Genomic DNA, 72,089 nt, shown 5'->3' with positions numbered 1-72,089 from the left:
CATTTGAGTTACATCCTCTTGGAAAAGCAAAATTCAAGGCCCATCCCTTGTCTGGGTTGCATTTATGCATGAAGGACAAAATGTGACAGTGTCCCAGGGCCGTAGGCAGGGATTGGGTACGGGGCATTCAGCACAACCAGCAACCTCTGATAATGTTCATGAAAAATACACAAATGTCAGGACCATGACAGTTCACACACAGAATCACAGTGCTCACAACATAGTGATGGGCCGTGTGTGGTGAATAGCTGTGAGAATAATCAGCACAGAGGCTATGATGTTCCCAGATGCAGTGGGAATTGCAGAGGCTAACCTGTGTACAAATGTTGTAATGACACCTGCTGGAACATGACACCTGAGACATTATCTCACTCAGCACACCAAGGTTGCCCTGTTGACTGTCTCATTACACGTCTTTAGTGACAGGGTGGGACCATCCACATGTTGGTTCGCATGTCCACATCCACTTTACTCACATTGATCAACCAAGGATACTCAGTAGATACAGGAATAGCTGCCACTGACTCATGATGAGTCCTGGACCGAACTGTGACAAATTACACCCCAAACAATATACAGGATCATCATTGGACCACACACATGAACAAGACACCTATGTGCAATTGATCACTGGAAATATGTGGACACGTGCTGTCTTGTATGCTGGTCCACCACAGCCACTTGATAGTTGGGGCTCACTTCTACGGCCTCAACTGTGGTGTCATCATACATTTCAGATTCACCCTTGTCTGTCTGTGCAAACAACATGGTACACACTTCCTCAATGCATGTGTGTGACTCACTGTGGGATTCACCAACTAGTGCTTAGGAAGCTCTTACCAATACTCTAGTCGTTAAGTTTACTTTTCATCTGTATTTGTACCCCTACTTTCCCCCTTTTCTCCTTTCTATTTCTTTTACCCCTATTCCCTTTCACTTCTCAAGTTTGTCTGGTAGGCCACGTCTTGGCAGGATGGGGGAAGAGGAGTTGGGGGGGTTTATCTGGCTTGTGTGCCATTTCTTGCCGCTCATGATCCAGGCAGGGGGTAGGGTGATACAGGGGTATCCAACAGAGGCGCGCAGAATCCGGTGGGGAAAGGTGCTGCATCACCTGCAGCATGTGTATGCCAGCCAGAGGAGTGACCACCAGCTGAAGCACCGGTGGGCTGACCTCATCACCAGGGAGCAGGATCTCTTGGACCACCTGGGAATCATGATTGGTGGCACTATTGGTGAGTACGAATCATGTTAATGTGCATGATTAAATGCTCTGTAGTGACATAAGGGGATTAGTACGATGTCTGCCAGCTAACTTGCTGACCATGTGTAATGCTGGGGAAACATAAAGGGATAATTGATGCACTATGGCAAGGATCACAATTGCTAGCTGTCAGGTAGCACGTGCTCAGCAAACTTACAGGATACTTTTCCATGAAGGAAATTGGTGCGGCCTTTTTGTCAGAAAAGCAAACAAAACAGGAGCCAATCATGTCTATATAGGGTACAGATGTACCAACATTTAGGCCAAATTTGTTGACGCAATTGCTAGACTGACTTTAGAATCACTACATGATGCAGAATATGAGTGCTGCCTTCACATCAATTCATAATAGCAAAGTGGCTCAGACATATGTCTCATGTGAGTCTGGTGAGTGTGGAAGGAAAGCGTTCATGGAAGTACTATGAATGTGTGGGATTATTGTGTTCCTTGATCTTTTTGGATACATGTCAGATCTGGATTTGAAAACATAGTGAAAAGGTGTAAGGTGCCCTCAGCTAACATCTTAGAATGTTTGTTGGAGTTAGTTGTGCCACATTCCAAATATGGATGGCAGTCCAAGTGTATGCACATGGCTTCACATCTCCATGGTTGGTGCAAATCACCATAGCTGGTCCACATCAATTGAATCAAATGTAACAACAGAGGGGCTTACAAAAGTCCCTGCCCCTCCCTCTGTACATTGTACCTATGTGTCATTAATGTGTCATGGCCACAAGGCATGTTTGACTGGTAATGCAGTCCTCAAGTAACCAGGCTTTGTATGTCTCTCTTGGATGCACATGATGAGACTATTACACTCCATATTTTTTTCTGGTCACCAATTACGGTGCATGTTTGCAACCACATGATAGTTAGGGCCAATGTATGTGTGCAAATATGTGTGTAACTGTCACAGGAGACCGATGCTATGTACAAGTTGGCCGTGATATATAAGATGCAGTACCATCATGTCTGAATGGCTGCCATTTCCTTATTCAGCCTACACATTGTATATGTTTATGAAATTGTTGCGCTGTGCACAGATTTTGAGCACATTTCTTCCTTCCATACCTTACAGGTGGACTGGCACCCTACACTGTGGGAGAAGTAGTGACATTTGAGGACCCCGACCACTCCAGTAAGTGTTGATATGTCTGTTATGTGTTGTGTTTGCTGGTTATGGACTCTTGTGAGTTGAACGCATAGCAAGGTGTGATGCGTTGGGCAAGCTTTTCTCTTGTTCCATGAGTGGGAATTCAGTTTCCCACATGTTTTGAGTTGGCCAATGCGTATCCAATGGTATTATGTAGGGATTGTAGGCCATTCCTGTGGGCCCCACTGTGAGTACAGGGGTTAGTCATGTGGATTTCCAATAGACATCTGCTTCCCTATTTACCAATGTAATTATGAAACAGTAGGTAGAACCTCCTAGCAGCATGTACTTCCACATGTAGTGCTACAAGTATGTGGAACTTGAGTGAAATGGCCTAGGTGTGCATGCAATTCATGATCATGGGTGTTCTAGCAACTATGGGGGTCATTCTGACCCCCGCCGGCGGCGGATGCCGCCGGCCTGGCGGGAACCACCAGAAGACCGTACCACGGTCGAAAGACTGCTGCGGTCATTCTGAGTTTCCCGCTGGGCTGGCGGGCGACCGCCAGAAGGCCGCCCGCCCAGCAGGAAACCCCCTTCCACGAGGATGCCGGCTCCGAATGGAGCCGGCGGAGTGGAAGGGGTGCGACGGGTGCAGTTGCACCCGTCGCGATTTTCAGTGTCTGCCACGCCGGTTTCCCGTTTCTGACCGCGGCTGTACCGCCGGGGTCAGAATGCCCATGGAAGCACCGCCAGCCTGTTGGCGGTGCTTCCGCGGTAGTTGGCCCTGGCGGTCCATGACCGCCAGGGTCAGAATGACCCCCTATGTGTCTGATGTAAGTCAGGCCTCACTGGAAGTATATGTTGTGTACCAAGTTCTAGGGTTTGCTGACTCCTAATTTTTGATAGACCTTACCTGTGGTGTGTCTGTAGAGACAAACATGTGTGGATTAGCCTATACACTCCTCGGTGTACATGTTGTTGGCAAATTATAGTTGTTTATCCACCCCCACCCTCAAACACGAGCATGGGTTTGTGAATGGGGTACCTAGTACTGATGCTACCAGTATGTTACACATACATGTGAATAAGTGATGGTTTGGTTGCAAACTAGTATACACACTCAGGTTTGGTACTATACTGGCAAGTCCAGTTACAACTTGCAGACCATGTGGCTTTAGTTTTGCTTTCCGTACACTGACATTTGTAGCCCAGGTCTTGGCGGAGGATATGCAACATGATTCTTAGCTGATAACTGGCAGAACTCAGATTGCAAGTCAAAGCCAGTTGTTACCCATCTTGTAGGTTATGGATGTGCTATGTGTGATGTGATTAACTTCTTGTGCCATTTCACACAATGCAGTTACTAATGTAGAATATCTGCATTTGTTTTCACAGCTGCTAACATGACTCCAGACCAGGTCCGTGAATTTCAGCGCCGGGCCATGAGATCCCAGCACATTCTGCTGGTGGAGTCGGGATTCCGGAGAATGGCCAAGCGATATCGCCATGAACGGACCTCCGTGGCATGGAGAGCCTTCCCACAGGGTGGGCCTACTTTGCCCACCACAGCTACCACCAGCACAACCACCAATCCAAGCCAGGTGGCCCCATCCACAGCTGGGACTGTAGATCCGACATCTGCTGGACTTCCAGGCCCAAGCATTGCCACCGGTGCAGGACAGCCCAGTAGGCTTGGCACCACACCCACACAGACCTCCTCCACCGGTACCAGACTGCCACAGCTCCATCTGTTGACCCTGCAGCCTTCAACCAAATGGAACGTAAGATGGACAGAGTGCTGCGCAAGTTGAGCCACCTGAGCTGGGATGTACGCCACATTAACAGGCGTGTTAAGTCTATTAAGAGGACCCTTCGGAGGGCCAACCTCTAGACATTTTTGGATGGACATGATTCCCTCCAATCCCTCCTCTTTCCTTGTCCTTATAGTTAGTGGGCTTTGGGGGCTTAGTGTTAGGTTAGTATAGGCTGTTAGTTTAGTTAGTGTTAGTGGGTGGGGGGGGTCCACAATCTTTATATATTTACTTCTTAAGTGTGTGGGTGGGGTGATATGTTGGGGTTCTTGTGTGTTTTAAAAAAAAAAATACAAAACAAAAAATAAAAAAATAAAAACAACAAAAAAATATATATTTGTATAGGATAGTATAGTATGTGTTTAGGTTAGTATGTGTTGTCCTCCATGTGTCCCGTCTCATAAGGGGGGTGGGGGTAGATGTTTAGAATGTTTCGTTACATGTGATAAGTAAGTGTAGCTTAGGTTAGTTAGGGACAGTTGTGGGTAATGAGTAGTCAGGGTAGATTAGGGTAGGTAAGATTTTTCCCTCAGTTTCCTCTTCTGTGATTAGCATTTAATAAATATTTGGTTAACCCTTAATAGTATGTGTTGAATGGTACTTGATCGTGGGTTTGGATTCAGTGCACATCAATTTTGTACTATAACATCTGTGTCCTATGCTACAAACAAATCCCAACTGAGCTGTGCGATTGGCAGCTAGCCCAGAGCTACCTTGCAAAGTGTCGAACCTTCGTTGCAACCACCAATCACAGTTAATATGGATGACAATGTGTTTCTGTTGATAAGTGTGTTTTGAAAGTCACAAACAGTGCTTCCAGACTTGGTATTGGGGAAACAGTTTTAGGTCTGACTGCAGTGTGATGATCATGGACACCCTTATAAGATGAGTTCTCATTGGCAATCTTGTATTCTTGTCTTCATGACTCTCATACATCATTTGTGACACAGTTCAGCATGATTACCTATTTGTATGTAAACTCAGACACCTTCATTTATGCAGTTTTTGTAGTGTTTCCTTAGATTAGTGTGTCATGTTATTTGTGTTATTTTTGCATGTTGACACCATTTTGCGGCCCCTTTTTGATGACTTAGTTATCCCCTGAGGAAGCATTCTTCTGTCCAACACAGCATGATAGTGTATGGTTTCTCACTTCATCAGATTTGTCCCTCAGGATGGGCAGAGTATGATGCAATCATGGGCACTGTGCAGATGTCTCTGACTACATATTATCAGGACAGTTGTATTGACAAGATACGTAATTTGACAGTAGGCACATTTCAGTTATCTACTGCACAGTTGATATGTCACATTACCCAGAGACATATTTGTTGTGTAAGTGCTATTTATTGAAAAGTGCTGTAGTGCTATCTGTACATTGTCCATGATTGTGAGTCCATTATTGTGACATCTTACATTGTGATCCAACACAAGGGTTTACCAAAATGCTTTTGACATACTGGGGTTGATGTTTCAGACAGTGCAGAGGGACAGAATTTGCCAATGAGTTTGAGAGAGATAATCACTGGGCTGGGTGACAAGATATACAGTGGTTTGCAGAACAGTGCTTGAGTAAAGTTGTTGCAAGACTGGCAAGTTACAAAACTCAGGACCTTGGTAAATGTCGGCCATGTGGCAGGGACTAGTGCTTCCGGGTCATTTTCCTTGTGAATGTGATCTGTTCCATGTCTTCTTCTTCTGATGTGTGTGTTGCCTCCTCTGTCCTTGTTGTTGTTGGTTGTGAAGGGGCAACACACACCTCAGTGTTAGAAGACGTGGAGTCAGTCATCCCAGTCACTGCTACCTGTGAAGGTCTTAAGGGCAGTACTGCAGCAAGGAGGATCTGCTGGTTCTTGAGAATAGCAGCCACATCACAATGGTAGGCAGCCAGGTCGGCCCTGAGGGGGTCATGATTGCATTCGTGCATGCAGTGGAAGGTTTGGGGTGCGAGGTGTTGTGGCAACTCCCTTACTGCAGTGGTGAATTCCTTGACAGTTTCTTGTAGTCCTTGCAGGATGGATGTTAGGGCTTGCATAGCTGCTGCCTGATCTGCAGATGACATCATGCACGAACGCACCCCCTCAAGGCTGGCTGCCTTTTTTTGCATCCCCACCCGCACCTCCTTGGCCACTCCCGCTCTACTCCAACTACAGTTCTCTCAAAGCTGGTGCCTGTGTCGTCTGAGTCCTCAGCTGTATTGGAGCTGGCAGGTCTTACAATTGGGGTGGTGGGTGGATCCTCTGCGATGGCTGCTTGTTCTGTACTCCTCCTTGTGACTGAAGGTGGGGTCTGGAGGGTTTCGAGGACCTTTTGGATAGTCTCCTGGGGAATGTTTATCGGCTCGTCATCCATGTCATCAGGGAAATCTGGGATAGGCATATCGGCAGGAGATCCATCTTCCTCTGCAATGAAACAGGGTACAATTAGTGTGTCTGTGTTGTGGCAATTTTGATGTGACATGCCTGCCTTTTGATTAATTCACTTTGTGATCTTGTTTTGTGTTAATTTCTCCAGTCCTCCAGATGGGCATTCTTCCAGGCCTATGGCCCACCTGCATGTCACATGTATGTTACTGAGTTATCAGACTTGTCAGCCTCATCGCCTCTAAGTGTTGGTTTATGCCAAATAGAGAATTGCCTACTTCTTTTCCTACCCAAGCCTCTGTCTACATCCATTCTCATGGTGAGAACTTTCACATCCACTTAAATGTATTTGACATGTGGCAAATCCTATGCATGGCAATGTTATGATCTGATATGGATGTTGACATTGGTAATGTGTCCTGCTGATGTTGGGGAATGTGTGTTGCATTGGATTGCCCTGATAATCGTATCAGTGTCCTATTTCCTCCTCTGACTGTGCAGGTGTATTTCAGTGACCAGTTACATGTGTCCCCCCCTCAATGCTGTTGTCTGAGCAGTATGACATTTGGGATGATGCATTGTTACTCAGGCACAGGATGGACCCTGACATATGCAGCATGGGTGTGTCCTTAGTGCTGTGTAGCTCCTATTGTTGTTTACATTGGCTGATGTTCGCGACAACTATGGGCATTGACATTTGAGAGTACTGGGGCCTTTGTCTTGTTTCTGGGGATTGTTGAAGTTGTCATCCTCACCCCCTAATTTAGGTGTGTATGATCCATGGGGAGGTTACTGTCATTGGCCACTTGAGCTGCACACAGAGCAGAGGTGGTAGTGGCAACTGTTGTCGCAGTTAGATTCCAGTTGTAGGTATGGCTAGAGGTTGTTAAGAGGGCCCTAGTTAATGTAGGGGTATGGTGGCTGACGTGTGCCGGGATGCCAGTTTGACGTTGTGGCCTTCCCTCCTGGCGCGGCTGTCCCTTTGCTCCATCGTTGGCATGACAGCATGCCCCCATGGGACTGTTGCTGGTGTTGTGTAATGGTGTGCCCCAGGTCTTCTCAGAACGGGCCAGGCCCCCCTGCCGTGCCCCTTTACCCATGCCACTCCATGTATAAGATGACTTCATTGCATTTTGTGGTCAGTATCCCCCCCTGCTCACAGTTGACATTAGTGCATTATAATTCCCCATGCGATTTACCCTGCATGTGCGTTGTCTCCTGGTAGTCTGCGCTGTCCTGTCCTTGAATCCTTGTGACGATCTCCTCAGGGATGACGGCTGCGACCATCTCCTCCATGTGGTCCAGGGCCTATTGGTGTGCTGGACTCCCACCTGCAGTCTGCAGTGCTGCCTTCCTGTTCCTGGCCATCTTTTCCTTGGTCCTGCGCTTGCAGTCATGCCAGCGTTTCTTGCACTCGATGACTGTTCTGCGTAGTTCTGCCACACTGTTAATCTTGTCGACAATTTGTTGCCATATAGCCTCTCTCCTACTAATTGGCAACTTTGAGGTGACAAACAGTTGGTGCTGGTGTTCCGTCACCTCTTTAACCAGAATTTCCTGCTCCTCTGCACTAAAGCGACACTTTCTTTTCTTCTTAAAAATGTCCTGGTTCTTGTGTGGGTCCTCATGGCTGGTTCCTGGTCTGCTGTCATCTTCCTGGGGTCTGTAGTGGCATCTGGGATCCATTTTGGCTCCATTTTGGCTCTCCTCTGGTGAAATGGCAGTGTTCGTTTTTTTTTTTGACGGCGCATATCCGGTTTGCGGGGTCGTAAATCGACCCACAGTCATTTCCGCCGCGTTAACGTCATTTTGCTTTACTACTTGACGCTGCGGTGTGCGTCAAAAATAATGACTCCCACCTGTGGTTTACGCCGCCATGCGTCAAAGTATAAATATGACGCCCGCACGGCGCACCAAAATGGCGTTAGTCCGCGGTAATATTTTTGACGCAAAACTGCGCCGTCGCAGTTTTGCGTCAAAAAGTATAAATATGGGCCTTGGTCTTTAACCATAATTCCCTGCTCCTCTGCACTGAAGCAAAACTTTATTTTCTTCTTCTCCCTGTCCTGGGTCTTCTGTGGGTCCTCCTGGCTGGTTCCTGGTCTATTGTCATCTTCCTGGGGTATGTGCAAGCATCTGGATCCATTTTGGCTCTCCTATGCACATTTGCAGTGTTTGCTCCACTTTTTGATGCAATTGCGTCAAAATAAGGCACGTATCCGGTTTGCGACATCGTAAACAGGCTCACAGTCATTTTCGCCGCGTTAACGTTGTTTTCCTTTACGACGTGACTCATTGGTTTGAGTAAAAAAAAATTACTCACACCTGTGGTTTGTGCCATCGTGCGTCAAAGTATAAATTTGACGCCAGCACGGCGCACAGAAATGGCTTAAGTCAGCGGTAATATTTTTTACGCAAAACTGCGTCAGCACAGTTTTGCGTAAAAAAGTATAGATATGGCCCTAAGTATATTATATGCTGATAGAGAAAAGGGGGGCTTAGCACTACCCAAATTTTAAAATTATTATTTTGCCTTTTTCGCACATTACTTCACTAATTTTAAAGCTAATCAACCTACAGGCTGCTTATTTGCTAAAGACGTTCATGAATTAATATGCAGAGAGCACGATATTCTGCATCCAGCACTATTGGTGAAATCTCCAAGAAAAGTTTGCTATAAGATTCTTAAATGGCTCTTTAAAAGAAAATCTGATTTTTTTTAGAAGATATTCAATCCCATATTTGCATTTTCTTACTCCCCTCACACAGTTTACTCTACGCTCCGGCTCTCAGCTCAATTCAGACTTAGTAAGGAGATGGGATCATGCAGGATTTAATAAAAATTTGGATTTTTGCATCAATGACAACTGGGAAACTCTCTTAAACATCCAGATGGTCGTCCACAATGATTTTCTCTTGGTGGGATCCTATAGTACTATGCTTCATAGTTTAAGGGATTTGGATATCGATTTAATTATTACTACACAGGCGTTAGCTGGCGAATTGGTCGACCCTCCTGGGATAAGGCATGCGGGTGCATGGAGAAGGTTACTTCTAGAGCAGGATAAGCACGATCTCAGGGCAAAGGCGGCGAGAAAATGGGCCCACCAGGAGGGACTGCTGGGAGAGGATCAATCAATTAAACTTTACAGTACTTAGAGGTGCGAATTGTCATCAGATGCTAATTTTTAGAAAATGGCCATTATATCGAACCCCGCAAGCCTTATCCCAATTGGTGCCTAGTTGTCCTGATCTCTGTTTTCGCTGTAAGGCAGTAGGGGTGGCTGGCTGGATACATGTGATTGGGACATGCCGGCTTATAGAGGATTACTGGGAGGGAGTATTCAAAATACTAACAACTACTGCTCAGGTCATTATAACTCCCAGCATTTGGTAGATGTGTTTGGGCTTCGACTCCGAGGCAAGGCTCCCACCCAGGTGGGAAAAACTCGTCTTCATTGCCACTGTGATTGCCAGATCTCTCCTGTTAAGAAACTGGCGATCTGATCTAACTCCCTCCCCTCAACAATGGCTGAGTAAAATGGTGCAAGTTAGAAATCAAGAATTGAGATATGCTAGGAGAGTGGGCGGTGGTAAGAAGTTTTCTTTGATTTGGGGCAAATTTTTCTTAGATAATCATGGATAATTTGTTTTAGGCTAAATCACTACATTAATTTGTGTGGGTACTTAGCATGATTCCATTTATTTAGAGCTATCTCTGTGGAAATCATTGGGAAAGTTACTTAAGATAAAGTATGGAATTTTAAGGTTTTTTGTTATCTTTGTGGAACCTAAAAAAAATTAAAGAAAAAGAAAAAAACAAAAAAACAATGTGCATACTTATCTCTGGTCGCAACCCAAGAATATACTAACTTCCCATATCTCCCTTTTTGGGATTTTCTTATACACTATTCTGTTTTCAACACTTGTAACAATTGTTCATAATAAGCTTGCACTGATTCTTTTGCTTCCTGAGTCGCTCTGTTAATTTTCATCAAACATTGTCCATTGCTCATACCTTTCTCTTCAAAATGGCAATTGCCTCATCATAGTTGGTAGTGCACAGGTATGTGCATCTATTGGAGACTCTAGCAGTGGCCATTGATCAGCTATTTTACACTCGGCCTTGAGATCACCTGTTACCACAATGTTGAAAAAGGTATTCAAGTTTGTCCACAGAAACTTCAAACTTTTAACACATCTTTCATCCTGTGTATACCACTCGGCATGATTCTCTCTCAATTTAGGAAAATTATTTGTGAATGACATAAGATCACCTCGGCTTCCTGGTACATGAACAAACCCCTCGCCTGGTATCTCCCTCTTAGGGAATGTTAAAATCTCATCCTCATCTTGGAGTGCTGGAGGTGATTTACAATTTACGTCTGCGATATCTGATTATTTCTTGTTCTTTTTCTTTCCAGGCTTCTTCTCCCATTTGCTCTCTAAACTGTCAAAATCACTCCACTTCTGAATACATTTTACCAGTTATGCAATGTGCAACTACATTCTTGAAGATCACATAGTAATAATCACCTTGTCATCTAACTGTGCCCTGAAACCTTTCTGTAAATAAATACTCTTAGAGAGATCTAATTCATATTTCTCTGCCAATTCTGTCAGCTTCGCATGTGTAGTGACAGCACATCTTGTAATTTCTTACTCATATATATCAGCTCATTTTCCTGATATTGATTCTAATGTGAAATATCAAAACATCCCCTAATGATTTCTTCCAATTCTACCTTTAGTTATGGTTCATCTAGAGGTCTCACAGTTTTGCAAAAAGCAAATGGGTTCTCTGCATCTCCTGTTCTTTCAGTCTCAGGAATTTCTCAACATAATGCAGGCAGAATCTCATTTTCAAATGGTCCTGTTTCCCCTTGTGCAATTGGAGTTGTAAAAACAATCTTTCCCCCTTCCCTTAAAGGCTGAACATTCTGTGGCAGGGTCCAAGCAATAATTTGTAAATTTTGCGATGTTGGGATAAAACCTGTCAGGGCTACTAAATCTATGCCTTCTGGACCACTGGGATTCAGAGCACTTTTTATATGTGCAGTTGCAACAGAAATTGACAATGTCTAAGGCAATAGAACTTGTGACACTGGTGCAGAAACATTCACAATGAATGCTGTGACTTCTGGAGCAATTACAATAATGGCAGCTTCAGCAGGTGCAGATGCAATCAGGTGTTGGAAATGATACTCTCATCTGAATTACATTTGGGTCATAAGGGGCTGTAACCAGTGCTCTTCTAGAGGTTATAGCATTACCTGGACCTGATATTGGAGCATTATGTGGTAGTTAGCACTACAGAACATCTAAAAGGTCATCCTAGAATCACTGTAAGTTTCAGATTTCCTTGCAATTTCCTCATCTTCACTTCCCTGCTTTAAATTTTTCTTAGATTTTCTGATGTCAATGTTTGGTACAGTCTAACTTCCTGAACTAAACATTTTCTTCATTGTTGCTGCTCTTCATCTCATTTAGCATCTGCACAATTACGTACTGCTCTCTTTGCTCTATTCTGATATTTTTCTTTCTCCTTGATATAAGCTGCACACTCCTGAACTTTCACTTCTTCATACTGATCAGGTCTTGGAGAAAACTTAATCTCATATAGTTTATCTCTTAAATTTTCAATAACCTTTAAATCAAATGTAACGCTCTGGGGAAATCTTAATGCTCCCTCCTTTTCAGTGATATTGTGCCATTGACGAAGCCCCAAACATGTATGGAGCCCTACATTTGTTGCAATACAATGACCTGGCATACCTTCTGGGGATACCTCCTTGCCCTCATGGACAGTAACTCACATATCACCTCTCATTAAATCTCTGAATGTTTTTAAACTTATCATGATTAGAAGTTTATATTATGTGAGCAAAATTAACCTCATTATTTTCAATGTTTTGTTCAAATCACTGTTCAGTAAACATCAATATTTACTTCCTATCCCAACACAGTCCTTCGTTCATGAATCTATCACGATATGGCACCTGATGACTCACCATCCATTCCATTGCAACACTATCTCAGTGCGGTACTTTTTGATGCAGTTCTAACTTTTTGCAGTGGATCACCCTCCATTACATTTTTCTTGTACACTAAATTCAACAATTTTAAGCGGCATAATAAACATATACCTCTTGTATGCTCCACTAAAGATTTCAAAGTAGTTCATTCACACAAGCAGTAGTCAGAAATAACACCTTCGAATTCCCACAAACACACAAATGAAGTCTCGACCAGTGGGAAATTAACCTGACCGATATAGTTTCCCCTTTGTGCAACAGGGTGAACTAAAACCCTCACTCTTGGTACAATCAAAACAATTTACTATGATCCCTATCTCAACTTTGTGGCCGATGGTACCTCACGAACCAACAGCAAAAACCTTAGCAAACAAGCAATACCACAATATCTCGTATCTATCCCGGGATCTTGGACGGCACCAACTCTGATAACAACTTCAATAGCTCGCCTACATACAATAGCCACAGCTAGACCAAATGCATTACCAAAATCTAAAATAGGCAATTTCCATGCACAATCCAATTGCTACTTACACCTTCATGACTACAAACACCTTCCATCTTCAAGTTCAGGCTATGGACTTAAACCTAAAGGAGATAGGCAATTGTAAACTGGGGCAATCATTAAAAATGTTGGGGCCTATTTATACTCGTCAAGCGTCAAAATTCCTCTGTGTGCGTCATTTTCTGGATGTGGAAAACCGCCTTGCGTTAATGACATGCAAGGTAGGCACTCCCGTACAAAAAATGACTTAAACACCCGTGCGCCATATTTATCCTACGGCACAAAAATCCAGCATAGCCGGGAGGCGGAGGCGGAAAATGACGCACAGCCCGATTTGCGTAAAAAAATAACGCCTGGGTCAGGGCAGGCTTTAAAATGGGGCAAACACACCAGTACTTAAGCAAAAAACACAGAAGCAACAGCAGAGCTCCAAAAGGAAGACATGGAGGTGCTACTCATCCAGCATACATGAAGACGCAGAGCACAAGACCAGCACCAGCAGCTTCCACCACTCCAGCAGGCACCCCAAAGGCAACGTAGGAGGCCGGAGAGGATATTCCGTACCAGGACAACCCTTCAGGCACACAGGCAACAAGATTTGATCCAGAGGTGCAGACTCAATTGGCAAGCCATTCAGCAGCTGCTGTGCAACATTGTACCCCAGTTGGCACCCATCTTGCAGACACCCCACATCATTCCACCAGAGACCAAGCTGCTAGCTGTCCTCAACATGTTGGAAAGTGGCTTGTTTCAAACCACTGGTGCCCAGGTTGCCGGGATCTCACAGCCCTCATTCTCTGCCTTCCTACCCAAGGTATTGGATGCCATCATCTCCCTCACACCCCGCCACATCAGCTTCCCCAACACACAGCAGAAGCAGCAGGAGACCAAGCAGGGCTTCTACCAAATCAATGGCTTCCCACACGTGCTTGGTGCCATTGACTGCACACATGTACGCATTGTGCCACCCGCTGCAACCGAGTATCTATGCCACAACAGGAAGCACACACACTCCATCATTTGCAGGCCATTGTCGATCACTTCTGCCCCTCATGAGTTAGCTAAGGTCTCCGGTTCGGAGCAACAGAAGATACGAGACAGTCGCTCTATGTTGCCTGCTGACCGTGCGTCTGAGCTTAGATCTATTGCTCGTAAAACAATTCGTAGCGTTGTCTCTACTTCTGAACTTTTAGACAACATGAAAGGGTGGACGGAAAAGGAGCAGCTATATTTTACTGAGGCATTTGGCACAGAAGTTATTGAACTATATCGGAAATATTCTGATGAGTTAGAGCCCGATGATGTAGCAGCTGATCATAAGCAAATGCGTGATGGTCTTTTTGTTTTCTCCCAGGTGGCTGATGCAATCAGGCGTTTGGTGAAATTATATGTTGTGGCAGTGACCATATAGGAAGAAGTTGGCACAGAAACTGAAATAAAAGACAAAGTTTATTAAACCTCATGAGGTGGTACTACAGTTCAAACAGCACCCTTCGGTAATGTTTGAAGTAGCACACTGAACTAAGAGAGCATGGTCCTTTTATACCCACGCAGGGGCTAAAAGAAGGTGGTACAATTATAGAAGCAAGACTTACATACATGTAAGGTCATATGGAAATGCACAGTCGACAGGTAGGAGGGGCTAACAGTTTCAAGGACTAGTTGACACATTACTGTCTGTTACTGATTACTAACAGCTGCAGATCTTACTGGGCATGTGCGAAAGTGGGAGATGCTAAATTTAACTTGTCACTAGATAGATTTTCAAGAGTAGTTAACAGAAAGGTAGGACAGAGCACATGGCGAGCACATGGCAGAGAAAATGGCTGCCATGAATACAAAATGGATTCCGCCAAATGTTCACAATAGTTGCTAAATACAAGATGTCTTCTGCTAATGCTTAATCTAATCGCTATTAAATTACAACACTCAATCACACACCCTTCCAAACAATATGTACAGTGTAAGGGGTATGCAATGTGTTTCTCTGCATGCATAAGACCATGACACACATAGCATGATGATGATGACTCCAATGAAATGGACATGGAATCATTGAGGCTGTACAATATCTCACATCACTACTGCTCTGACAATGCCCACTACCAATAAGCAAGAGGACTGTGCTAAGAACACATATTGATGTGACAGTATTGAAAGTGCACATTCCTACGCATACAGGGGCATATTTATACTCCATCTGCGCCGAATGTGCGTCAAACATTTTGACGAACATTCAGCGCAAACCTTGCCCCGTATTTAAACTTTGACGCCCGAGCCCGCGGATGTCAAAATTCTGCCGTGTGCGTCATTTTTTGGATGCGGCAACCCGCCTTGCATTAATCATATGCAAGGTATGCGTTCCTGTCCAAAAAATTACTTAAAAGGCTGTGCGTCAGATTTATGCTTTCGGGCAAAAATGACGCACAGCAGGGAAGCGGAGCCAGAAAATAATGCACAGCCCGATTTGCGTCAAAATTTAATGCATGGGTGAGGGCAGGCGTTAAAATGGGGCAAACACACCTGTATTTAATCAGAACACACAGAAGCAACAGCAGAGCAGCAGAGCAGCAAAAGGGAGACATGGAGGTGCTTCTCATCCAGTGTGCACGCAGACGCAGAGCCCAGCAACAACAACAGCAGCTACCACAACACCAGCAGGGACCCCAGAGGCAGCGCAGAAGGCAGGAGAGAATATTCCGCCCCAGAACAATCCTTCATGGCCTCAGGGAACATGACATCATCCAGAGGTACACGTTGAACTGGCAGGCCATTCAGCAGCTGCTGCGAAACATAGAGCCACATTTGGCACCCACCTGGCTGACACCCCGCACCATACCAACAGAAACCAAGCTGCTTGCCGTACTTCACATGCTGGCAAGTGGCTCTTTACAAACAACTGGTGCCCTGGTTGCCGGAATATCACAGCCGTCATTCTCTGCCTTTTTGCCCAAAGTACTGGATGTCATCATTGGACTCACACCCCGCCACATCGGCTTCCCTAACACACTGCAGAAGCAGCAGGAAACAAAACAGGGGTTCTACCTCATTAGTGGCTTCCCACACGTCCTTGGTGCAATCGACTGCACACATGTACGCCTTGTGCCACCTGCTGCAACTGAACACCTCTACCGCAACAGAAAGCACACACATTCCATCAATGTGCAGGCCATTTTCGATCACCAAGGATTGATCACCATCATCGTGGCAAAATATCCTGGGTGTGTCAACGACTCATTCATCTTCCGTCACAGCACCATCAAACAACACTTCCAGGATGGACGGTATGGCAATGGACTACTTGTTGGTAAGTACAAAAACCTACTTATATACACACAGCACAGCAACCCTCTAAGACACACAACACATACACCACAACAGCAACATGTCGACAGGAACACACTGAGGTTGTGACATCGCTAGCCATGTTTCATAGGTCACCATTGAACCTGTCACACATCTGAAATTACTGTACAGCCTAATGTTAAGACGTCAATGATCACAACGTTTGGAGTGGGTTGCCTAAATGTCACCTTGCAAATTGTAAGCATTAATCCATTGCATAAGTCTAAAGGTATGGGATGTCCAGGGTACATTGATATGAACGTGTTACCAACACTGTCAATTTTAACCTGTGTATGGAACTATCATCTCACCCCCAGTGAAGACACAGGGACACCTGTATCACAAGTCAAAATGCTAGGGAGGGCACACTGTACTGCAAATCCCAAAACATACTGCTGACAACCGGTCAGCAGCCAAACACTCGTTCAGCCAAGGAAACAACACAATGCAGATGGTACATCCTACAAGCCTAGGATGCAACACAATAACACAAAAGAGTCACAGACAACAAAAGACAACTACTGCCATGCAAGCTAATATCAATGGGGCAAGCTACGTCAACATGATCCCATTCATTTTCTCTTTCAGCTGATCAGAGGTATGGCATCCAGGCATGGATAATGACACCTTTTGGCAACCCAAGTACTGCAGCAGAGCGTGCCTACAATGACGCACATAGGAGGACACGCACCATAGTCGAGAGGACCTTCGGCATCCTCAAGTCGAGATTCAGGTGCCTTGACATCACTGGTGGCAGCCTCCTATACTCACCAGAAATGGTCTGTAAGATCATTCTAACATGTGCCATCCTGCACAACATTTGCATAAGAAGGAACATTCCCCTCCTGGAATCAGAGCCACACATGCCTGAAGAGGAGGAAGAGGAGGATGCTGGCCTGCAACATGAGGGGGAACAACAAAACACGGCCGCTGGCTTGCGTAGGTGCCAAAATATTGTGAACAATTTCCTTTAAATATAATCACCATCACCACTTTATGAACAAATGTAAATAAACACCATCACCACTTTATGAACAAATGTAAATAAACACCGATAATAATCACCATATCATGGTCTGGCTAATCATTTTTGCACACCTTTATCTCTAACTATCGGAATAAGAGTGTTGTCTCATAGAGCATTGGTGATATACCGATCAGGACACAGAAAATCCCAGAGAAATTGTGATGCGTATCATACAACACTCACATACACACACTGTAAATTACATAGATCCTGTACATTTCACCTTTGAAGGGCAATAGCAGAGGACCACACCTATTTCACACATATATGTTGGAAACATGGTTCATCGCAGCATATGGCACACAACTAAGACACCATCACTCAATAAGGGGAAATCAAGCCTCATACATGAGGCAGTTGATGTGCTTTTGCATCGGTAACAGGAGTGTATGACCAGACCCTTGACAGCAGTAAGTCCAACTGCATCCAATCTTTGCAAGGACTATCTGTGACTAGAGTTCCCTAGAAGCAGAACATAGACAGCACAAGTGCCACACATGTGACAAGCATTGCGCACATGACATTCCATGTCCATGTCAGCCCATTTCCTAACTCCTGACACACCCATGCTACTGGTCACAACCCACCTGTCTGAAGAGGTCCCTGGAATAGTAATATGTGTACCCCAATATTCCCTCCTCTACACACACAGACTAACAATAGTGATCCAGTGTGCTACACCCTTTCCTATGGTATACCATTGTCATAGTACATCTGACTGCATGGACGTCAGGTCAATTAATACACTGGCTTGTAGTTTCTAAGCCCTGTTATCACCTGTAGATTGCTTCCCGTGTGAAAACGTCTATTGGCCATTAGAATGCAAATCTCACCTACAGGACTTGTGAGAAACTGATGCAGCCCACACCTGTGATCACCTCCATGCACACCACCCATTTCAACATGCACTGTCCCTGCTGATGCCTGGAACAGCATAGGAGTTGCCATTTTGTCAAATACACCGTTAAGCATTGCTAGTAATGAAGCTGTGTAACACAGCCCTCGGGTTCATGTGTTTACCTTCAAAAACACAGGACATACACAGGGCCGTATTTATACTCTGGTTGCGCCGAATTTGCGTCGTTTTTTTCGACGCAAATTCGACGCTAAACTAACGCCAACTAACGCCATATTTATACTATGGCGTTAGAGGCGTCTAGCGCCAAAGTTCCCGGAATGTGCGTCATTTTTTAGCGTGAACCCCTTCCTTGCGTTAATGATATGCAAGGGAGGCGTTCCCGTCTAAAAAATGACTCCCAGGCCTTTACGTGGTATTTATACTCCCGGGCAAAAGAGACGCCCGGGAGTGGGCGTGGCTAAAAACGGCGCATTTGCGCCGCTTTTTAACACCTGGGTCAGGCATGGCGTTAAGGGACAAGTGGGCTCAAAATGAGCCCAGAGTGCCCTCCCCTGCCCCCAGGGACCCCCCCTGCCACCCTTGCCCACCCCAGGAGGACACCCAAGGCTGGAGGGACCCACCCCAGGGACATTCAGGTAAGTATTTTTTTATTTTTTTTTAATAATTTTTTTTGGCATAGGGGGGCCTGATTTGTGCCCCCCTACATGCCACTATGCCCAATGACCATGCCCAGGGGACAGAAGTCCCCTGGGCATGGCCATTGGGCAAGGGGGCATGACTCCTATCTTTACAATGATAGGAGTCATGTTGATGGGGGATGGGCGTCGAAAATAAATGGCGCAAGTCGGGTTACGACGATTTTTTCGACGTAACCTGACTTGCCCCATTTTAAGACGCCCATGCGCCATTTTCCCCCTACGCCGGCGCTGCCTGGTGTACGTGGTTTTTCTCGCGCACACCAGGCAGCGCCGGTCTGCTTGCGCCGGCTAACGCCATTCAATAAATACGGCGCCCGCATGGCGCTTCAGAATGGCGTTAGCCGGCGCAAAACTTTTTGACGCTAAACTGCGTTAGCGCAGTTTAGCGTCAAAAAGTATAAATATGGGCCACAGTTTTACATGTCAGCTGTCTAGTTCGTCCTTCAAACAGTCTTAGTCAGACCACTGATTATGTAACTTGTGAAATTGCTGGATCCTGATTGACCCTGCATCCTGTCAGCCTGACTGGCGTCTGTCTGTGAGTCACCCTAAAGTTTCCCTGTGGCTTCATATGTACCACACTTGCTTTACCAAACCTCTCATTTCTCACAGGGTATTTTGTCATGTGCTTCATCAATGCATACCCAAATACATTGTATAGCATCATCTGCCTTTTAATTGTACCATATTAGTTAAATCCTCTTTGAATACCAAAATCATGGCCTATCCCTTGTCTGGGTCTCATTTATGCATGAACGACAAAGTGTGACATTGTCCCAGGGCCATATGCAGGGATTGGGTACGGGGCCTTCAGCAGAACCAGCAACCTCTGATAATGTCCATGAAAAGTCCACACATGTTAGGACCCAGACAGTTCACACGCAGAATTACATTGCTCACAACATATTGATGGGCCGTGTCTGGTGAATAGCTGCGAAAATAATCAGCACAGAGGCTATGATGTTCCTAGATACAATAGGAATTTCAGAGGCCAACCTGTGTACAAATGTTGTAATGCCACCTGCTGGAACATGACACCTGAGACATGATCTCACTCAGTACACCAAGGTTGCCCTGTTGACAGTCTCATTACACGTCTTCAGTGACAGGGTGGGACCATCCCCATGTAAGTTCTCATGTCCTCATCCACTTTACTCACATTGATCTCCAAAGGATACTCAGTAGATACAGGAATAGCTGCCACTGACTCATGATGAGACCTGGAAGTAACTGTGACAACATACACCCCTAAAAATATACAGGATCAACATTGGACCACACACATGAACAAGACACCTCTGTGCAATTGATCACTGGAAATATGTGGACACGTGCTGCCTCGTCTGCTGGTCCACCACAGCCACCGGAGAGTTGTGGCTCAGTTATATGACCTCAACTGTGGCGTCATCATACATTTGTGGTTCACCTTTGGCTGTCTGGGCCAATTACATGACTAACACATGTCCTCTCTCATTTCCACAATGACTTGCATCTAAGGTATGGACACATTGACTTCACATTCATACAAGCATATGTTCAATAATGCATCTTGTGATGCACACACACTCAGTCAATAACTACATTATTTGCCACTGCACACACATTGAGCCATAGGCATTGAGGTATTGTACTTATGTACGTCACCTTGCTATCCTCTCCTGATGCCAAACATGCCCAAATTGTGCAATACATATATGTAGGCCACACAGATGGCCATCTAGTGCGTCAGCCAACCATCAAAATCCTGTTAAAGAGGTAGCGGGTCATGGTCCGCTGCAGTTTGATGTCTCACATGTGAACATACACCATCAACACCACAGTGAGTGCAATCAGCCTATCTCAGTTGTGTCACAAATGTTACATAACATAAAAACTGAAAAAATGCCCAAAACCAGTTCATGCACTGAAATTTTGACGTTGCTAGTGTTATGCGTCATTTTTTTCCCACCAATACAGATTGTGCGTCATATTTTTCGACGCACAGGAGTGAAAATGAGGCCACACCCAAATAATAGTAAAGACTATTTACTATTATTTCGATGCAGCTTAATTTTCACTACTGTGCGTCGAAAAATATGACGCACAATCTGTATGCGTGAAAAAATATGACGCATAATGATAAAAACAGCGGCCATTTTATGCAGGATGTGATTTAATAGGATATCCTGTTTACGGATTATGGGGGTCATTCTGACCCCCGCGGTAAAAGGCGCTTACCGCCGGCCAGAAGACCGCCATAACACCGCCGCGGTAAACCGCCACGGTCATTCTGACCCGCAACTGGCAAACTGCCAAAAACCCGACATCCACAAAAGTCCGCCACACCAAAGGTCAGCGAAAAAGTGGCAATGACCAAACCTCCACCGTCACACCAACAGAAATACGCCCATACCATTCCGACCCACAAATCCACGCGGCGGTCTTTCAAACACGGTATTCCATTGGCGGTACACACCGCCGCGGTCAAAATACACACACATAGAAAACTCAGCCACATTGGTCAGTTTGAAATACACACACCTAATACACATACTAACACCACTCCCACACACCCAACACAATATAAAACACACACCCACATCACCCACAAGCCCCTACGACCCGAAATCATTAACGAAGGCTAGAGAGAGAGCACAGATTAGACAATCCCACAACACAGAGGCACACAACACCATCACCCACCAAGAATCCACGCACCAAACACCACACACCACCACACGCACCACACTCATCACCACAAACGCCACCCCACACCTCAACCACACCACCCCATGGCACCCCAAAGACACCCCAAAGACACCCCAGGTTCAGTGACGCCGAACTCAGGGTCATGGTGGAGGAAATAGTCCGTGTAGAGCCCCAGCTCTTTGGGGCACAGGTGCAGCACACCACAATTGCCAGGAAGATGGAGCTATGGCAAAGGATAGTGGACGGGGTTAACGCGGTGGGACAGCATCCACGCAATCGGGAGGACATCAGGAAGAGATGGAACGACCTACGGGGGAAGGTGCGTTCCATGGTATCAAGGCACAACATTGCGGTGCAGAAGACTGGCGGCGGACCCCCACCTACTCCCCCCGAATTTACCGCATGGGAGGAGGAAGTCTTGCACATCCTGCATCCTGAGGGCCTCGCAAGAGTAGGCGGAGGAATGGACTCTGGTAAGTCAAATCTTCACTACTGCTTCCCACCCCCACCCCACCTGCATGCCAAATCATTTCCCCACCCTCACCCCCACCCCCATCACACCAACTCCTTGCAAATGGCTCACCATCACAACTCACCCATCCCAACACCAAGCCCTGCATGCGACCACAAAGCATGGACACCCATCACCAAAGCATGCCCACTGCACACACACATCACCCCCACAAGCCACCCTCACAAAAGCCCCCACAAGGAAATGCCTGCACTTGGGTACACGGACACCCACCCATCACACGAAATGCCACACACAGAAGCAATAACCATACCTTTATACCCCTGCAGGACCCGAACGCCACCACACTGCCACGGAGGTTCCAGAGATGTCCATCCCACCCCCAGAAGAGGATGACAGCAGTTCTGTCTCCCTGGAGCCAGATGACCAGTCTGGCCCATCGGGGACCTCTGGACAGTCGGTTCCCCACAGACAGCCACAGGCTACACCAGACCCAACCCCCTCTGGGAACACCAGCACAGCTCCCACCCAGCGGGCCCATGCCTCTGTCTCCAGGACACGTAAATCAGCGGTGTGTCCACCACTACAGGGCACCCAGGTTGACCCACCACCCCAACAACAACAGGGACCTGGGGGCAGTGGTAGTGGGCACACCGTCCAGGGGACAGAGGCCCAGGAATACAGGGGAACTGGGAGGGCTGCTGTGCGACAGGGGGGGGACAGGCCCGGGGAACCGACTCTCCAAGAGGCCCTCTCCTCCATCATGGGAGCATACCACCGCTCCCAGGAGACGATGGCGACGGTACTGGCCCGGTTCCAGGAGATCCAGGAACTGCAGGAGGAATGGTACAAGGGGTTCAGGGAGGAACTGAGGAACATCGGTTCCGCAATGGGGACCATCGTCGTGGCCCTTACCCAGATCGTCACCACATTGCGGGACCATGTGGCACCCCAAAGGGCCCGTCACTAGCCCAGGCCAGGAACAGCCTACCACCTCCGCCGGCGCTAGTGGACAGGATGCCCCCACACAACGACAGGCCACCAGAACCCCACCTCCTGCAGAAGAAGAACCACCCCGCAAGCGGAACCTGAGATCTCACAAGAAGACAGAGTAGGATTGCGAGACCCCCGCCAGCCAAAGATACCCCCTGATGTCATCCCACTGTCCCACATTGTCACCCTGTCCAACCTTGAACTGCCCCTGCTCCATCCTTCCCCAGGCATATGGACAATGCACCTGTGCGACTGAGAACTGGACTCTGCCATGGACATTACTCCACCCCCACCCATCACCGTTTCACAATCATGAACCTATATGTAGCACTTAAAATAAATCACTTATTGCACTTGAAATAACAGGAGTCTGCTTGTATTCTTAACAAATGTATTACACATAACGGTGCAATAATGTCCAGTTACTTTGTGATGACAACATACCAATTTCAATAAGCTTTAGTCCATGGGCAAACAAAGCTGAAGTCAGGCAGTGGGTCATACAGCTCTGAAAAGGGAAGGGAAAGTCACAAATCAGTTAACAGGAACTGGGGGAAACACAGACAGTGGAGACCCATGAGGCCTTAAGTAAATGTAAAATGGCGTGGCTGATTCTTACCTGTGTGCTACTGAAAATATTGTTGTATGACTGTATCCCTGTTGTCCGTGTCGTCCCCGTCGTCTTCCTCCTCTTCACTCTCCACAGGCTCCACAGCTGCTACAACACCACCATCTGGACCATCCTCCTGCAGAAAAGGCACCTGGCGTCGCAAAGCAAGATTGTGAAGCATACAGCAGGCCACGATGATCTGGCACACCTTCTTTGGTGAGTAGATTAGGGATCCCCCTGTCATATGCAGGCACCTAAACCTGGCCTTCAGGACCCCGAAGGTCCTTTCTATGATCCTCCTAGTGCGCCCATGGGCCTCATTGTACCGTTCCTCTGCCCTGGTCCGGGGATTCCTCACTGGGGTCAGTAGCCACGACAGGTTGGGGTAACCAGAGTCACCAATTAGCCACACACGGTGTCTCTGTAGCTGTTCCATCACATAAGGGATGCTGCTATTTCGCATGACATACGCGTCATGCACTGACCCAGGGAACTTGGCATTTACATGGGAGATGTACTGGTCAGCCAAACAGACCACCTGGACATTCATCGAATGATAACTTTTTCTGTTTCTGTACACCTGCTCACTTTCTTTGGTGGGAACCAAAGCCACATGGGTCCCATCAATGGCACCAATGATGTTGGGGATGTGTCCAAGGGCATAGAAATCACCCTTCACTGTAGCCAATTCGCCCACCACAGGGAAAATAATGTAGCTCCGCATGTATTTCATCAGGGCAGACAACACTCTGGACAAAACCTTAGAAAACATAGGCTGAGACATCCCAGATGATATGGCCACTGTTGTCTGAAAAGACCCACTTGCCAAAAAATGGAGTACTGACAGAACCTGCACCAGAGGGGGAATACCTGTGGGTTGGCGGATGGGGAACATCAGGTCTGGCTCCAGCTGGGCACATAGTTCATGTATAGTTGCTCTGTCAAGCCTGTATGTAAGTATGATATGTCGTTCTTCCATTGTCGACAGGTCCACCAGCGGTCGGTACATGGGAGGATTCATCCTTCTCCTCGCAAGTCCCAGCGGACGGTGCCTAGGAAGGACAACATGGAGCACATAGTCAAGCAACCCACAGGTTCGTTCACACAGCTTGCACAGTACACAAATCGCTATGCATTGAAAGGCTTGTATGAGTGGCAATGCAAGGCCTAGGCCAGTGTGACGCAGTAGAAATCATGCCATGTGGGCCCTTGAAATGGTGGCTGCCTGACCTGTTAAGTGTGACAGTGGGATGTGAGGTCAATGCGCTGGCGTGGCACACCGTGGCGGTAGGCGGTCGAAGACAGCAGCGCAAAGCAGCATTGGTTAACATTGAACCCTATGGGTCTCAGGAGCCAATGACGATGTGCGCCGGCGGTCGCGGCACGCACCACTGCGGTACGCACCGCCGCGGGCGTGACCGCCATTTTCTATCTGATTAATCACTCGAGACCTGATCATCCACAGGAGAGGACCTATACTGCAAGTGCTGCTGTGACCTCGGTCTGGGAGATATAATGGCTGCTGCGACTGGGGAAAGGGCCCCTGCCTTCACTTCCGAAGAATTGGAGAAACTTGTTGATGGGGTCCTCCCCCAGTATGCGCTACTCTACGGTCCTCCAGACCAACAGGTTAGTACACAGGGTGCACGTTGAATGGGCTATGCCTGTGTTGAGTGGGGTGTATGTAAGATGGTGGGGAGGGGAGCGAATGAGGAGTGCACCGCACGAAAGATGAGAGCATGTGCCACATGGCAAGGTTGGGGAGGGGGGGGCCACTCACATTGACCAGGCAGAAAACTGATGCGATTTCCTTTAACACCCTGTACATGTCACATAGGTCAGCGCCCATCAGAAGATCGACATTTGGTGTGCCATCGCCGAGGACGTCTGGGCCCTGGGGGTCCACAACAGAGGGGGCACCCACTGCCGAAAGAGGTGGGAGGACATCCGCCGCGGGACCAGAAAGACCGCTGAGTCTCTGCTGGGGATGGCCTCCCAACTTAGGAGGGGTGCCAGCCGCCAATTGACCCCCCTGATGTCCTGGATCCTGGCGGTGGCCTACCCCGATTTGGATGGGCGCGTGAGGACATCACAGCAGACACAAGGGGGTGAGTATCAGCACATTCTGCTATCTTTGCGCGCAGTGAAGGTGTCTGGGTGGGGGAGGAGGGCTGTGGCTATCTCCAGGCCAGGGCGCATTCTGTAGGCTAGGCCCCTCCGTTAGACACGGCCCTGTGCCCCCGCCCCCCACCTCTGTAGGGTGCCATTTACAGCTATCCATGGTCCGGCCTCACCCATGTGTGCATTTGTCGTCCATAGACCTGTAGGCCTAGTCACAATAACTGAGTAGTGTACCCCGATTGCGCGGCCTAGTTCAGGGGGCTTCTGTGTCTGTCCTCTCCGACAACGGTGTTGCCAATGCATGCACTCCCCCCCCCCATTTTCTTTGTCTTCCTGTTCATGTGTGCATTAGCATCATCAGGCGGAGGAGAAGTGGCATCGGCGCACGAGGGAGCTGCATCTCACATGGCCCCGGAGGGCCATACAACAGACTCCGAGTACACCAGTGAGACGGAGGGCGAGTGGAGCTCCACAACGGGGACCCGTGGAGACGTCAGCGACACCGACACGTCCTCGGAAGGGAGTTCCCTAACGGTGGCGGCAACATCCGTGCCCTCCGCCACAACAGGTACAGCCGCCACCCAGCGCACCAGCCCGCCCTCCCAGCAGCCCCTCAGCCTTCGCTCCGTGCCCGCTCGCACAGGAAGGCGGGCATCTCCTTCGCCACAGGCACCTCAGGCCCTGCCCCAGTTACCCCTGCTGCCCTCAGTGAGGAGATCATTGACCTCCTCAGGACACTCATTGTTGGGCAGTCTACCCTTTTGAATGCCATCCAGGGTGTAGAAAGGGAGGTGCATCGGAGCAATGCATACCTGAAGGGCATTCATTCGGGTCAGGCTGCCCATCAGCGATCGTTCAACGCTCTGGCCTCAGCACTGACGGCGGCCATTGTCCCTGAGTCCAGCCTCCCTCTTCTGACTCCCTCCACCCAGTCCCAGTCTCCTGTTCCTCTGCCTATCCCATCCACACCATCAGACCAGCCTGCACACACCTCTACACCCAAGGGCAGCTCATCCAGACATAAGCACCACAGATCCCACAAGCATTCACCCAAGCAACATCCAGATGCAGACATGCCAACAGTCACTACCACCTCTGTGTCCCCCACCTCCTCATCTCCCTCCTCCCTCCCTGTGACGTCTCCACTCACACCTGCATGCACACCACCATCAGCCAGTACTTCTATCACCAGCACACCCTCCATTACAGTCCGCACACGTGCAGTCACCACCCCCACTGCCATTTACACGTCCCCTGTGTCCTCTCCCAGTGTGTCTGTCACCCCCTCTTCCAAAGCACACAAACGCAGGCAGCCACCCACCCAACAGCCATCCACCTCACGACAGCCTCCGTCACAAGCACCTGCACCCAAAGACAGCACACTTGACTCTCCTACAACCACATCCTCTTCCTCCACTCCCATACCCACTACACCTACCCATCCCTGTCCTTCCCAAGTCGTTTTCCTTTCCAACCTTGAGCTCATTCCAATCACTGACCCACCCCCTCCATCTGGTAAGAGTAAAAAAAGCACCTCAGCCACCACCAGCCCTGCATCTACTGTGACCATAGTGCAGGGCTATTGGAGTCCACCAGCTCCTAGGGCAGGAACATCGGCCAGCAGCAAGGGGACAGCCAGCCCACCCCCTGGGAAGAGGACCAAAAAAAAAAAGACTGAGACAGCTGCCACCAAGGACAGTAGCCTTGCCCCGTCACCTGCCACATCATCCAAGGGAGGCAAGGGCCACAGAGATTCAGCGAAGGAGGGCAAGGGCAGCAGGGCGGAGAAGTCAGGCAGCAGGCGAGCTGCCCAGGAGGGCCCCACCAGCCCCATTCCGGTTGTGACGGACGACACCCACGGGCCCAGGACTCCATCACAGGAGGGCCCCGCGACCGCAAGGTCGGATGGCGAATGAGCGGGAAGTCTTGCCCAGGTCTGGCTCCCTAGACACACAGGACAAGCACTGCCGAACAGGGCCCCGCCGGGAGGAGCACCGCTGAACAGGGGCCCGCCAGGACAAGAACCGCTGAACAGGGGCCCGCCGGGACAACATCCGCTGAACAGGGGCCCGCCGGGACAACATCCGCTGAACAGGGGCCCACCGGGACAAGAACTGCTGAACAGGGGCCCGCCGGGACAGCATCCGCTGAACAGGGGCCCGCCAGGACAACATCCGCTGAACAGGGGCCCGCCGGTACAACATCCGCTGAACAGGGGCCCGCCGGGACAAGAACCGCTGAACAGGGGCCCGCCGGGACAAGAACCGCTGAACAGGGGCCCGCCGGGACAAGCTCCGCTGGGGCCTTCATCTCAAGCACCGCTCCGCTGGGCCCTTCATCTCAAGCACCGCTCCGCTGGGTCCCTTCATCTCAAGCACCTCTCCGCTGGGGCCTTCATCTCAAGCACCGCTCCGCTGGGTCCCGCCATCTCGGCACTGCTCCGCTGGGCCCTTCATCTCAAGCACCGCTCTGCTGGGTCCCGCCGTCTCTGCACCGCTCTGCTGGGGCCTTCATCTCAAGCACCGCTGGCCCATTGACAGTGCCTGTTCTGTGTCGACTAGGGCTTCAGGAAGCACTCTGGGCACCATGCCTCCTCCATTAACAGTGGAGTCGGTAATCCATCTGATGGACTGTGGCTTGGCACTTCCCAGGATGGAACAGTGGGCAAGCCACCCACTGTAGAGACTTGTGAGACTGTGGCTTTGCACTCCCCAGGATGGGACTGTGGGCATGGAGGCCCCTCGTGAATCTGGCGTCAAGGACTCATGTGGCTGAGGTGTCCCCCCTTCCCTTCCCCCTGAGGTGCCTGTAGTTTTATCATCTGATGCCCCAGCAGTGTTCTCTCAAATGGTATCTGGTCTCCTGTGTGGGCTTTGCCCATGTGTTTGTGCACATTGGCCAACGGACTATGGAACTTTGAGGGAATGTGCAGGACTTATTGCCTATGTATATATTGTTGACTATGTTCAATCCTTATTTTTGTATCTTTTATATGGCATATTTCCCATACCTTTAATGGAGCTATTTCTACATATATTTTATAGATCATTTTAATTGTGTCTTTGCATTATTCCGGTGGGTTTGGGGGGTGTCACTCTGACTTGTTGCTCGGCATTGGGGTGTAGGTATTTGTGGTGGGGGGGTGGGTGTATGGCGCATGTGTGTGCACGTAAGCTTTACTCCTCCCCCCTCCCCTGTGTCGTAGGTGCAGTACTCACCGTTGTCGTCTGTACCGGCGTTCTTGCTCCTGGTAGATGAGCAGGTAGACAATAGCTGGTAGGATGTTTAATTCGGGTTCCATGCTGTCCTCCTTCCTCGTGGAGTGTGTATAGGTGAGCGTTTTCCCGTTCGTAGTCTGTTTCCGCCGTGTTTTTATCGGCAGGGCTCCCGCCCCGGAAAAGGTGCCGGATTGGTGAGTTGTGATAGGGTGGGTGGTACATTGTCTGCCGCCTGCCTGTTGGCGGTGACCGCCGCGCTGTTTGTCTGTCCCGCCGTGGCGGTCGGAGTGTTAAAGTAGCGGGCTGTGTTGGCGGTTCCCGCCAGGGTCAGAATTCCTTTTTTTGACCCGCCTGACTGTTGGCGGGTTGGCCGCCGCTTTATCCCCTATGTACAGTGGGTGTACTTTCACTTTCACTTTGCAGTCAGTGAATCTTCTAGACTGTGTGGCCGTGTTCAGAGTGTTCAGAGTGTTGTCCAGTGATTTTGTGCTTTTTTGTCCGGTGTGCTATCTTAATTGTTTTTTTGTGAAATAAATATTGTTGTTGTACAGTGTCCTAGTGTGTTTTGTTTACAATTGTCCAGTATTCTAGTGTTTTTGTTGTTTGTGGAAGTCTGTTGTGGGTAGTGCTAGTTTGGGGATAGTTGGGCTCTTTTAGTGGTTAAGTTTACTTTTTTTTGTTTCGTACTCCTGCTTTCCCCTTTTCTCCTTTCTACTTCTTTATCCTCTATTCCCCTTTTCATTGCCAAGATGTCTGGTAGGCCACATATTGTCAGGATTGATGAGGAGGAGTTGGGGGGGTTTATATGGCTTGTGTGCCATTTCCTCCCACTCATGATCGAGGCAGGGGGCAGTGTGATACAGGGGTATCACACTGAGGCACGAAGAATCTGGTGGCGATAGGTGCTGCATCACTTGCAGCATGTGTATGGGAGCCAGAGGAGTGTCCACCAGCTCAAGCACCGGTGGGCTGACCTCATCACCAGGGAGCAAGATCTGCTGGACCACATGGGAATAGTGATTGGTGGCCCTGTTGCTGAGTACAAATCATGTAAATGTGCACAATTAAATGCTCTGTAGTGACATCAGATGATTTGACAATATCTGCCAGCTAAGTTGTTGACTGTGTGTAATGCTGCAGAAACATACAGGCTAATTGATGCACTATGTGAAGGATCACAATTGCTAGATGTCAGGAAGCACATGCTCTGCCAACTTACAGTATACTTTTTCTTTAAGTAATTTGGTGCCGCCTTTGTGACAGACAACAAAACAAAATAGGAGCCAATCATGTCTATATAGGTCACATTTGCTAGAGAAGTATAGAAGTACTAAAATATTGGCTAACTTTGTTGACGCAATAGCTAGACTGACTTTAGAAACACTACATGATGCAGAAAATGAGTGCTGGCTTCACGTCAATTGATGATAGCAAAGTGGCCCAGACATATGTCTCATGTGAGCCTGGTGAGTGTGTAAGGCAAGCGTTCACGGAAGTTCTATGAATGTTAGGGATTATTGTGGTTTTTCATCTTTTTGGATACATGTCAGATATGGATTTGAAAAAATCGGAAAAGGTGTAAGGTGCCCTCAGCTAACATCTTAGAATGGTATTTGGAGTTTGTTGTGCCACATTCCAATTAGGGATGGCAGTCCAAAGGTATGCACATGGGTTCACATTTCTATGTTTGGTGCAAATCACAATTGCTGGGCCACATCAAATGAAGAAACTGTAACAACATGAGGGCTTACAAAAGTCCCTGCCCCTCTGTACATTGTACCTATGTGTAATAAATGTGTCATGACCACATAGGCTGTTTGACTTGTAATGCACTCCTCAAGTAACCAGGCTTTGGATGTCTCTCTTGGATGCACATGATGAGACGATTACACACCATTATTATTTTTGCTCACTAATGACGGAGCATGTTTGCCACCACATAATATGTGTGTAACTGTCACAGGAGACCCATGCTATGTACATGTTGTCCGTGATATATCAAATGCAGTATCATCATGTCTGAATGGCTTTCATTACTTTATTAAGCTTACACATTTTATATGTCTTTGAAATTGTTGGTCAGTGCACAGATTCTGAGCACATTTCTTCCTTACACGCCTTACAGGTGGACCGGCACCCTATATTGTGTGAGAGGTGGCTACATTTGAGGACCCCGACCACTCCAGTAAGTGTTGATATGTCTGTTATGTGTTGTGTTGGCTGGTGATGTGTGATGGACTCCTGTGTGTTGAACACATAGCAAGGTGTGATGCGCTGGCCAATCATTTGTCTTGTTCCATTCAGTTTCTCAAAATTTATGAGTTGGCCAATGCTTATCCGATTGTATTATCTAGGGATTGTAGGTCATTGCTGTAGGCCCCGCAATGATAACTGGGGTGAGTCATGTGGATAACACTTGTATCAACAAGAGTCGCAGTGGCACTCATCTCATATTTAGTCAGCCTGTCAGACCCACATTCTCCCAGATTGGTACTGCAAATCACTTTCCAACAGACTTCTGCTTCCCTATTCACCAAAGTACTTATTAAACTGTAGGTAGAACTTCCTAGCAGCATGTACTTCCACATGTAGTGCTGCAAGTATGTGGAACTTGAGTGCAATGGCCTAGGTGTGCATGCTAATCATGATCATGGGTGTTCTTGCAACTCTGTGTCTGGTGTAAGTCATGCCTTACTGGAAGTATATGGTGTGTACCAAGCTCTGCATTTCCTGACATGTTGGCGCTATGATTGGTCAAGGGTTTGCAGACTCCTAATTGTTGATATTCCTTACCTGTGGTGTGTGTGTAGAGCCAAACATGTGTGAAGTTTTCTACACACTCCTGGGTGTCCATGTTGTTTGGAATTGTTCGGTGTTTCTCCACCCCCCCCCCCCCCCACCTCAAACACAGGCATGGGTTTGTGAATAGGGTACCTAGAACTGATACTACCAGTATGTTACACATACATGTGAATAAGTTATTGTTTGGTCGGAACCTAGTATACACACTCAGGTATGGCACATGAGAACTATACTAGGAAGTCCAATTACAACTTGCAGACCATGTGGCTTTAGTTTTTCATTCCGTACACTGACACCTGTAGCCCAGGCATTGGCTGAGGATGTGCAGCATGATTGTTAGCTGATAACTGGCAGAACTCAGATGGCAAGTTAATGCCAGTTGTTACCTATCTTGTAGGTTTTGGATGTGCTATGTGTGATGTGACCTTTGTAGGCTGGCCTGCCATGTACTTCCTCAGGGACATTCAATGATCTGTATGGTGATATGAGCTGTTACAAGTACAGTAGATGTATTGTCTAATTTACTTCTTGTGCCATTTCAGACAATGCAGTTCCTGATGTAAATTATTTGCCTTTGTCTTCACAGCTGCAAACATGACACCCATCCAGGTCTGTGAGTTCCAGAGGCGGGCCATGAGATACCAACATATCCTGCTGGTAAAGTCGGGGTTCAGGAGGATGGCCCGTAGATACAGCCATGAACGGGCCTCCGGAGGATGGAGGGCTTTCCCACAGGGTGGCCCTACTTTGCCCACCACAGCCATCACCAGCACAACCACCAGTTCCACCCAGGTGGCACCACCCCCAGCTGGGACTGTTGTCCCAACGTCTGCTGTTGTTCCAGGCCTCAGCACTGCAACACCTTCAGGGCAGCCCACAGGCATTGGCTCTACACGCCCACAAACCTCCTCTGCCGGTACCCAGACTGCCCCAGCTGCAACAGTTGACCCTGCAGCTTTCCAGGCAATGGAACGTAAGATGGACCGTGTGTTGAGGAAAATCAGTAATCTGAGCCGGGATGTTCGACACATGAACAGGCATGTGTGGTCCATAAAGCGGACCCTTCGGAGGGCCAACCTCTAGACTTTGATATATGGACATGATTCCCTCCCCTCCCTCCTCTTTCCTTGTTCTCATACTTAGTGGGCTCAGGGGGCTTAGTGTTAGATTAGTATAGGCTGTTAGTTTAGTTAGTGTTAGTGGGTGGGGGGTCCTGAATCTTTCTCTTATTACTTATTAAGTGTGTTGGCTATGTTGGGGTTCTTGTGTGTTTAAAAAAAATAAAAAAATAAACAATATAAAAAAATACAAAACAAATTATATTTGTTTAGGATAGTATAGTATGTGTTTAGGTTAGTATCTGTTGTCCTCCATGTGTCCCGTCTCATAAGGGGTGTGGGGGGTTGATGTTTAGAATGTTTTGTTACATGTGAGTTTAGGTTAGGTTAGTTAGGGACAGTTGTGGGTAATGAGTAGTCAGGATTGATTAGGGTAGGTAAGACTTTTCCCTCAGTTTCCTCTTCTGTGATTACCATTTAATAATTATATAGTGAACCCTTTACAGTATGTGTTAAATGCTTGTTGATCATTGCCTTTGCATTAGTGTACATTAATTTTGTACTATTACATTTGTGTCCTATGCTTCGAGCAAATCCCAACTGAGCTGTAAGATTGGCAGCTACCCCAGAGCTACCTTGCAAAGATTCCACCATTTGTTGCAACCACCAATCACAGTTAATATGGATCCCAACGTGTTTTTGTCGATAACTATGTTTTCTAAGTCACAAACAGTGCTTCCAGACTTGGTATTGGGGGAACAGTTTTAGGTCTAACTGTAGTGTGATGTTCAAGGACACCCTTATGAGATGAGTTGTCGTAAGCACTCTTGTAGTATCGTCTTCATGATTCACATAGATCATTTGTGACACTGTTCAGCATGATTACCTATTTGGATGTAAACTCAGACACCTTCATTCATGCAGTTTTTGGAGTGTTTGCTTAGATTTTTGTGCACTGTTATATGTGGTAGTATTGCATGGTGACAACATTTTGCGGCCAATATTTGATGGCTAAGATATCCCTTGAGGAAGCATTATTTTGTCCAACACAGCATGATGGTGTATGGTTTCTCACTTCATCAGATAATACCCTCAGGAAGGGCAGAGTATCATGCAATCCTGGCCAATGTGCAGATTTATCTGACTACATAATTTCAGGACAGTTGTATTGACAAGCTACGTTATTTGACAGGAGGCACATTTCAGTTATCTACTGCACAGTTGATGTGTCACATTACACAGAGACAGATTTGTTGTGTAAGTGCTATTTATTGAAAAGTGCTGTAGTGCTATATGTACATTGTCCATGATTGTGAGTCCATTATAGTGACATCTTCCATTGTGATCCTACACAAGCGATAAAGGAAAATGCATTTGACATGCTGGGGTGATGTTTCAGACAGTGCAGAGGGACAGGATTTGCCAATGAGTAAGAGAGAGACAAGCACTGGGCAGGCAGACAAGATATACAGTGGTTAGCAGAACAGTCATTGAGTAGAGTTGTTGTAAGACTGGCATGTTTCAAAACGCAGGACCTTGGTAATAGTTGGCCATGTGGCAGGGACTAGTGCTTCCGGGTACTTTTCCGTGTGAATGTGATCTGTTCCATGTCTTCTGATGTGTGTGTTGCCTCCTCTGTCCTTGGTGGTGGTGGTTGTGAAGGGGCAACACACACCTCAGTGTTAGAAGACGTGGAGTCAGACATCTCGGTTGCTGCTACCTGTGAATGTCTTAAGGGCAGTACGGCAGCAAGGAGGATCTGCTGATTCTTAAGAATAGCAGCCACATCACGATGGTAGGCAGCCAGGTCAGCCCTGAGGGGTTCAATGTTGCATTCGTGCACGCGTTGACAGGATTGCTGTTGTAGGTGTTGGGTCAACTGTATTACAGCTGTGCTGATTTCCTTCAACCTTTTTTCAAGTTTCTGCAAGATAGTTGTTCGCCCTTGCATAGCTGCTGCCTGTTCCTCAGTTGACATCATGCACAAACGCACCCCCTCTTGGCTGGCTGCCATAGTTTGCATCCCCACCCGCACCTCATTGGCCAGCTCCCGCTGTACCCCAACTACAGTTCTCTCAAAGCTGGTGCCTGTGTCGTCTGAGTCCTCAGCTATATTGGAGCTGGCAGGTCATGCAATTGGGGTGGTGGGTGGTTCCTCCGTGATGGCTGCTTGTTCTGTGCTCCTCCTTGTGACGGAAGGTTGGGTCTGGAGGCTTCCCAGGACATCTTGGATGGTCCGCTGGGGAATGTTTGTCAGCTCGTTATCCATGTCATCAGGGTATTCTGGGACAGGCATATCCGCAGGAGATCCATCGTCCTCTGCAATGAAATGGGGTACAGTTAGTGGGTCTGTGTTGTGGCATTAGTGATGTGACATGCCTGCCTTTTGATGAATTCACATTGTGATCTTGTTTCGTGTTCATTGCTCCAGTCTTTCAGATGGGTATTCTCCCAGGCTTATGGCCCACCTGCATGTCACATGTATTGTGGTAAGTTATTAGACCTGTCGGCATCATCTCCTCTAGGTGTTTGTTCTGGCCAAATTGTGATTTGCCACCTTCTTGTCCTACTCAGCCCTCCATTTACATCCATTCTCATGGTGAGCCCTTTCACTGGCTGTGGGTGCTCTGATGGCATTGGCAACACACTTAACAATCAGGACCTGCCTCAGTCTCTGAACTTTCAAATCCACTTATATGTAGTTGACATGTAGCGTATCCTATGCATAGCATTGTTATGGCACGATATGGATGTCTGCATTCGTAATGTATACAGCTGATGTCAGGGAATGTGTGGTACATTGGAGTGCCCTGATAGTCGTAGCAGTGTCCTATTTCCTCCTCTGACTGTGCAGGTGTATTTCAGTGACCAGTTACACGTGTCCTCCCCCTCAATGCTGTTGTCTGAGCAGTATGACATTTGGGATGTTACATTGTGACCCAGGCACAGGATGGACCCTGACATATGCAGCATGGGTGTGTCCTTAGTGCTGTGTAGCTCCTACTGTTGATGACATTGGCTGATGTTTGCGACAACTATGGGCATTGACATTTAACAGGACTGGGGCCTTTGCCTTGTTTCAGGGGATTACTGGAGTTGTCATCCTCAACCCACTAATTTAGGTGTGTATGATCTATGGGGAAGTTACTGCCATTGGCTACTTGAGCTGCACACACAGCGGAGGTGGTAGTGACAACTGTTGTCACTGTTACATTCCGGTTGTCGGTATGGCTAGAGGTTGTTAATTGGGCCCTAGTTAATGTAGGGGGTATAGTGGCTGACGTGTGCCAGGATGTCAGTTTGACGGTGTGCCCTTCCCTCCTGGTGTGGCTTTACCTTTGCTCCATCGTTGGCATGGCCGTATGCCCCCATGGGACTGTTGTTGGTGTAGTGTTATGGCGTGCCACAGCTTCTCTCTGTGCAGGCCATGCCCCCATGCCATCCCCCTTTACCCATGCCACTCCATGTATATGATGACTTCCATGCATTTTGTGGTCTGTATCCCCCCTGCTTACAGTTGACATTAGTACATTTTAATTCCCCATGCAACTTACCCTGCATGTGCGTTGTCTCCTGGTAGTCTGCGCTGTCCTGTCCTTGAATCCCTGTGACGATCTCCTCAGGGATGACGGCTGCGACCATCTCCTCTATGTGGTCCAGGGCCTCCTGGTGTGCTGGACTCCCACCTCCAGTCTGCAGTGCTGCCTTCCTGTTCCTGGTCATCTTTTCCTTGGTCCTGCATTGCAGTCATGCCAGCGTTTCTTGCACTCGATTACTGTTCTGCGTACTTTTGTCACACTGTTAATCTTGTCAACAATTTGTTGCCATATAGCCTCTCTCCTACTGATTGGCAACTTTGAGGTGATAAACAGTTGGTGCTGGTGTTCCGTCACCTCTTTAACCAGAATTTCCTGTTCCACTGCACTGAAGCAACACTTTCTTTTCTTCCTAAAAGTATCCTGGTTCTTGTGTGGGTCTCCTGGCTGGTTCCTGGTCTGTTGTCATCTTCCTGGGGTCTGTACAGGCATCTGGGATCCATTTTGGCTCTCCTCTGCTGAAATGGCTGTGTTTGTGGGGAACTTTGACGCTATTGCGTCAAAAATCTCTGCATATCCGGTTTGCGGTGTCGTAAATCTACCCACAGTCATTTCCGCCGCATTAACGTCGTTTTGCTTTACGACTTGACGCTGCAGTGTGCATAAAAAAAAAAATGACTCACCTGTGGTTTGCGCCGCCGTCCGTCAAAGTATAAATTTGACGCCCGCACAGCGCACCAAAATGGCGTTAGCCGGCGGTATTATTTTTGATTCAAAACTGCGCCGGCGCAGTTTTGCGTCAAAAAGTATAAATATGGCCCACAGTATGAGACAATTACACATATACACAACAGATGTACAGGCATATGGACCTTCTGACACTCAAACCGTCAACCTCACAACCACGTTAGCCAGCTGAACTGGACCAGGTTCAGTAGTGTAGGGACACGTTTGAACATGAGTCAACTCGGTAAGGGCAGATAAATAGGTCTGTAGAGAACTTGTCACACATCGGATATTTTTGCTTTGTCAATTGTCAACACGTCAGTGCTGCCAACTTATGGAGATGGGTTGTACAATTGTCACCTAGCCAAATCAAAGGGCTTCACTGATGTTTAACAAATTCTATTGCATATGTTAAATTGGAGGGGATGTCCACGCTATATAGATGCAACCGTGTTACCACCACTGTGGAATTGATTGTTTGTATGGAAGTATTCTATCACCCACAGTTAAGACACATGGACACCTCTTTCACATGACACAATGCATGGGAGTACACAATGTACTGCAATTCTACAAAAATACAGCCGACATCCGGTCAATCAGCCAAACACCAATATTTCCAATGCCGATGGTACATCCTAGAAGCTTAGGATTTCACACAATAACACAAACACAAATGAGACACAGACAACACAAGAGAACAACTGCTCTGCAGTGATAATCATGGTGCAAGCAACATCAACATTTTCTCACTCATTTTCTCTTTCAGGTGATCAGTGGTATGGGATCCAGCCATGTATCATGACCCCATTTGCAAACCCAAGCACAGCATCAGAGCGTGCCTATAATGAGGCACATTGGAGGGCATGCACCATAGTAGAGAGGACCTTTGGCATCCTGAATTCAAGATTCAGGTTCCTCGCAATCACCAAGGCAGCCTCCTATTCTCACCTGAAATGGTCTACAAGATAATTTTGACCTGTGCTATCCTGCACAACATTTGTGTGAGGGGGAACATTCCCCTCTATGAACCAGACCCACAAATGTCTGAAGAGGAGGAAGAGGAGGATGTTGTCCATCAACATGAGGGGGACCATGCAAACACTGCAGCAGGATTGCGTTGGAGACAACACATTGTACAAAACCTCTTTTAACTATAGTCACCATCACCACTGTCTTACCATATGTCATTAAACACCTATTCTAATCACTGTATCATGGTCTGGGTAATCATTTATGCATCACATTATCCGTAAGATTCATAATCAGAGTGTAGCCTCATGGAGCATTGCAGATAAACAGATTAGGATACTGAAAAATCCACATCACATTTGATGGGTATTAATGTACACCCAACTTCACACACACTGTAAATGACACATATCCTGTCCATTTCACATTTGAAGGGCAATATCAGAGGACCACAGCAATGGCACACATACATGTTTTCAGCAGGTTCATTGCAGCATATGGCACACAACTAAGACACCATCATTCATAAGGTAAAAAACTGCCTCACACATGAGGCAGTGGATGTGCTATTGCATTGGTAAAAGGAATGTATGACCAGACCCTTGACAGCAGTAAGTGTGACATCAGCTATCTCTGCAAGGAGTATGTGTGACAAGAAGTCCATGTAAGCTGCAAATGGATAGCACGAGTGCCCCAGGTATGACTAGCATTGCTCACAAGACATTCACTGCACATGCCATCCCAGGTCATAAGTCCTGCCACTGCCATGTTTTCAGTCTCTCCCCACCCTTCTCTAGGGGGCCCTGGAAATGGACTATTTGTACCCAGATAATCCTTCATCTACACACACCGAGACTCACATTCATACTCCAGTGTGCTTCCCTCTTTAGTATGGCATGCCATAGTCAAAGTTCATCTGTCTGCATGGACTTCTGGTCAGATAATGCACTGCCTGGTAGTCTGTAGGACCTGTAATTACCTGTCCATTGCTTCCCATGTGAAAGGCACTGTTGGCCCTTTGAACTTGACTCTCACCTACAGGACTTGTGAGAGACTGAAGCTGCACACACCTGTGAGCACTTCCATGCAGACCAGCCATTTGAACCTGCACTGCCTTTGCTGCTGCCTGGAACGGCATAGAAGCTGGCATTATATGTATATCCCTGTTATGCATTGCCGTATAAATCACCTGTGTAACACAGGCCTTGGGTTATTGTGTAACGTAGCAGCACACAGGACAAATACAGTTTTCATTTTCCACAGTGTTGTTCCAGCTTTGACCAGTCTCAGTCTGCCCACTGTATATTTGCCTTGTTAATGTTAGTTCCTGACAGAGCCCCCAACCTGTTAGCCTGATTGGTCCCTGTCTTTCTGTTACCATAAAGGTTCCATGTGGCTACTTTTGTCTCATAGTTGCTTTCCATGCCCTCACTTTCCTCCTGGGGTATTGTGTCAGGTAGGTCTACAATGAATACTCAAATACATTGTATAGCGTAATCAGTTTACTTATCGAATCACGGGGTGGGACAAGTCTTCAAATAGCTTAATCACGGCCCATCCCTTGTCTGGGTTTCATGTATGCATGAGTGACAAATACTGACAGTGTACCATGGCTGTATGCATGGATTGGGTATGGTGCCTCCAGCACAACAAACAACGTTTGCTAATGTGCATGAAATGTCAAAACATGTTTGTACCCTGACGGTCCACACACTGATTCACATCGGCCCCAACCTATTGATGGGGCTTGCGTGGTGAATGGCTGTGAGATTAATCAGCACAGAGGCACTGTTTTTCCCGGTTGCAGTGGGAATTTCAGAGGCCACCCTGTGTACAAATGTTGTGAGAAAACCTGCCGGTTTAAAATTACTGATCCATTAACTTTGTCAACACACCAAGGTTGCCCTGTTGTCAGTCACATAAAACGTCCGCAGTGCCATAGCTGGACTATCCCCATGTGTGTTCTCAATTCCTCTTTGGCTTTTGTTCAATTCAGCTGTGAAGGATACTTTGTTAATGGAGGGAATGGCTCCACAGACTCATGACTAGACCTGCACGTAACTGTGACAACATGGACCCCAATAATGTCACAGGGTACACATGGCCACACACTTGAACTGGACACCTTTGTGCAATTAACCACTGGAAATATGTGAACACATGCTGCTTGGTCTGCTGGTCCTCCACTGCACAAGAAAAACATAGGTCATTTATATGACTCAAACTGTGGAGTGACATTACATTTTTGGATTGGTTTTGGGGCTCTGTGTCACAAACAGTGTACAGGCATAGCATTTTCAAATGCCTGACTCATGGGTAGTATACAAACAAGTGACCAGGAAGTGGTATCCAACATTGCAGTACATGTGATGGCTAGTCTTGTAACTTTGCCACAATCAACCGTCCTCTACCTATCCTGTGCATGGTTTATCATGGGAGATGCTGTTGTCCTAAAATTCAGGGAAGTTCACACAGCATTTGTTGCTACGTGTATGACAAACACATTTCCTGACTCATTTCAACACTAAGGGGGTGATTCTGAGCTTGGTGGGCGGTGGTAGCCGCCCGCCAAGCGGGAACCGCCAGAAGACCGTACTGTGGTCAAAAGACCGCGGCGGTCATTCTGGGTTTCCCACTGGGCTGGCGGGCGACTGCCGAAAGTCCGCCCGCCAGCCCAGCGGGAAACACCCTTCCCACGAGGACGCCGGCTCAGAATTGATCCGGCGGAGTGGGAAGGTGCGACGGGTGCAGTTGCACCCGTCGCGAATTTCAGTGTCTGCTAGGCAGACACTGAAATTCTTTTTGGGGCCCTCTTACGGGGGCCCCGCGGCACCCCCTACCGCCATCCTGTTCCCGGCGGGAGAACCGCCAGGAACAGGATGGCGGTAGGGGGTGTCAGAATCCCCATGGTGGCGGAGCGCGCTCCGCCGCCATGGAGGATTCTCAAGGGCAGCGGAAAGTCGGCGGGACACCGCCGACTTTCCATTTCTGGCCGCGGCTGAACCGCCGCGGTCAGAATGCCCAGCGGTGCACCGCCAGCCTGTTGGCGGTGCTACCGCGGTCGTTCGCCCTGGCGGTTTTTACCGCCAGGGTTAGAATGACCCCCTAAATAGCATCTGATGGTTATCCACATTGACAACACATGCATACAAGCACATTTATGAAAACACGTCTTGTGATGTTCACACAGTGGGATAACTAAAATTGAAATAGCCAAATCACAGACATTGACACACAGGCAATGAGTTACTGTATTAAGTTTTGTAGCCTTGCTATCCTCTATTGAGGCACAACCTGTTCAAACTGGGTAATACCAATTTGTATTAAAAAAGTTTGGGTATCTTTTGCATCAGTGAAGAGTGCAAATCCGGAACAACAACTAGAGGATCATGGTCCGGAGTAGTGTGATCTGCCAAATGTGCCCAAACACTGGAATGCACAATGTAGGTGCAAACAGCCTATCTCTGTATAATTACAGCTGTCATGTACTATAAAAATGTGAGAAATGACCCAAACCCAGTAAAAGATATAAATTTTGATGCATTCGCATAAAAAAAGACACATATGCGTAAAAGAATGCTGCATATCCATAGAAAAATGGCACTCACAGCCATGTTACATCCATTGGCCCCAAGCGGTAATTCCCAACTGTACCCCATGAAATTTGGAGATATGGATGCAGGGTAATTTCTAAGCATGTGAGAAAAAAAATTACGCACAGACTGTAAGCGTCATAATATTTTGTCGCATAAGAATAAAAACGCACCGCATTTGAGGCAGGAAGTGATGTAAAAGGATATCCTGTTTACAGAATTGGTACAGTGGGTGTACTTTCACTTTCACTTTGCAGTCTGTGATTTTTCTTGACTGTGTGGCTATGTTTGGACTTGTCTCTCTATGAATATTGTGAATGTGTCTCCTGTGTGCTCTTTATATTGTCTTTTGGTATTTTCTAAGTGTCTGTGGTATCCTGCGTAAGTGTATTTTTGTCATTTCTGGTGTCTAATTTTGTCTTTGTACTGTTGGGAGTCTGTTGTGAGTATTTTTAGTTTGGGGATAGTTGGGCTGTTTTAGGGTTATTTTCATTTCATTTTCCTCTCCTCCTTTCCCTTCATTATCCTCTGTACCCCTTAATTCCCTTATTATTTCAGTCATGTTGGGTAGGCCAAGTCTGGAGCGAAAGGGTGAGGAGGAGCTGAGGGGATTCATTTGGCTGGTGTGCCACTTCCTCCCATTGATGATCGAAGCAGGTGGCAGGGTGATACAGGGGTATCACACAGAGGCGAGGAGGCTTCGGTGGTCAAAGGTCTTGTACCATGTGCAACGCGTCTACAACACACCACCCAACGACCACCAACTAAAGAACCGCTGAGCTGACCTTGTTGCCCGGGAGCAAGACCTGCTGGACCACCTGGGTATTGTGATTGGTGGCCCTGTTGGTGAGTACAATTCAGAGTAATGTGCACATTTAAATGCTCTTGTTAGAAATGGGGTTTTTGGTTGGCAGTCAGGTTACCCCCTGTCCAAGCAAAAGCCCTCACTCTAGTCAGGGTAAGTCACACACAATCCAAGATTATCCTGTGCCCACCCTCTGGTAGCTTGGCACGAGCAGTCAGGCTTAACTTAGAAGGCAATGTGTAAAGTATTTGTGCAATAAATCATACAATACCACCATATAGCACCACCAAAAATACGCCACACAGTATTTAGAAAAATATATAATATTTATCTGGATAATTGTAGGTCAAAAAGAATAAAGTTGCAATGGGAAATTGTAGAGATATCACTGAAAAGTGATATAAAGTGTCTTAAGTCTTTAGAATATAAACAAAGTCTCTTTCAAGCACAAGTACCTGGTTTGGAGTGGAAAAATCTCCTCAGAGGGCCACAAAGGAAGAGGTGCGTGGAAAAAGGGTGTGTGCGTCAATTTCTCCCCAGCACACACGGACTTGCGTCATTATTTTCCACGCAGGGAAGTCGGGCGTCGTTTTCCGGCGCGCGGACAGTGTCTTTCTGCGGATCGCGGGGATTACCAGATGTCCCGGGTCTGTGCATGGATTTTCCTGCTCGTTCTCCGGCTGTGCGTCGGTCTGCGGGGCTGCGCGTCGAAATTATGATCTCACGGCAGGCGTCGCGTCGATTTCTCCTCTAGACGTCGGTCTGCGGGGCTGCGAGTTGAAATTACGATCTCACGGCAGGCGTTGCGTCGATTTCTCCTTTAGAGGTCGGGCGGCTTTGTCCTTGCGAAGCCGTGCGTCAGATTTTCGGTCGTCCCAAGAGCGTCGCGTCGGTGTGCGGCGTTTTTCTCGCCGCGGAACAAGCTGTGCGTCAAAATGTTCGACGCACGGAGCGTCCAAGTGAAAAAGAGAAGTCTTTTTGGTCCTGAGACTTCAGGGAACAGGAGGCAAGCTCTATCCAAGCCCTTGGAGAGCACTTTCACAGCCAGACAAGAGTTCAGCAAGGCAGCAGGGCAACAGCAAGGCAGCAGTCCTTTGTAGAAAGCAGGCAGGTGAATCCTTTGAGCAGCCAGGCAGTTCTTCTTGGCAGGATGTAGTTTCTGGTTCAGGTTTCTTCTCCAGCAAGTGTCTGATGAGGTAGGGCAGAGGCCCTGTTTTATACCCAAATGTGCCTTTGAAGTGGGGGAGACTTCAAAGAGTGGCTAAGAAGTGCACCAGGTCCCCTTTCAGTTCAATCCTGTCTGCCAGGGTCCCAGTAGCGGGTGTGGCAGTCCTTTGTCTGAGAGCAGGCCCTCCACCCTCCCAGCCCAGGAAGACCCATTCAAAATGCAGATGTATGCAAGTGAGGCTGAGTACCCTGTGTTTGGGGTGTGTCTGAGTGAATGCACAAGGAGCTGTCAACCAAGCCCAGCCAGACGTGGATTGTAAGGCACAGAAGGATTTAAGTGCAAAGAAATGCTCACTTTCTAAAAGTGGCATTTCTAGAATAGTAATATTAAATCCGACTTCACCAGTCAGCAGGATTTTGTATTACCATTCTGGCCATACTAAATATGGCCTCCCTGCTCCTTTCAGATCAGCAGCTGCCACTTCAACAGTGTATGAGGGCAGCCCCAATGTTAGCCTATGAAGGGAGCAGGCCTCACAGTAGTGTAAAAACGAATTTAGGAGTTTTACACTACCAGGACATATAACTACACAGGTACATGTCCTGCCTTTTAGCTACACAGCACCCTGCTCTAGGGGTTACCTAGGGCACACATTAAGGGTGACTTATATGTAGAAAAAGGGGAGTTCTAGGCTTGGCAAGTACTTTTAAATGCCAAGTCGAGGTGGCAGTGAAACTGCACACACAGGCCTTGCAATGGCAGGCCTGAGACAAGAAAAAGGGGCTACTTAAGTGGGTGGCACATCCAGTGCTGCTGGCCCACTAGTAGCATTTAATTTACCAGCCCTATGCACATAAAGTGCACCTTACTAGGGACTTATAAGTAAATTAATAGTCCAATCAGGTATGATTCAAGGTTACCATGTTTTAAGGGAGAGAGCATATGCACTTTAGCACTGGTTAGCAGTGGTAAAGGGCGCAGAGTCTAAAAACCAGCAAAAACAGTGTCCACGAAATGGAGGAAGGCAGGCAAAAAGTTAGGGGTGACTACCCTAAGGCTGTCAGGTCTAACAGCTCTGTAGTGACAGTAGCAGATTTGTTGATATGCTGTGGGCAATGTATTTGGACATGTGGAATGCAAGTTAATACAGTGGCCCTGAGTCATACAATAATTGCTACACATTACCGTCATTTGTTGATGCAACAGCTGCACTGTTACAAAACACAGATGGAGAGTGTAAATTAGTGCTGCCTTCACGTCAATAGATGATGCAAATGTGGTTCTAACATATGTTTTAGCCATGGTCTGTGAGTGTACCAGGAAAGACATGTTTTTAACCAGATAATTTCAAGAACTAATGTGTTTCCCAATTATTTCTAATACATGTCTGAACTGTATTCTGGTCCATATGTACCAATATCTTTCTAACCTCAAGTAATATCTTTGGCTGATAGTTTGACTTGATTGTGTAACAATTAAATTAGGAATTAATGCCAAAGTAATGCACACTGGTTCATATCTAAATGTTTGTGCTACTCTCCATTGCTGTAGCATATAAAATGAAGCAAATGATACAAATTGAGGGATAACAACTATCCATGGCCCTCTGTTCATTGTACCTGTGTGTTTTAAATTGGTCTTGGGCACAATAGCTGGAACAGAGCTAATGCATTTCCCATCTGTGTTACTCTATAGCCATGCACTTCTCATAAGTTATGGGATCATCATGGGATACCTGACGTTGGGGAATGCATGGTCACAATGTATTACGTGCATGATGTCGTGCAACGGACCCCTGACCAATTCCATCATACATATAAAGTTCCCTAACACCCCTGCTAATCTAGTGCAGCATATGTTCATTAACTAACTTCCCAGTATGGAGGCTATCACAGACATGGGTGTATGCTAAGATCAGAAGACCAGCATTCCTGTGAGTGCTGCCATTCCAAAGGTACATACAAATTGAAACCTACATCATCTTGATTGACACAGTGGTGCATTTGCTAAACCATGTGTTAATAATCTGACAGTGTCAGTTTGCTGTATACACGCTGATCTCCCAACTTGGCAAATGTAAGATGATGAATGTGGCTCGCTGTGATTTCCAAAACCCACAATGGGTACACAGGGCAATGAGTGACACATTTCAGGTGCAATGACTACACCTGTGCCCATGCAGTCTGTCAGGGATGACTACAATATACACTGTCAGTATATATCTCCTTGTTGCATTAAAATATTAAAACGGGTCAATCCATGGCTTGCCTCAAATTGTCACCAATTAACGCACAGGATCCCTGCCATTATGGTGTCATAGGGTGCATATGTGGCTCAGGGTACACTGTTAATGTAGCATATGTAACCTAGACACAACACAGGCCCTACATGTAAGAGACCATAGAAAGCATGATAAATCATGACCTTAAATCAACCCACAGGTGCATCACACAGTAAATGATTGTCCCTTGATGCACAAGCCACAATACCTGAGTGACTGGTATTGCAGTGCTCCAGGAATGTGGCTTTGCATGCCGTTCATTACTATAAATGATGGAAGGTGTACACTCCATAAATGAGTGTGCAAACAATTGATGGAGCATGATTGTCACCACATGATTGTTAGGGCCACTGCATTTGTGCAGATGTGTGTGTATCACTCACTCGAGTGACCGGGTCTGTCATGTTTGCAGTGGTATGTCTGTTGGAGTATCATCATGCCTGAGAGGCTGGACTTTCAGATTTAATGTTACACACAGTAATTTTATTTGAAAGTGTTGTATAGTGCACAGACATTAAGCACATTTCTCCCTTCCATGCTTTACAGGTGGACCTGCCCCTTACACAATCGGAGAAGTGGCTTGATTTATGGACCCAGACATATCCAGTAAGTGTTGATATTTCATTTCTGTTTTGTGTTTGCAGCTGTTGTGTGAGTGACTCCTGTGTGTTGGACACACAGCAAGGTATGATGTGCTGGCAAATGATCTGATATGTTACTTGACTGGAGTTTCACTTTTTTCCATCTTTGAGTTGGACAATCAGTAGCGTATAGTCATATTTTGGGATTGTAGTGTAGCCCTGTAGGCATGGCCATGTGAAGAGGGTGACATTTGTTTTTGAAATTTTTATAAAGAAAAATTAACAGAGGCCCATATTCATGATTTAGTGAGCAAGTCAGACCCTGATTCTCACAGAATAGGGATGCCAAAGTCTTACCCACAGACTTGACCCTACCTGTTCACTAATGAACATGTTCGACTGTATGTTTGACTTCCTAGCAGCATTTAGCTCCACATGTTGTGCTACCTGTATGTGGCACTTGAGTACAATGTCATAGGTGTGCATGCAGCTCATGCCCAGATGTGTGCTTGCATCTATCTGCTTATTGTAAGACAAGTATTAGTTGTATTAAATTATGTTGACAATTGTCTGCATTTACAAACATAAATGTGGATGGGATTGTCCAAGGTTTGGGTCTACCCTAGTTGGACATCCTCCTTACCTGTGGTGGACTGCCTAAACCCATGTGCAGCTGTCCTAAGCTTCCTGGGTGTCCTTGAAGTTTGAAAGTATGTGTTGTTTGTCCATCCCCCCGAGGCACAGGCTTAGGGTTATGAAATGTGTACCTAGGTGTGATGATCCAAGTTTAGTCCACAGACATGTAAATCTGTAAATCACTTGTCCAAACCTAGGATACCCACTCATGATTAGCAACTGCATTCCATCCTGGCAATTCCATTTACAAATCACAGATCTTGTGGCCCTTGATTGTCATCCAGAAGATAGTCATTAGTTGGCCTGTCATATGTGGAGGACTTGCAGCATTTTTTACGTGACTAATGGCTGAATAATGATGCATGGGTCATTTAAGTTGGTACACATCTTTTAGAGCATTGTTGTGCTGTTAGATAGGACATGTGTAGGCTGCGTTGGCAAGTACTTCCTCAGGGCGAATCTGTGATCTGTATGGTGATCTGGCCTGTTTCAGCTACATTAGGGGCCATATTTATACTTTTTGACGCAAAACTGCGCTAACGCAGTTTTGCGCCAAAAAAATTAGCGCCGGCTAACTCCATTCTGAAGCGCCATGCGGTCGCCGTATTTATTGAATGGCGTTAGCCGGCGTTAGCCGACCGGCGCTGCCTGGTGTGCGTGAAAAAAAACCACGTACACCAGGCAGCGCCGGCGTAGGGAAAAATGGCGTTTGGGCGTCTAAAAATGGGGCAAGTCAGGCTGAGGCAAAAAAATCGTCTTAACCCGATTTGCGCCATTTTTTTACGACGCCCATCCCCCATTGAAATGACTCCTGTCTTAGCAAAGACAGGAGTCATGCCCCCTTGCCCAATGGCCATGCCCAGGGGACTTCGGTCCCCTGGGCAGGGTCATTGGGCATAGTGGCATGTAGGGGGGCACAAATCAGGCCCCCCTATGCCACAAAAAAAATTAAAATAAAATACTTACCTGGACTTACCTTTTCTTCCCTGGGGTGGGTCCCTCCATCCTTGGGTGTCCTCCTGGGGTGGGCAAGGGTGGCAGGGGGTGTCCCTGGGGGTAGGGGAGGGCACCTCTGGGCTCATTCTGAGCCCACAGGTCCCTTAACGCCTGCCCTGACCCAGGCGCTAAAATCCGGCGCAAATGCGGGTTTTGTAGACCCGCCCACTCCCGGCCGTCATTTTTGCCCGGGAGTATAAATACGACGCAATAGCATCGGAGTCATTTTTTAAGACGGGAACGCCTACCTTGCATATCATTAACGCAAGGAAGGTGTTCACGCAAAAAAATGACGCTAATTTCAGGTACTTTGGCACTAGACGCGTCTAACGCCAAAGTATAAATATGGAGTTAGTTTTGCGTCGAAAAAAACAACGCAAATTTGGCGCAAACGGAGTATGAATATGCCCCTAGATGTATTGTCTGATTCTCATCAGTAGCTATATCACACAATGAAGCACCTAATGTTTGGTTTTATCTTTTTTAACAGCAGCCAATATGGATGCTAGCCAGATTAGTGAGTTTCAGCTCCGGGCGATGCGTTACCACCACATTCTGGATGTGGAGTCTGGGTTCCGCCACATGGCACGGCGTTATTGCCATGAAAGAGCCTCAGGAGTGTTGAGGGCATTTGCCCAAGGGGGCCCTTTGGTGTCCACAACAGCTGCCACCACCAGCATCACCACTACGACCCAGGTGGCACCAAGGATATCAGCCACCACTGCAGGACCATCGACTTCCACTGCTCCAGGACCACTGACAGCAGCACCTGCACCTCCCCCTACAAGCATGGCACCACCAACCTGGCACACATCAACAACTGGGACTCAGACCACCCCTGCTGCAGTCATTGACCCTGGTTATTTTAGAGTGATGCAACGTATATTGCGGAGACTGGACAGGCTGCAGCGGGAAGTGTCACAAATTAATAAGAGGGTGCGTGCCATAAAGAAGCCCTTGCAGAGGGCGAACTTGTGACAATTATACCCTCTGCCATGATTCCCTCCCCTCCCTCCTCTTTCCTGGTTCTTTTAATTAGTCGGTTTAGGGGACTTAGGGGCATATTTATACTCTGTCTGCTCCGATTGTGCGGAAAAAAAATTGACGCACAATCAGCGCAAAGGTTGCCCCGTATTTAAACTTTGACGCCCGAGCCCGCGGACGACAAAATTCTGCTGTGTGCGTCATTTTTGGAATGCGGCAACCCGCCTTGCGTTAATTATATGCAAGGTAGGCGTTCCCGTCCCAAAAATGGCTTAAACGGCCGTGAGTCGTATTTATGCTCTCGCGCAAAAATGACACACGGTCAGGGGGCGGAGCCGGAAAATGACGCACAGCCCGATTTGCGTCAAAAATTAATGCCTGGGTCACGGCAGGCATTAAAATGGGGCAAACACACCTGTATTTAATCAGAACACACAGAACAAACAGCAGAGCAGCAGAGCAGCAACAGGGAGCCATGTAGGTGATACTAATCCAGCGTGCATGCAGACGCAGAGCCCAGCAGCAACAACAGCAGCTACAACAACACCAGCAGGGACCCCAAAGGCAGCGCAGAAGGCAGGAGAGGATATTCCGCCCAAGAACCACTCTTCAGGGCCTCAGGGAACACGACATTATACAGAGGCACCGGTTGAACTGGCAGGCCATTCAGCAGCTGCTGTGCAACATTGAACAGCAGTTGGCCCCCACTTTGGTGACACCACGCACCATACCAACAGAAACAAAGCTGATTGCCGTACTTCATATGCTGGCAAGTGGCTCTTTCCAAACAACTGGTGCCCTGGTTGGCGGAATATCACAACCATCATTCTCCGCCTTTTTGCCCAAAGTACTGGATGCCATCATTGGACTGACACCCCGCCACATCTGCTTCCCTAACACACTGCAGAAGCAGCAGGAAACAAAACAGGGGTTCTACCTCATCAGTGGCTTCCCACACGTCCTTGGTGCAATCGACTGCCCACATGTACGCCTTGTGCCACCTGCTGCAACTGAACACCTCTACCGCAACAGGAAGCACACACATTCCATCAACGTGCAGGCCATTGTCGATCACCAAGGATTGATCACCAACATCGTGGCTAAATATCCTGGGAGTGTACATGACTCATACATCTTCCGTCACTGCACCATCAATGAACACTTCCAGGATGGACGGTATGGCAATGGACTACTTGTTGGTAAGTACAAAAACCTACTTATATACACACTGCATAGCAACCCTCTAGGACACACAACACATACACCACAACAGCAACATGTCAACAGGAACACACTGAGGTCGTGACATCACTAGCCATGTTTCTTAAGTCACCATTGAACCTGTCACACATCGGAAATTACTGTACAGCCTAATGTTAAGACGTCAATGAGTGTGGTTGCCTAAATGTCATCTTGCAAATTGTAAGTGTCCCAATGACCTTTACATTAATCCATTGCATAAGTCTAAAGGTATGGGATGTCCAGGGTACTTTGATATGAACGTGTTAACAACACTTTCAATTTTAACTGTGCCTGGAACTATCATCTCACCCCCAGTGAAGACACACGGACACCTGTATCAGAAGTCACAATGCTAGGGAGGGCACACTGTACTGCAAATCCCAAAACATACTGCTGACAAACAGTTAGCAGACAAACACTCATTCAGCCAAGGAAACAACACAATGCAGACAGTACAGCCTACAAGCATAGGATGCCGCATTAGTACACAAAAGAGTCACAGACAACACAAGACAACTTTGACCATGAAAGGTCTTTTCAATAGTGCCAGCTGCATCAACATGATCCCATTCATTTTCTAATGCAGCTGATCAGGGGTATGGCATCCAGCCATGGATTATGACACCATTTGGCAACCCAAGTACTTCTGCAGAGCGTGCATACAATGACGCCCATAGGAGGACACGCAGCATTGTCGAGCGGACCTTCGGCATCCTCAAGTCAAGGTTCCGCTGCCTCGACATCACTGGTGGTAGCCTCCTATATTCCACTGAGATGGTCTGTAGGATCATCCTCACATGTGCAATATTGCACAACATTTGTATCAAAAGAAACATTCCCCTCCTGGAACCAGAGCCACACATGCCTGAAGAGGAGGAAGAGGAGGATGCTGGCCTGCAACAGGAGGGGGAACTACAGAACACAGCTGCTGGTATACGCAGGCGGCAACAGATTGTAAATAATTTCTTCTGAATATGATCACCTTCACCACTTTAGTTAACAAATTTAAATAAACACCTATTCTAATCAACATATCATGGTCTGGCTATTCCTTTTTGCACACCTTCATCTCTACTTATCAGAATAAGAGTGTTGCCTCATGGAGCATTGCTGAGATACTGAGTAGGACACGGAACATCCCAGAACTAATGTGATGCCTAACATACAATGGTCACATAAACACACACTCTTAATGACATATATCATGTACATATCTCCTTTGAAGGCCAATAGCAGGGGACCACAACTATTTCACACATACATGTTGAAAGCAAGGTCCAACGCAGCATATGGCACACAACTAAGACACCATCACTCAATAAGGGGAAAACAAGCCTCATACATGAGGCAGTCAATGTGCTTTGGCATCAGTAACAGGAATGCCTGACCAGACCCTTGACAGCAGTTAGTCCAACTGCATCCAATATTTGCAAGGACTATCCGTGACTAGAGTTCCATAGAAGCAGAACATAGACAGCACATGTGCCACACATATGACATGCATTGCGCACATGACATTCCATGTACATGTCAGCCCATTTCCTAACTCATTACGCACCCATGCACCTGGTCACAACCCACCTGTCGGAAGAGTTCCCTGGAATACTAAGATGTATACCCTGATAATACCTCCTCTACACACACAGACCAACAATAGCAAACCAGTGTGCTACACCCTTTCCTATGGTATGCCATTGTCATAGAACATCTGACTGCAAGGACGTCAGGTCAATTTATACACTGTCTTCTAGTTTCAAAGCCCTGTTAGCACATGTAAATTGCTTCCCCTTGTGAAAATGTCTGTTGGCCCTTAGAATGCAAGTCTCACCTACAGGACTGGTGAGAAACAGATGCAGCCCACACCTATGATCACCTCCCATGCACACCACCCATTTCAAAAAGCACTGCCCCTGATGATGCCTGGAACAGCACAGGAGTTGCCATTATATCAAATACACCGTCAACCATTGATACTAATTAAGTCGTGTAACACAGCCCTTGGGTTCATTTGTCACCTTCAAAAACACAGGACGTACACAGTTTGACATGTCAACTGTCTACTTTGTCCTCAAAACAGTCTCAGTCAGACCACTGATTACGTAACTTGTCAAGTAACTGGATCCTGAATCACCTTTCATTCTGTCAGCCTGATTGGCAACTGTCTGTGCATCACACTAAAGTATCCCTGTGTCTACATATGTACCACATTTGCGTTAGCAAACCTCCCATTCATCAGGGGGCATTGGGCATGGGCTTCTTCCATGCATACCCAAATACATTGTATAGCATCATCTGCCTTTTAACTGTACCATTTGAGTTACATCCTCTTGGAAAAGCAAAATTCATGGCCCATCCCTTGTCTGGGTTGCATTTATGCATGAATGACAAATTGTGACAGTGTCCCAGGGCCGTAGGCAGGGATTGGGTACGGGGCTTTCAGCACAACCAGCAACCTCTGATAATGTCCATGAATAATACACAAATGTCAGGACCATGACAGTTCACACACAGCATCACAGTGCGCACAACAAAGTGATGGGACGTGTGTGGTGACTAGCTGCGAGAATAATCAGCACAGAGGCTATGATGTTCCCAGATGCAGTGGGAAGTGCAGAGGCCAACCTGTGTACAAATGTTGTAATGACACCTGCCGGAACATTACACCTGAGACATTATCTCACTCAGCACACCAAGGTTGCCCTGTTGACTGTCTCATTACACGTCTTTAGTGACAGGGTGGGACCATCCACATGTTGGTTCACATATCCACATCTACTTTACTCACATTGATCAACCAAGGATACTCAGTAGATACAGGAAGAGCTGCCACTGAATTATGATGAGTCCTGGACCGAACTGTGACAAATTACACCCCAAACAAACTACAGGATCATCATTGGACCACACACATGAACAAGACACCTATGTGCAATTGATCACTGGAAATATTTGGACATGTGCTGTCTTGTATGCTGGTCCACCACAGCCACTTGATTGTTGGAGCTCACTTCTATGGCCTCAACTGTGGTGTCATCATACATATGAGATTCACCCTTGGCAAACAACATGGTACCCACTTCCTCAATGCATGTGTATGACTCACTGTGGGATTCTCCAAGTAGTGCCTAGGAAGCTCTTACCAATACTCTAGGACCTAGGATGTAGAAAATGTGGACCATTGACATGAACAAGCGTCTGCCATCCATCTGGTGCATGCTATGTCACATGTGGTGTCTACGTGACCCTAAAAGTTGGAAGTACACTTTACGGGTGTTGTTACATGTATGACTAACACATGCCCTTGCTCATTTTCAATTTGACTTGCATCTAAGGATTGGACACATGGACGTCACATTCATACAACCATATGTACAATTATGGTTCATGTGATACACACACAATTGTTCAACCAACACATTAGTTGTCAAAGCACACAGTTTGAGCCAAAGGCATTTAGATATTGTACATATGTGCGTCACATTGCTATCCTCTCCTTATGCCAAACATGCACAATTTGTGCAACACATATATGTAGGCCACACTTATGACCATTTATTGCGTCAGCCACCTGTAAAAATACTGTGAAGGGTGTAGTGGATCATGTTCCGCTGCAGTATGATGTCACACATGTGAACTTACACCATCAACACCATACTGTCTTCAATTAGCCAATCTCTGATGTGTTCCAAATGTAAAATAACCAAAAAAGAAGTAAAAATGCCCCAAACCAGTTAATGCACTGTATTTTTGCCGTCCCTAGCGGTGTGCGTCATTTTTTGACAACCAATCTGTATTTGCGTCATTTTTTTTCACGCACAGGAGTGAAATTTAGGCCGCATCCAGATATTTGTACAGTCCATCTATCATTATGTGGATGCGGGTTAATATTCACGTCTGTGCGTCAAAAAAAATGACGCGAATACAGTTTTGGTAAATAAAAATGTACGCATAACGCGAAAAAGGCAGGACTTTTCATACAGGAAATGATGTAATAGGATATCCTGTTTACAGATCATGTACAGTGGGTGTACTTTCACTTTCACTTTGCAATCTATGATCTTTCTAGACTGTGTGGCTGTGTAGAGAGTGTTGTCCTGAGATTTTGTGCTGTTTTTGTCCTGTGTGCTATCTGTAAAGTCCATTTGTGAAATAAATATTGTTTGTGTATACTGTAGTACTGTGTTTTGTCTACATTTGTCCATTTATTTGTGTTTTTCTTGTTTGTGGGAGTCTGTTGTGGGTAGTGTTAGTTTGGGGATAGTTGGGCTCTTTTAGTGTTTAGGTTTACTATTTTTCTGTCTTTGTACCCCTACTTTCACCCTTTTCCCCTTTCTATTTCTTTTACCCCTATTCCTTACCATCACTTATAAGTATGTCTGGTAGGCCACGTCTTGGCAGGATGGGGGAAGAGGAGTTGGGGGGCTTCATCTGGCTGGTGACGCATTTCTTGCCGCTCATGATCCAGGCAGGGGGCAGGGTGATACAGGGGTATCCGACAGAGGCGCGCAGAATCCGGTGGGGAAAGGTGCTGCATCACCTGCAGCGTGTGTATGCCAGCCAGAAGTGTGACCACCAGCTGAAGCACCAGTGGGCTGACCTCATCACCAGGGATCAGGATCTCTTGGACCACCTGGGAATCATGATTGGTGGCACTGTTGGTGAGTACGAATCATGCTAATGTGCATGATTAAATGCTCTGTAGTGACATCAGGGGATTAGTGCAATGTCTGCCAGCTAACTTGCTGACTGTGTGTAATGCTGTGGAAATATAAGGGGATCATTGATGCACTATGGCAAGGATCACAATTGCTAGCTGTCAGGTAGCACGTGCTCAGCAAACGTACAGGTTACTTTTCCATGAAGGAAATTGGTGCGGCCTTTTTGTCAGAACAGCTAAATAGGAGCCAATCATGTCTATATAGGGTACTATTGACAGAGAAGTACAGATGTACCAACATTTAGGCCACCTATGTTGACGCAATTGCTAGACTGACTTTAGAATCACTACATGATGCTGAAAATGAATGCTGCCTTCACGTCAATTGATAAGAGAAAAGTGGCTCAGACATATGTCTCATGTGAGTCTGGTGAGTGTGGAAGGAAAGCGTTCACAGAAGTACTATGAATGTGTGGGATTATTGTGTTCCTTGATCTTTTTGGATAAATGTCAGTTCTTGATTTGAAAACATTGTGAAAAGGTGTAAGGTGCCCTCAGCTAACATCTTAAGATGTTTGTTGGAATTAGTTGAGCCACAATCCAAATATGGATGGCAGTCCAAGTGTATGCACATGGCTTCACATCTCCATGGTTGGTGCAAATCACCATAGCTGGGCCACATCAATTGACTATACTGTAACAACAGGATGGCTTACAAAAGTCCCTGCCCCTCCCTCTGTACATTGGGCCTATGTGCAATAAATGTGTCATGGCCACAAGGGATGTTTGACTGGTAATGCAGTCCTCAAGTAACCAGGCTTTGGATGTCTCTCTTGGATGCACATGATGAGACGATTACACTCCATATTTTTTAGTGCTCACCAATTATGGGGCATGTTTGCAACCACATGATAGTTAGGGCCAATGTATGTGTGCAGATATGTGTGTAACTGTCACAGGAGACCCATGCTATGTACAAGTTGGCCGTGATATATCAGATCCAGTACCATCATGTCTGAATGGCTGCCATTTCATTATTAAGCCTACACATTGTAAATGTTTATGAAATTGTTGCACTGTGCACAGATTTTGAGCACATTTCTTCCTTCCATACCTTACAGGTGGACCGACACCCTACACTGTGGGAGAGGTGACGACATTTGAGGACCCCGACCACTCCATTAAGTGTTGATATGTCTGTTATGTGTTGTGTTTGCTGGTTATGGACTTGTGTGAGTTGGACGCATAGCAAGGTGTGATGCGTTGGGCAAGCTTTTCACTTGTTTCATGAGTGGGAATGCAGTTCTCACATGTTTTGAGTTTACCAATGCGTATCCAATGGTATCATGTAGGGATTGTAGGACATCCCTGTAGGCCCCACTGTGAGTACAGGGGATAGTCATGTGTATGACACTTGTATCACCAAGAGTCGCAATGGAAGTCAGCCCCAGTATAGTCAGCCTGTTAGACCCATATTCTCTAAGATTGGTAGAGCTAATAGCTTTCCAATAGACATCCGCTTCCCTATTTACCTACGTAATTTTGAAACAGTAGGTAAAACCTCCTAGCAGCATGTACTTCCACATGTAGTGCACCAAGTCTGTGGAACCTGAGTGCAATGGCCTAGGTGTGCATGCAATTCATGATCATGGGTGTTCTAGCAACTCTGTGTCTGATGTGAGTCAGGCCTCACTGGAAGTATATGTTGTGTACTAAGTTCTGCATTTACTGACATGTCTGACCCTATGAGTGCTTCAGGGTTTACTGACTCCTAATTGTAGATAGACCTTACCTGTGGTGTGTCTGTAGAGACAAACATGTGTGGAGTTTCCTATACACTCCTCAGTGTACATGTTGTTGGCAAATTATAGTTGTGTATCCACCGCCCCCCCTCAATCACGGCCATGGGTTTGTGAATGGGGTACCTAGTACTGTTGCTACCAGTATGTTACACATACACGTGAATAAGTGACGGTTTGGATGCATACTAGTATGCACACTCAGGTTTGGCACTTGGTACTATACTGGCAAGTCCAGTTACAACTTGCAGACCATGTGGCTTTAGTTTTGCTTTCCGTACACTGACATTTGTAGCCCAGCTCTTGGCGGAGGATATGCAGCATGATTCTTAGATGATAACTGTCAGAACTCAGATTGCAAGTCAAAGCCAGTTATTACCCATATTGTAGGTTATGGATGTGCTTTGTGACCTTTGTAGTCTGGCCTTCCATATACTTCCTCGGGGACATTCAATGCTCTGTATTGTGATATGATCTGTTACAAGTACAGTAGATGTAATGTCTGACTAACTTGCTGTGCTGTTTCACACAATGCAGTTACTAATGTAGAATATCTGCATTTGTCTTCACAGCTGCTAACACGACTCCAGACCAGGTCCGTGAATTTCAGCACCAGGCCATGCGATATCAGCATATCCTGCTGGTGGAGTCGGGGTTCCGGAGGATGGCCTGGCGATATCGCCATGAACGGGCCTCCGGGGCATGGCGAGCCTTCCCACATGGTGGGCCTACTTTGCCCACCACAGCCACCACCAGCACAACCACCAATCAGAGCCAGGTGGCCCCACCCAAAGCTGCCACTGTTGGTCCAACATCTGCTGGACTTCCTGGCCCCAGCATTGCCACTGGTGCAGGACAGCCCACTAGGCCTGGCACCACACCCACACAGACCTCCTCCACCGGTACCCAGACTGCCACTGCTCCATCTGTTGACCCTGCTGCCTTCAACAGAATGGAACATAAGATGGACAAAGTGCTGCGCAAGTTGAGCCACCTGAGCCGGGACGTGCGGCACATTAAACGGCGGGTCAAGGACATTAAGAGGACCCTCCGGAGGGCCAACCTCTAGACACTTTTTTTGATGGACATGATTCCCTCCCCTCCCCTCCCTCCTCTTTCCTTGTTCTTATAGTTAGTGGGCTTAGTGTTAGGTTAGTATAGGCTATTAGTTTAGTTAGTGTTGGTGTGTTGGCATTTTGCTGACACTATTTGATGGCTTAGTTATCCCCTGAGGAAGCATTCTTCTGTCCAACCCAGCATGATGGTGTATGGTTTCTCACTTCATCAGATTTGTCCCTCAGGATGGGCAGAGTATGATGCAATCATGGGCACTGTGCAGATTCTCTGACTACATAATATCAGGACAGTTGTATTGACAAGCTATGTCATTTGACAGTAGGCACATTTCAGTTATCTACTGCACAGTTGATATGTCACATTACCCAGAGACAGATTTGTTGTGTAAGTGCTATTTATTGAAAAGTGCTGTAGTGCTATCTGTACATTGTCCATGATTGTGAGTTCATTATAGTGACATCTTACATTGTGATCCAACACAAGGGTTTACCAAAATGCTTTTGACATGCTGGGGTTGCTGGTTCAGACAGTGCAGAGGGACAGACTTAGCCAATGAGTAGGAGAGAGACAATCACTGGGCTGGGTGACAAGATATACAGTGGTTTGCAGAACAGTGCTTGAGTACAGTTGTTGCAAGACTCGCATGTTACAAAGCGCAGGACCTTGGTAAATGTTGGCCAAGTGGCAGGGATTACTGCTTCCGGGTCATTTTCCGTGTGAATGTGATCTGTTCCATGTCTTCTTCTTCTGATGTGTGTGTTGCCTGCTTTGTCCTTGTTGTTGTTGTTTGTGAAGGGGCAACACACACCTCAGTGTTAGAAGACGTGGAGTCAGACATCCCGGTCTCTGCTCCCTGTGAAGGTCTTAAGGGAAGTACTGCAGCAAGGAGGATCTGCTGGTTCTTGAGAATAGCAGCCACATCACGATGGTAGGCAGCCAGGTCGGCTCTGAGGGGTTCAATGTTGCATTTGTGCAAGCGTTGACAGGATTGTTGTTGTAGGTGTTGGGTCAACTGTATTACAGCTGTGCTGATTTCCTTCTGGGTTTTCTGCAGTTCCTGCAAGTTAGATGTTAGGGCTTGCATAGCTGCTGCCTGATCTGCAGATGACATCATGCACGAAAGCATCCCCTCAAGGCTAGCTGCCATATTTTGCATCACCACCCGCACCTCCTTGGCCAGCTCCCACTGTACTCCAACTACAGTTCTCTCAAAGCTGGTGCCAGTGTCGTCTGAGTCCTCAGCTGTATTGGAGCTGGCAGGTCTTACAAATGGGGTGGTGGGTGGTTCCTCTGCAATGGCTGCTTGTTCTGTGCTCCTCCTTGTGACAAAAGGTGGGGTCTGGAGGGTTTCAAGGACCTTTTGGATGGTCTCCTGGGGAATGTTTATCGGCTCGTCATCCATGTCATCAGGGAAATCTGGGACAGGCATATCGGCAGGAGATCCATCTTCCTCTGCAATGAAACAAGGTACAATTAGTGTGTCTGTGTTGTGGCAATTTTGATGTGACGTGCCTGTCTTTTGATGAATTCACTTTGTGATCTTGTTTTGTGTTAATTTCTCCAGTCCTTCAGATGGGCATTCTTCCAGGCCTATGGCCCACCTGTGTGTCACATGTATGTTATGGAGTTATCAGACTTGTCAGCCTCATCGCCTCTAGGTGTTGATTTATGCCAAATAGAGAATTGCCACCTTCTTTTCCCACTCGACCCTCCGTGTACATCCATTCTCATGGTGAGTCCTTTCACTGGCTGTGGGTGTACTGATGGCCCTGGCAGTACACTTAACAATCTGGACCTGCCCCAATCTCTGATCGTTCACATCCACTTAAATGTAATTGACATGTGGCATATCCTATGCATGGCAGTGTTATGATCCGATATGGATGTTGACATTGTTAATGTGTCCTGCTGATGTTGGGGAATGTGTGTTACATTGGATTGCCCTGATAGTCTTATCAGTGTCCTATTTCATCCTCTGACTGTGCAGGTGTATTTCAGTGACCAGTTACATGTGTCCCCTCCTCAATGCTGTTGTCTGAGCAGTATGACATTTGGGATGTTGCCTTGTTACCCAGGCACAGGATGGACCCTGACATATGGAGCATTGGTGTGCCCTTAGTGCTGTGTAGCTCCTGTTGTTGTTTACATTGGCTGATGTTTGCGACAACTATGGGCATTGACATTTGAGAGTACTGGGGCCTTTGTCTTGTTTCTGGGGATTGTTGCAGTTGTCATCCTCACCCCCTAATTTAGGTGTGTATGATCCATGGGGAGGTTACTGCCATTGGCTACTTGAGCTGCACACAGAGCAGAGGTGGTAGTGGCAACTGTTGTCGCAGTTACATTGCAGTTGTCGGTATGGCTAGAGGATTACTAATAGGGCCCTAGTTTATGTAGGGGGTATGTTGGCTGACGTGTGCCAGGATGTCAGTTTGACGTAGTGGCCTTCCCTCCTGTCGTGGCTTTACCTTTGCTCCATTGTTGGCATGACAGCATGCCTCCATGGAAAGGTTGTTGGTGTTGTGTAATGGTGTGCCCCAGGTCTTCTCAGAACGGGCCATGCCCCCCTGCCGTGCCCCTTTACCCATGCCACTCCATGTATTAGATGACTTCCATGCATTTAGTGGTTGGTATCCCCCCCGGTTGTAGATGACATTATTGCATTTTAATTCCCCATGCGACTTACCCTGCATGTGCGTTGTCTCCTGGTAGTCTGCGCTGTCCTGTCCTTGAATCCCTGTAACGATCTCCTCAGGGATGACAGCTGCGACCATCTCCTCCATGTGGTCCAGGGCCTCCTGGTGTGCTGGACTCCCACCTCCAGTCTGCAGTGCTGCCTTCCTGTTCCTGGCCATTTTTTCCTTGGTCCTGTGCTTGCAGTCATGCCAGCATTTCTTGCACTCAATGACTGTTCTGCGTACTTCAGCCACACTGTTAATATTGTTAACAATTTGTTGCCATATGGCCTCTCTCCTACTGATTGGCAACTTTGATGTGACAAACAGTTGGTGCTGGTGTTCCGTCACCTCTTTAACCAGAATTTCCTGCTCCTCTGCACTAAAGCGACACTTTCTTTTCTTCTTAAAAGTGTCCTGGTTCTTGTGTGGGTCCTCCTGGCTAGTTCCTGGTCTGATGTCATCTTCCTGGGGTCTGTAGTGGCATCTGGGATCCATTTTGGCTCTCCTCTGGTGAAATGGCTGTGTTCCCTGTTTTTTTTTTATGCTATTGCGTAAAAGAAAACGGCGCATATCCGGTTTGCGGTGTCGTAAATCGACTCACAGTTATTTCCGCCGCGTTAACGTCGTTTTCCTTTACGACTTGACGCCATGGTGTACGTCAAAAATAATGACTCCCACCTGTTGTTTGCACCGCCATGCGTCAAAGTATAAATATGACGCCCGCACGGAGCACCAAAATGGCATTAGCCGGCGGTAATATTTTTGGCGCAAAACTGCGCCGGCGCAGTTTTGCGTCAAAAAGTATAAATATGGGCCTTAGTGTTAGGTAAGAATAGGCTATTCATTTAGTTAGTAGTAGTGGGTTGGGGGTGGGGTATGATATTTTTAAATGTTATTTTTTTATGTGTGTGGGTGGGAAGGTGGGGGATGATGTTGGGGTTTTGGTGTTTAAAAAGTATTTAAAATAAAAAAAATACAAAAAAAAATATATTTGTTTAGTATAAGATAGCATGTGTTTAGGTTAGTATATGTTGTCCTCCATGTGTCCCGTCATATAAGGGGGGTTGGAGGCTGGTGTTTAGAGTGTTTAGTTAAATGTGATAAGTACGTTTAGCGTAAGTTAGTTAGAGCCAGTTGTGAGTAATGTGCAGTTAGGATAGGTTAGGTTAGTAAAGGTGTTTTCCCTGGTTTTAGTATCCTTTTTTACTGTTAAATAAATATTTAGGTGCTCCTTTACAGTATGTGTCATATGCTTGGGGATCAGGGTCTTGGCATGGGTGAACAGTGTCTCTTTAGTATTTGCATTTGTGTCCCAACCTTTAACCAAATCCCAATTGAGCTGTCACATTGGCAGCTACACAAGTGCTACTTTGCTAGGAATCTGCCATCCATTGCACCCACTACTCAAGGTTACTATGGATCCCAATTTGTTGTTAATTTTTGATGTATGTTTTCAATCTCACACACTTTGGGACCAGATTTGGTATTGAGGACACTGTTTTATATCTGCCTGCAGCCTGATGTTCAAGTGTAGCCTTATACGGTGAGTGATGGTATAATCTCAAGTAGTATAGTATACATGACTCACACCTATCATTTGTTACATTGTACAGCCAGGTTACTTATTTGTACGTACACTCATACACATCCATTCCTGCTGTATGGTGTGTGTGGAAAAGTGTGACAAATGTCACATACATAAAGATTGTCTAGTACACTAATTTGAAGGCAATATTTTTCGGCTTAGACATCCCTTGCAGAAGACTTATTCTGTCCAACACAGCATTTTACTGTATAGTTTTGAGTTACCTCAGAATTAACCTTCAGAAAGGGTAGATGATGGTACAATCCAGACCACAGTGCATAGCTATCATCCCACATTCTAACATAAATTGCCAATCAGGCATTGTGACAAGGTAAACAGTGGGATGGAGAACAGTGCTTGAGAGCAGCTGTTGCAAGACTGGCATTTTACAAAGCACAGGACCTTGATTATAGGTGGCCATGTGGCAGGGACTAGTGCTACCGGGTACTCTTACGGGTGAAGGTGATCTGTTCCACGTCTTCATCTTCTGATGTGTGTGTTGTCTCCACTGCCCTTGGTGGAGGTGGTTGTGAAGGGACAGCATATACCTCAGTGTTTGAAGACGTGGATTCAGAAATCCCAGTAGCTACCAACTGTGGGGCTATTAACGGCAGGACTGCAGGAAGGATGAGCTGCTGGTTCTTAAAAATAGCAGCCACATCACTGTGGTAGGCAGCCAGGCCAGACCTGAGGTGGTCAATATTGCATTTGTGCACGCATTGAAAGGTTTGTTGTTGGAGGTGTTGTGTCAACTCTCTCACAGCTGTGCTGATTTCCTTCACACTTTTTTCAAGTTCTTGCAAGATTGATGTTCGCCTTTGCATGGCTGCTGCCTCTTCTGCAGTTGACATCATGCATGAACGCACCCCCTCTAGGCTGGCTGACATATTTTCCATCCCCACCCGCACCTCCTTGGCCAGCTCCCGCTGTACTCCAACTACAGTTCTCTCAAAGCTGGTGCCAGTTTCGTCAGAGTTCTCAGCTGGGTTGGAGCTGGCAGGTTGTACAGTTGGGGTGGTTGGTGGGTACTCTGTGATGGCTGCTGTATCTGTGCTCCTCCTTGCGACTGAAGGTGGGGTCTGGAGGGTTCCAAGGACATCTTGGAGGGTCTGCTGGCTGATGTGTGTCAGCTTGTCATCCATGTCATCAGAGAAGTCCAGGACAGGCATATCCCCAGGAGACCCATTGTCCTCTGCAATGAGATATTGTACAATTAGTGAATCTGTGCTGTGGCATTTGTAATGTGACGTGCCTGCCTTCCTATTAGTTGCACATTGTGATATAGGTTCCTTTTCATTGTTCTTGTCCATAATATTAGAATTTTCCCAGGCCTATGCCCCACCTGCATGTCACATGTATTGTGGTCAGTTTGGGGACTTGTCATCATCACATCCTCTAGGTGTAGGTTCTGCCCAAATTGTATATTGCCACCTTCTTGTCCTACTCAACCCTCCGTCTACTTCCATTCTCATGGTAAGGCTGTGCACTGGAAGTGGGTGTTCTGATGGCACTTGCACCACACTTAACAATCTTGAACTGCCCCAGTCTCTGATATTTCACATCCAGCTATATGTTGCTGAGACCTAGCAGAACTATGTATAGGATTGGCATGGCACACTACATATGTCAGCATTGGTAGGGTGTAATGTTGATGTTGGGGAATGTGTGCTACATTGGATTGCACTGATGGTCCTAGCAGTGTTCCATTTCCTCTTCTGACTGTGCGGGTGTATTTCACTAGCCGGTGACATATGTCCTCCCCCTCAATGCTGTTGTCTGAGCAGTATAACAGTTGGGATGTTGCATGGTGTCATTGGAGCTATTGTGACCAAGGCACAGGGTGGACCCTGACATATGCAGTATGGGTATGACATTAGTGCTGTGTACCTCATAATGTTTATGACAATGGCTGATGTTTGTAGCAACTATGGACATTCACATATGACAGGATTAGCACATGTGTATTGATTTCAGGGGATTGATAACGTTGTCATCCTGAACCCTTTAATTTGGGTGTGTTTGATCCATGGGCACGCAACTGCCATTAGCTACTTGATCTGCACACACAGCAGAGGTGGTAGTGGCAAACTGTTGTCAACATTACATTCCACTTGCGGATATGGCCTTGTTGTGTAGCCATTTTAGTTATAGCTCCATGCACGCTAGTTTAACACACTAGGCTGCTGTGCACTTTAACCTAAATATATTTTATTCGGCTTCACATTGCTATTTTTACAATAACCAGTTTTACGGTCTTGTTTTATTTTCATCTATCGAACTGTTTTTGCTTAGCCCAGCACTGTGTTCTCAAACAAAACATTCTTGATCGCTCTGTGCTTCATTCAGGGCTACAGTTTGGTACATTGCCGGTGAACGTGGTAGAAGTTTAGTCTCCAACATCCGTAGAAAATACACATCCTTTTGTAGGGACATTTTCTTAGAACATCAGCTGTGTTATTATAAAAACACTTCCTAGTCCCATTACACGTTAAGAGGGAGATTCCAGCCAGGGAACCACGACTGTCTGCTGATTGCTTAATGCTTCGCTACAGATGCTAACGCGGACCACAGGGCTTTGCTCAGATATGAGGGTTGATGTCGTCCCGAGGGAACCTGAAAGGCAGAATTATAGCTTAACACGCTGTGCTCAGATTATGACTTAGATAGGAAATAGTCCATCGGTTATAGTGACAATATGATAGCACTATTCTTATGCTTCACTCTTCTCGTCTCCATTTTAATACTGTCATGTTGTGTTGTCCTGGTTATTGCAGCTCACGCTTTCCTATCTAAGATGCAGTCGTTTTATTAAACTAATTATTGAAACATATACTGCTTCTGTTTGTCATTTGTATACGAGACTAAATTGTGAATGAGAGAATCGGATGCGACCTGAGTGACCACGACTTCCCTGAGAAGCCTGATATGTCATGAGCTCGGCTGCCCAATCATTCCTATCCTTTGTTAGAGATAAGGCACTGTTAGTTAGCTGGAGCAAAACCCAGATTTGGAGCGACAGGTGTCACCCACAGTGGGTCAGACCGTGGACGATCTTGCTGCTCAAAATCCAGTAGTCTCAATAGGATAATACCAGTTGTCGTGTGACAGCAGGCCAGTTTTACGTTGTACCCTACCCTCCTGGACTGGCTTTATCTTTCCAACATCCTTGGCATGGCAGCATACCCTCATGCAAAGGTTGTTGGTGTAGTGTAGTACTGTGCCAAAGGATTCCTCTGAACAGCCCATGCCCCCGTGCCGTGCCCCTTTACCCATGCCACTTCCTGAATATCATGACTTACATGCATTGTGTAGTAGGTATGTCCACCCCCATTGCTTACAGTTAACATTTGTGCATTTTAATTCTCCATGCGACTTACCCTGCATCCGTGTTTTCTCCTGGTAGTCTGTGCTGTCCTGTCCTTGAATTCCTCTGATGATCTCCTCAGGGATGACGGCTTCCACCATCTACTCCATGTAGTCCAGGGCCTCCTGTGGTGCTGGACTCCCACCTCCAGTCTGCAGTGCTGCCTTCTGGTTCCTGGCCATCTTTTCCTTTGTCCTGCGCTTGCAGTCATGCCAGCGTTTCTTGCACTCGATGACTGTTCTCCGTACTTCTGCCACACTGTTTATCTTGTCAACATTTTGTTGCCATATTGCCTCTCTCCTACTAATCGGCATTTTTGAGGTGACAAAAAGTTGGTGCTGGTGTTCCGTCACCTCTTTCACCAGTATTTCCTGCTCCTCTTCACTGAACCAACACTTTCTTTTCTTCTTCTCCCTCTCCTGGGTCTTGTGTGAGTCCTCCTCGCTGGTTCCTGGTCTGTTGTCATCTTCCAGGGGTCTGTCCAAGCATCTGGGATCCATTTTGGCTCTCCTTAGCACATTTTGCAGTGTTTGCGCTGCTTTTTGATGCTATTGCGTAAAAAAAAAACACATATCCAGTTTGTGATGTCGTAAACCGGCTCACAGTCATTTTCGCCGCATTAACGTCATTTTTCTTTACGAAGTGACGCATTGGTTTGAGTAAAAAAAAAATTACTCATACCTGTGGTTTGCGCCGCCGTGCGTCAAAGTATAAATTTGACACCCGAGTGGCGCACAGAAATGGCGTTAGCCGGCGGTACATTTTTTGACACAATAATGCGCTGGCATAGTTTAGCATCAAAATGTATAAATATGGCCCTTTGACTCCTTATCTCCAGTGGCACTCTGCTACCACTTTGCTGAAGTGGGGATGCTTGTATCTCAGTCTTCGAGGATAATAATTAAAGGAATCTCGCCTTTTGTCCACAAGGAGAATTGAAAAGGAGGATTCATTTACATCAAATACCATGTAAAGAGAAGTCCATTTGGATCTTCTCAAGAATCAATAAAGTGTGTTGGTTTGAGGTAAATGTTTTTTATTATCAGTTAATTCAGAATGATTTATTTGTTCAGTATCTATTTTTATTTAGTCATCATCATTACAGATTCAAATATTCCAATAGTCAGTACCTCAAAACAGGATAAAATACTACATTAGTAAAGATTACAAAGAAAATAAAGAAAATTCAGCAAGTTTGTTCCGTAAAAGAATTCCCTACTCTATGTTAATGAAAGTTTAAATATTTTAAATACATTTGTTCAACGAGCAAGGTAAAGGTGTCAGTTTTAAAACTCAAATGAAGGGTTCTGATGAGACATAAAAATACCTAGGGATAAAGCCCAGGGAGGACCTGACTTGGCAGTTCTGGCTGGACTGTTCCCATGGGAAACAGGTTCAAGACTGATTAGCATATGGCTGGGTCCAAACTTGGTTGGTGTGGTAGGAAAAAACTATTGGGGTGAATGTCTGCATTGTTCAGCATTCCGTCCATCGTCTGTTTGTTTTGCTTTTGTTGCCCTAAGTGGGAAGGGTATGCCGAGATGTGGGACCTGTGCTCACTAGGCCACTTGATTCAAGCTAGCCTGGCTGATGAAGGGCGATACCCTGAAACTGGTCTCAGGATGCTTGTTTCCAAATCAGAGAGAACCTGGCTTGGCAGTTCGGGCTGGACTGTTCCTATGTGGAACAAGGTCAAGATTGATTTACATATGACTGGGTCCAAACTGGAGTGGTGTGTTGAGCAAAAAATGTTGTATTAAACCCAGATCTTTGTAACTGGGGGTGAATGTTTGCATTGTTTAGAATTCAGTACATCTGTTCTTTTTGCTTTAGGCATGACGCCTTAGTACTTAAGCAGCCAAGATTAGCAAAAGGTGAAGTATTCTCAACTATAAATCATTAGGCATACTATTCCCTAAGTGAGAAACGGGAACAGCTCAGATCGGGACTCACGAGAAAGAACCATACTCTGCCATAAGAACGCATACTAATATTAATCTGCTCAAAGATCATTGCAATAATCGATACATCCCCTGTACCGAATGTCCAATCAATTCTCAACAAAATCTGGGGTCCGGTAAACTCCTTAGTTTCTCACAACTTCATAACATACTACAGAATCAATTCCTTAAAGCGATACATTGCTTACATCTTGCAGTTCTGACAGTTGTTCCGACAAGTCGCATTCCTCCCATTTCCTCTGTGTGTGACTCTGACTATCAATTGTCTAATACATAACAAATGTCTATTCTCTAGATAACAGAAAGCGACTGGAAAGTTACAGAATCTGCAGTGGAAAAGAAAAAACATGTTGTGCAAGACAATAGTTCAATGCAAAAACACGTCTTTTAACCCTAATGTGTAAAATAAATGTTCAATATGGCATCAGTAGTTATGTAAACTTAAATCGGTATATTGTGTTATTACATTTGTATGCTTGCAATGCCTAATTTTTTTACTATAAAATTGCTTTCGTAGTACTGCATTATTCAGCATAACATTTCACACTTTTTAATTAAATATGTTTAATTTGCAAAATGTGGAAATTTGCTCTATCACAAGTACAGTTCAAATGGAGTGAGATGTAATTTCTGCTACTCCCTGGTGTTTTGGGTGAATTGGCATTCATAGCATACTCATGATGATTATGCCCCTGATCTGCCAGGATGCATTTTTATGTTGTGACTGGTTTCAGGGTTCCACAGTGCATGCGTTCCCAACACCATTGTGATTCCTCCACCTTGAACCACCAGGCTGACATGTCTACACAAAATAGGAACAATCTAAACCCTGCACACTAGGTTACAGGTGATTAAAACAATCTCAGCCCCTAGCACTGGGTTACAGGTGATTGCAACAATGTTGTCCCCCTGGCAAAATATTGTACCTTTACTAAGTTTGGCAGTCACATTTTCAGCTGCTATCTGGTATTTCGGATGAAAGCAGCAGCTTCTCATGCTGCTCAAAATTTGTGGATTGTTTGTCATTGGGAACTGCAGGATTTGACAAAATCTTGCAAGAATTTGGCAAATCATGGTGCTTTGCCTCAAGAGACTTTCGAATAGAAAGGTTCTCTCCTCCTGCCCGAGTCTCTAACACAAACACTCCTTTGGAGACTGCGGGCCGTATTTATACTCTGGTTGCGCCGAATTTGCGTCGTTTTTTTCGACGCAAATTCGACGCTAAACTAACGCCAACTAAAGCCATATTTATACTATGGCGTTAGAGGCGTCTAGCGCCAAAGTTCCCGGAATGTGCGTCATTTTTTAGCGTGAACCCCTTCCTTGCGTTAATGATATGCAAGGGAGGCGTTCCTGTCTAAAAAATGACTCCCAGGCCTTTACGTGGTATTTATACTCCCGGGCAAAAGAGACGCCCGGGAGTGGGCGTGGCTAAAAACGGCGCATTTGCGCCGCTTTTTAACGCCTGGGTCAGGCATGGCGTTAAGGGACAAGTGGGCTCAAAATGAGCCCACAGTGCCCTCCCCTGCCCCCAGGGACCCCCCCTGCCACCCTTGCCCACCCCAGGAGGACACCCAAGGCTGGAGGGACCCACCCCAGGGACATTCAGGTAAGTATTTTTTTATTTTTTTTTAATAATTTTTTTTGGCATAGGGGGGCCTGATTTGTGCCCCCCTACATGCCACTATGCCCAATGACCATGCCCAGGGGACAGAAGTCCCCTGGGCATGGCCATTGGGCAAGGGGGCATGACTCCTATCTTTACAATGATAGGAGTCATGTTGATGGGGGATGGGCGTCGAAAATAAATGGCGCAAGTCGGGTTACGACGATTTTTTCGACGTAACCTGACTTGCCCCATTTTAAGACGCCCATGCGCCATTTTCCCCCTAAGCCGGCGCTGCCTGGTGTACGTGGTTTTTCTCGCGCACACCAGGCAGCGCCGGTCTGCTTGCGCCGGCTAACGCCATTCAATAAATACGGCGCCCGCATGGCGCTTCAGAATGGCGTTAGCCGGCGCAAAACTTTTTGACGCTAAACTGCGTTAGCGCAGTTTAGCGTCAAAAAGTATAAATATGGGCCCTCATCTACAGCAACTTATTTTTTGTCTCCAAAAATGCTCCTTCTGCTGCCAGCACCTGGAAAGAAAGGAAAAAGGCAAGCCTAATCAGTAGGCTCTTCCCATCACCCTAGAAGTCAAGGTAGAAGGGAAACGGCCTTTTAAAGAACAATTGGATAAAGAGTAAAAGGGAACATTTGATTTAACCCCTTCGCTGCCAGGCCTTTTCCCCCTCCTGTGCCAGGCCTTTTTTTGCCTATTCGGGGCAGTTCGCGCTTAGGCCCTCATAACTTTTTGTCCACATAAGCTAACCAAGCCAAATTTGCGTCCTTTTTTTCTAACATCCTAGGGATTCTAAAGGTACCCAGACTTTGTGGGTTCCCCTGAAGGAGGCCAAGAAATTGGCCAAAATACAGTGAAATTTTCGTTTTTTTCAAAAAAATTGGAAAAAGTGGCTGCAGAAGGAGGCTTGTGGTTTTTCCCCTGAAAATGGCATCAACAAAGGGTTTGTGGTGCTAAACTCAGCAGCTTCCCAGCTTTCAGGAACAGGCAGACTTGAATCAGAAAACCCAATTTTTCAACACAATTGTGGCATTTTACTGGGGCATACCCCATTTGTGCAATTTTTTGTGCTTTCAGCCTCCTTCCAGTCAGTGACAGGAATGGTCATGAAACCAATGCTGGATCCCAGAAACCTAAACATTTCTGAAAAGTAGACAAAATTCTGAATTCAGCAAGGGGTCATTTGTGTAGATCCTACAAGGGTTTCCTACAGAAAATAACAGCTGAAAAAGAAAAATATTGAAATTGAGGTGAAAAAAACATAAATTTTTCTCTACGTTTTACTCTGTAACTTTTCCCTGCAATGTCAGATTATCGAAAGCAATATACCGTTACGTCTGCTGGACTCCTCTGGTTGCGGGGATATATAGGGTTTGTAGGTTCATCAAGAACCCGAGGAACCCAGAGCCAATAAATGAGCTGCACCCTGCAGTGCGTTTTCATTCTATACCGGGTATACAGCAATTCATTTGCTGAAATATAAGGAGTAAAAAATTGCTATCAAGAAAACCTTTGCATTTCCAAAAAGGGCACAAGATAAGGTGTTGAGGAGCAGTGGTTATTTGCACATCTCTGAATTCCGGGGTGACCATAGTAGCACGTGAATTACAGGGAATTTCTCAAATAGATGTCTTTTTTACACACACTCCTATATTTGGAAGGAAAAAATGTAGAGAAAGACAAGGGGCAATAGTACTTGTTTTGCTAATCTATGTTCCCCCAAGTCTCCCGATAAAAATGGTACCTCACTTGTGTGGGTAGGCCTAGCGCCCGCGACAGGATATGCCCCAAAACACAACGTGGACACATCACAGAAAACAGAGCTGTTTTTAGCAAAGTGACTACCTGTAGATTTTGGCCTCTAGCTCAGCCGCCACCTAGGGAAACCTACCAAACCTGTGCATTTCTGAAAACTAGAGACCTAGGGGAATCCAAGGAGGGGTGACTTGTGTAGCTCGGACCAGGTTCTGTTACCCAGAATCCTTTGCAAACCTCAAAATTTAGCTAAAAAAACACATGTTCCACACATTTCTGTGGCAGAAAGTTCTGGAATCTGAGAGGAGCCACAAATTTCCTTCCACCCAGCGTTCCCCCACGTCTCCCGATAAAAACGATACCTCACTTGCGTGGGTAGGCCTAGCGCCCGCGACAGGATATGCCCCAAAACACAACGTGGACATATCACAGAAAACAGAGCTGTTTTTAGCAAAGTGACTACCTGTAGATTTTGGCCTCTAGCTCAGCCGCCACCTAGGGAAACCTACCAAACCTGTACATTTCTGAAAACTAGAGACCTAGGGGAATCCAAGGAGGGGTGACTGGCGGGGCTCGGACCTGGTTCTGTTACCCAGAATCCTTTGCAAACCTAAAAAATTGGCTAAAAAAACACATGTTCCTCACATTTCTGTGGCAGAAAGTTCTGGAATCTGAGAGGAGCCACAAATTTCCTTCCACCCAGCGTTCCCCCACGTCTCCCGATAAAAATGATACCTCACTTGCGTGGGTAGGCCTAGCGCCCGCGACAGGATATGCCCCAAAACACAACGTGGACATATCACAGAAAACAGAGCTGTTGTTAGCAAAGTGACTACCTGTAGATTTTGGCCTCTAGCTCAGCCGCCACCTAGGGAAACCTACCAAACCTGTACATTTCTGAAAACTAGAGACCTAGGGGAATCCAAGGTGGGGTGACTGGCGGGGCTCGGACCTGGTTCTGTTACCCAGAATCCTTTGCAAACCTAAAAAATTGGCTAAAAAAACACATGTTCCTCACATTTCTGTGGCAGAAAGTTCTGGAATCTGAGAGGAGCCACAAATTTCCTTCCACCCAGCGTTCCCCCACGTCTCCCGATAAAAATGATACCT

The sequence above is a fragment of the Pleurodeles waltl genome, chromosome 5, assembly GCF_031143425.1.
Source record: "Pleurodeles waltl isolate 20211129_DDA chromosome 5, aPleWal1.hap1.20221129, whole genome shotgun sequence".
In the NCBI taxonomy this organism is placed as follows: Eukaryota; Metazoa; Chordata; class Amphibia; order Caudata; family Salamandridae; genus Pleurodeles; species Pleurodeles waltl.
The sequence above is the reverse complement of the archived record's forward strand: the minus strand, read 5'-3'. Positions refer to the sequence as shown.